Source organism: Vombatus ursinus, unplaced genomic scaffold, assembly GCF_900497805.2.
Source record: "Vombatus ursinus unplaced genomic scaffold, bare-nosed wombat genome assembly UNPS02014807.1, whole genome shotgun sequence".
Taxonomy (NCBI): Eukaryota; Metazoa; Chordata; class Mammalia; order Diprotodontia; family Vombatidae; genus Vombatus; species Vombatus ursinus.
Genome location: NW_020954585.1, coordinates 54950166 through 55010137, shown reverse-complemented (window position 1 = coordinate 55010137; position 59972 = coordinate 54950166). Strand labels below are relative to the sequence as shown.

General features: G+C 41.6%; 1 protein-coding gene across 2 annotated transcripts; it reads right to left on the bottom strand.

Annotated features, from left to right (window-relative positions):
* Positions 1-7881: 7881 nt before the first annotated feature.
* On the bottom strand, positions 7882-43478 carry LOC114051919 (platelet-derived growth factor subunit A-like). 2 transcript variants are annotated; one of them, XM_027874319.1, is made up of 7 exons: positions 43216-43478; positions 41112-41208; positions 33224-33328; positions 27552-27739; positions 10567-10693; positions 9811-9893; positions 7882-8687 (listed from the first exon to the last, which is right to left on the bottom strand). In XM_027874319.1, the coding sequence occupies exons 1-6, from the start codon at positions 43276-43278 to the stop codon at positions 9838-9840; spliced, it is 636 nt and encodes a 211-aa protein (XP_027730120.1). In that variant the 5' UTR covers positions 43279-43478; the 3' UTR covers positions 7882-8687; positions 9811-9837. The 2 variants fall into 2 exon arrangements, with proteins under 2 accessions (XP_027730120.1, XP_027730121.1); XM_027874320.1 differs by lacking the exon at positions 9811-9893.
* Between the last annotated feature and the right edge of the window lie 16494 nt (positions 43479-59972).

Genomic DNA, 59972 nt, shown 5'->3' with positions numbered 1-59972 from the left:
GTCTTCCCTGATTTCCTTGATGGTGTGCTCCCTCTCCTTCAATTGTCCTTAACTTCTACTTATTTGTGTACATATTGTGTCCTCTCAGTAGAATATAAGCCAGTGTTAGGTAGTGCAGTAGATGGAGCACCAAGCCTAGAGTCAAGAAGACCTGAGTTCAAATCCAGCCTCAGGCATTCACTAGCTGTGTCATCCTAAGCAAGTCACTGCACCTCTGTCTGCAGGTCTAGCATTCTATCCACTCTGTCACCTAGCTGCTTCTTGTCTTCACCTGTTGTTATGATTGTTCAGTCATCCAGTCACATCTGACTCTTTGTGACCCCATGGACCTTAGGATGCCCTTCTATCCTTCGCTATCTCTCAGTCTGTCCAAGTTAATTTTCATTGTTTCCATCACACTATCTATCCACCTCATTCTCTGCTATCGCCTTTTCCTTTTGCTTTCAATCATTCCCAACATCAGGGTCTTTCCCAATGCATCCCATCTTCTCATTATGTGGCCAAAGTATTTAAACTTCAGCTTCAGTATTTGACCTTCCAGAGAAGAGCCTAAATTAATTTCTTAAAGTATTGACTGATTTGATCTCCTTGCTGTCCAAGGGACTCTCGAAAGTCTTCACTAGCAGGACAATTTGAAAGCTATTCTGTGGTGCTCAGCTTTCCTTATAATCCAACTCTCGCAGTCATACATGGCTCCTGGAAAAACCATAGCTTTAACTATACGGACCTTTGTCAGCAAGGTGATGTCTCTGCTTTTTAGTATGCTGTTCAGATTTGCCATAGCTTTCCTTCCAAGGAGCAAGCATTTTCATTTCATGGCTGTAGTCACCGTCTGCAGTGATCTTTGAGCCCAAGAATATAAAATCTGACACTGCTTCCATTTCTTCTCCTTCTATCTGCCAGGAAGTGATGGGGCCAGTTGCCAAGATTTTAGTTGTGTTTTTTTTTTTTTATGTTAAGCTTCAAGTCAGCTTTTACACTCTCCTCTTTCACCCCCATCAAGCAGTTTCTTAATTTCTCTTCACTTTCTGCCATCAGAGTGGTATATTATCCCCATATCTGAGATTGTTGACATTTCTCTCAGCAACCTTAATTCTGACTTTTGATTCATTCAGCCTGGCATTTAGCATGGTGTACTCTGCATACAAGTTAAGTAAATAAGGTGACAATATACAGCCTTGTTGTACTCTTTTTCCAATCTTAAACCAATCAGTTGTTCCATGTTTGGTTCTAACTGTTGCTTCTTGGCCCACATACAGGTTCCTTAGGAGACAAGTAAGTTGATCTAGTACGGATTTGCCACATTTTGTTGTGATCAAAAGAGTCAAAAGAGTACAAGAATATTACAGACCTATATAAAGCACTTCATCTCATTAAAACTCTAAAGATTCATGCCACATATTTCCATGACCAATTTAACTCAAGACTATTTGGGCCAGTCAAACTAGCCTCTGATTGTTCTTCCCACATGACACTCCATTGCCTATTTCCATATTTTTGCAAAGACTATCTCCCATGATTGGAAAGCATGGCTACCTCCAAGGGCTTCAGCACTCAGCTCAAGAGCCCCCTCTGCAAGAAGCTTTTCCTGCTACCCCCAGCTGCTAGTGACACCCTCCCCCCATTCATTTATATCTATTTTGTATGTGCTCTCTCTCTATATATATATATGTATGTTGTCTCCTATAGTAGGACATGAGCTCCTTGAGGACAGGAACTACTTTGATTTTTTTCTTTTTATCCCCAGAACCTAACACAGTGACTGGTACACAGCAGGAGCTTCTCCATGGAGAGAGAGAAAGAGAGAAGGAAAGAGAGAGAGTTTAGAGAGAAACATATATGTATACATACATATATATGCATTTAGAGATGACACATGTATGTATATATATATACATATATATACACATAAATGTGTGTGTGAATGTGTGTGAATATGCAGAAACCTTGTGATTTCATTGGCGGTTTCAACTCATTGCCTTAAGAGAGCTTCCTAGAGCACTGAGAAGTTAAGTAGGATCATGCCAGTGTGTATCAGAGACAAGACTCAAACCTAGGACTTTCTAGCTCTGAATCCAGCTCTCTATCTACTCTGCCATATTGCCTCGCATTCATATTCTCTCTCTGAATACATACATATGTACAAATATGTGCATGTATGCATGTACAGCCATATGAACTTTGACCCCAGAATACTAAAATTTGACTTTTGACTTGTAAGCCAGTTCATTGAACACATCCAATCTCATCTGTCTTCATATCTGGGAACCATACATACAGAGGTAAGAGCTAAATTCATGCTTCCAGCCCCCATCTCTCTCTAAGGTTCAGTCCCTATATTTCCCATTTCCTATCTGACATTTCCACATGGATATCCTATCTTCAGCTAAAATGCAGCATATCTAAAATGAAATTCCCCATTTCTGTCTGGAGTGAGTTCCCTGTCCTAAGTTCTCAATTCTTGTTCATGGCACCATCGTTCCCCCCCGTCACCCACACACAAAACCTGAATCATCTTTGACTGACCCTTGTCAATTATAATGGATGGATCACTGGCCCTGGAGTCAGGAGAACCTGAGTTCAAATTTGACTTCAAACATTTACTAGCTGCGTTACCCTGAGCAAGTCATTTAACCCCTATTGCCTCAATCTCCTCATCTTTAAAATGAGCTGGAGAAGGAAATGGCAAACTACTCTGGTATCTTGGTCAAGAAAACCCCAAATAGGGTCACAGAGTTGGACACAACTGAAATGACTCAACAACAATCACAGTTATTATGCATCTTAGGCAACCAATTTTTGTCATTTGTTCCTTCATATTGTCACTTGAAAGAGGTAAGTGAAAAGTGTAAGGTAGTAAGTCAAGTCTAACATAATAGAATTCTGAGTTTGAAGTTAAGAAGACCTGTGTTCAAGTCCTGCCTGACATGTACTGGCTGTATAATCAGCTGTATGTACAGTAGAAAAAGCAATGATTCTGGCTTCAGAGGACTCAGATTTGAAACCTCCCTCTGCCACTTATTATCTGTGTAAGCTTGAGCAAGTCAATTAATCTCTTTATGCCTCAGTTTCCTCAACTGAAAAATGAGGGGATTTGGAGGTGGCCTAGATGGCCTTTTGGTGTTTTCCAGGTTTGGATTTATGATTCTACAAATTCACTTAGTTTCTGGACACCCCCAGGTTACTCTACAACTTATAATTCCTGATCTGCATAGAGGGAGGGAGGTTTCCACAGAGAATTCTCCACAGCAATAAAATCAGGTCCAGACCAAATGCCTCCTGCCTGTACTATCCTTTCAATTTTTTTTTCAAGTGATCAGAGTTAAGTGATTTATCCAGGGTCACAAAGCTAGTAAGTTTCAGAGGTTGGATTTGAATTCAGGTCCTCCTAACTACTCCAGGGCAAGTGTTCTATCCACTGCACCACCTAGCTGTCCTATCCTTTCAATCTTAGTTGATGCCAAAATGAGGCCCAAATCATTTGTGTCTGATGTGTTGCATTGACCTTCTTATGGATTTCGTCTAGCCCTCTGGCCTTCATGTACCAATCCTTCTGGCTTGTCACTACAAATTAATTTTCCTAAAATGCCACTCTCTAAAGCAAAAACAAAACCCTCAAGAGCTCCACAATGCGTCAAATTCCAAACTTTTTATCAGAGACCCTTCAAGATTTTCTACAATCCTGCCTCAACCCCTCCACTACCAACTTTGTCTCCCATCATTTCCCAGGGCTTCTTAACAATGACTTCCTCCCATCAGGAATGCCCTCTCCCCTCTTCACTACTTAGACCAGGGGTTCTTAACCTGAGGTCCACAAACTTGTGTTTTGAATATTTTGTTAAGTGAATTTCAACATAGTTTCCTTTGTAATCTTTTGTGTTATTTTATTCATTTAAAAACATTATTCTGAGGGGTCCATAAGCTATATCAGACTGCCAAAGGGGTTCATGGAATGATGTGAAAATAGATTAAGAACTTCTAGTCTAGACAAATAGTCTTAATCTGTTCAGGACCAGTTTAAATCTCATTTTCACTTCCAAGTACCTTAGGTTTAGATTGTTCCTTTTCTCAGACAAGTAAACAGTACAGAGTGGTAGTTCTCAAACTTTATCTCAGGACCCTTTTACACTCTTCTAAATTAATGAAGACCCTGCCCCCTCAAGAGCTTCTTTTTGGGGGGATGGTTATAGATATACTATGTATGTATAATTATACATTTTTACATATTTAATATTATTACACATATTTCTATATATGAAAATTTACCATATTAGAAATTTAAACAACTTATTACAAAAAAAAATTTACCTCACAGACCACCTGAAGAGATCTTAGGGATCCCTAGGGGTCCCCAGACCACTTTGAAACTACAGGATATAGGGCAGGAGTTCTATAAGAATTCAATTATATGCTGCTTTTGTACCCCGTAAATGGGGAGTTGACATGTATTGGTGGAAAGAAGGCTGGATTGTTGAAAGCATTAACTCATCTTATGTTTCATTTTATCCCCCTCATTTAAGAGTGCCTTGTACAGATGGCTCCCCAAAAGGTTACTGTTTGAATATGAAGTCCAACACCACAATAAAGAGTGTAGAAGAGATGGCAATGGAGTCAAAGGACTCAGGTTCAAATCTCAATTCTGCTATTTAAATACCTACTTAACTTTGGGCAAATCACTTTTGTTCTCTGGAGTTCTATTTAATTTATAAAATCGATATCTTGGCATAGATAACTTCTAGGGTCCTTTCTACCTATAAAGCTACGAACCTAGGCTATTGAAATGATGCTGTGATATGAGAAGAATGGGGCTTGAGGGAGTGATATACGTATACCCCCCCACACACACACACACATACACACACATATACATCCCTCGTAGACTCAAAGAGTATTAGAACTGAGAGGGATCATTTAACATTTTTACAGATGGGGAAAACTAAAGCCAAGAACAAGAAACTAACTTGCCTAAGGCCATAAAGGCCATCAGCATGGTATAGTGGAAAGGGCACTGGTTTTAAGTTAGAGATCTGGGTTCAAATTCTGACTCTAACACTTATGACTTTTGTGACTAAGCTTAGGAATCTGAGACCTAAGTTCAGTCCTGCCTCAGACACTATTAGAGTGATCCTGGGAAAGGCGAAACCTCTATTTCTTCACCTGTAAAACGAGGATAATAATAGCATTTACCTCACAGGGTTGTAGTGAGGATCACATGACATTACTTATGTGCTTTGTAAACCTGGGCATTGTGGCCTCGTGAGAAATATTTAACAAAATACATATGACCAAAAAGGTGAATTCTTGCAAGGTTGTATATCCCCAAGATCTCAGTTTTAGCCCAGCCCCCTGCCTATCCTTCCTCTTTCTCTCCCTTACCCTTTTACCCTTGGCTGGAGAAGTCCCTCCCCAACCTAAGGCTATTTTCTATTTGCCTCCTCTCCCAATATTGAAGTCTTTGGACCCAGCAGTACTTGGTTTAAGACACAGAGGCAAGTCATCACCAAAGGGATGATGTGTTAGAAAGGAATGCTGGGAATGCAGACAAAACCTTAACAAAAGGAAGCAGCAACAGCATCAATGGCACTGAATTTTTTTTAAGCCATCATCTCTGTAGCCAATTCAAAGACTGGTCAGTGTTTGCTTATGTCAACCACAGGACCACAAGGCTCAGACACAAAGTCCATATCCCCTAATTCCTTGTAAGAGCCAGTAATGAAATTAACCACCGACTCCAACTCTGTCATTGAAAGAGCTACCAGACCCTTCATTCAGTCTGTAGCTCTCCTTCCTTTGAAACCATGACAGTCTTTATGGCGGCACCAGTCAAATGGCTGCCTCGGGTAACATTTTCTCTGGGAACTAAATATATCACAGAGCTAGCCAACTCCTTGCCACACCAAAGGAACCACAGGGTGTCCCCACAAAGTGGGCCCCTGGTTTACTCTAGCACCTTTCTTTGTTTTTCTAACATTTTTCCCCAAAAACCTATGAGGAGAGCACACCATGCTTTTTCAGCTACATGATTTTAATGGGTAAATGAATTCTTTCATTAGAGAGCTTGCAAAAAAAGAGAAAGAGAGAGAGATGAGCAATATTATTGACATCTCACTGAAACATAAATATATAAATTACACTTTTACACATTAAAAAAAAAACTTTAGACATATACATTCATGGGCATAGCATTGTGAATGGTACCCAGCTGAGAGTAAGCACAGGTGGCCTACAGAATTCAGGTTTCCACTCTCTGGGGAGAGAACATACCCCTCCAGGCATCTGTCTGGCATCTGGGTAAGGCTGAATTCTGACTTCATGCTGCCATTAACAGCCTGTTTCCCAAACTGCTTTTCTGTGGCTTGAAATGTGATCGTGCCAGAGATGGCAAGAACAGGTTCAATCTTTTCCCCAAAATTTGAAAGGCTACAAATGTTGGTTCCCCTCAGCCTCTCCCCACCCACCCCCCCTTCCCCATCCCACCCCAATGTCTTAGTGTTTACATCTCAAAGCTTCAGTTCATTCACATTCAGAGGCATTCCATTCAGGCTGAAAGCCTTATCATAAAGACATGCTACTTTATAAGTTCCTCTTTAAAAAACAAAAACAAAAACAGAAACCCTTTACTTCACTAACACATACAACAGAGAGAAAGGTTCCATCTCTTAGGAGACATTTCATGTGAAATGTGATAAACAAAATTAAAAGGAAAATGGCCACATGACCTAACCTACTTGGAGGTTTGAGGGAAGAAGAAATGAGGCAGCGTAATGAGCCACCAGGGTACTCAGAATAGTTAACTATCTATGTCTACCCAAGGCCATAAACTGAAGAAAAGTAGAAAATAAAATCAGACTCTTTTGCCTATACCGTCCAAGCAAGCCTGACTCAAACGTGGGTTTTTTTTTCCTTTTAAGTTAAATTCAGTCAAACAACCCCTCTGACTGAAGTTTTCACTTCCCTCCCAAAGGCTTTTGGCATCAGATGGACAAGAGCCTCAGTCAACTAACCAAATGTTTGGTCTGTGTGACAATAAATGAACAGTTGGGCCAATTTCTTTCATCAAATTGAACTGACCAATGATTCTGGAATTTTAAATATGACCACATCCTCTTTAATTTTCAAAGCAGTGGGTGGGGCCTGAAGCCAATTGGGTTCAGCTGAGCCCTCCAGAGAGGGCTCCAATGGAATCCCGGTGCGCCACTGGTAAATGAAAGAAGTATATGCATCTTAACCAGCCTTCTACTGCAAGGCAAGCTAGGTTTGAAACAGAATTTGAAGTTGATTGGGCTCTTCTACTAGAAAAATATGACCATAAAATATTGGGGTTTGTTGGGTTTTTTTTTTTGGATTCCTTTGGAGGTGGAGTTTTTTTGTTTTGTTGTGATGAGGGTTGGGGTCTTGGGGGAAGGGAGGGAAAAGGGGATGGTTTCAAGAAAACATAGGATTTCTCAGGTATATAAAACTGTTAATTTTAGATAAAAATACAAACTTCACCTTTACAAAAAACACATTTTCTGTTGAATACACGCAAAGCATAACATCTTACCAAAAATAAAGAATTTTAAAGTTCTGTCCAAATATTGGCAGCAGGTCCACTTCTCTGCTGTGACAACATTATACAATACAGATACAAGAAGAAGTTGTACATTTTCACCCAGCCAAACATGTCAAAAATTAACTTTCTATCTCATATATTGTAAAAAGAATGGCAAATTGCTAACACAGATATCACTGAATAGTCACCAACTGACAAAAGCCTGGAAGGGAGGATTTGGCATGGATGTTTCTATGATTGGTTTACGCACATTGTTTTACTCAAATGGCTTAAATTAAAAAGGGAGGGGAAGGAAGGAGAAAAATATAAACCCAGAAACATTTAGAAAATTATGCATAGGTAGGTATACCATGTTTATTTTAATACATCTCATTAGTTTGCATCCTGCTAGGAGAAATACCATCATACTGCCTGCCTTACTGTTACTTACAGCAGCCTTTTTCATGTGTTATTGGTAAATGGAGTCCAAGAGATTTAAAAAAAAAAAGCTAGGCAAAGAATAAAAAGAAAAGCTTAATAATCACTTTATGGTGTAAAAAAAATCCACTTAAGGCTCTCAAAAAGGTCTTTGTATAGACTTAAAACACTACGGAGCGAGGATGTATTGTGTCTATAGTGTTCGCGTGGCATTGGATACATTCCTGGTTGTTGTTGTTGTTTTCGTTTTGTGTGTGTGCCTGTAGTCCATCAGTGTCCATCCATCTTCATCAAGAACACAGGCCTATTTCTTGACAAAAAGCACCTTTGACCACTCTTGACAGAAATCCATTGTTCATTTAGATTTTTGTCACATTTTTGTAGGACTTTTTCGTCTCATCCATTCAGTCAACCTTTTATCTTTTTTTTGTATGGGTTTTTGTATAGTTTTTTTCTTTTTTCTTTCTTTTTTTTTTTTTTGGACAAGGAAGCTTCTTATTGTTTCACCGAGTGCTACAATACTTGCTTTGATGTCACATTAAACAAATGTACATTGTCTCTTTGTTCTCATCAAGTGTTCTTTCAGACAGTTTTTCACAGAGGAGAACGAGTAGAGTATACTGTCAATGAAGCACCATACATAGAAGGTTCAGGAATGTAACAAACCATGTACATCCGTGTCCCAGAGAAGGTTTTCTAGCTTATTTTCACCTCACATCTGTTGGGGGAAGAAAAGGATACAATAACTTTGGGATCAAAAAAATAATTACTGTTATCTTTTTATTTCTTTATCACCAACCAAAAGATATTCTAAATGGAACAATTAGCCCAATTAAAATAGCACAGAAAGTTGGTTAATAGGATTTAGTGGCTTCTGAGACCTGTACAAGTTGAAGTCCAAATTATCTCCTAAGTAGTAAAAAAAAAAAAAATTCTAGAGTCAGAATAAGGAGATCCGGAATATTCACATCCCAAATCTATCTCTATATGAACTTTAGCCATGGCAGCCATTTTACTTGGTCCAACTGTCTTTTTTGGTTGTGACATTGGTGTGATCTCCAAAGTCCCTTGAAGTTTTAAGATACTATAATACAGGAATTATGAAGACACTACCCTGCTTCACAGGTTTCAAAAGATCCTTGATTTGATAGGTTTCTCATCCTCTCCTCAACTCCATGTTTTAGAAGTAGAGAAGGAGAAATCTGAGATCCTCATAGAAAGTCATGTCTAGTTGTCTTCAATGAGACAATCATTGTCAAAGAGGGCTGGTGAATCATCTGCCATGGGGTGGGGGAAGGAGGATGCAAAATATTTAAAGCTCCTTTCTTACTCTAGGATTCTATGATTTAGGGTATTAAATCCATGAGTCCTTCTTCTAAAGTAGGCCAAAGTGGATGTAGAGATCCTCCCAGGTCTAGGATGAGATTTTTCCAGACATTCAACTTTTATATAGCCCAGTCCTTTGAAACAGAAACCATTTTCAACCTTACAATCCATTTCATGCATTGTTACAGGATGCTTTGACCCTCCAAATCAGTAAAAACAAAAAACAAAAGCCAGAAGAATGATACTTCAGATCACAGAAGCTCAAGTATTAATTAGGGCCTTTACAAAGGCAAGAAAGGCAAAGAGTCAAGGGATGGAAGAGGCCATTGGTTCCGGATAGCTTAAAGGGAAAACACCAGCAGGGTAGAATGATTAGAGCCAATCATATCTAATCTCTGCAGCTTTCAGGTAGCAAGTGTCAAGATTGGAAGAGTGATTCAGTTGGTGTGATAAAGAGTTTGATTGAGTTGTCCATTGTTTGTGGGATAACAGCGTATCCAGTTTATAGGTCCTACCTGATTACCAAATAGCTCCAGTGGGCCTTAGGTTGGTTTTAACTTTTTTCTTTTCCGTTTTTTACCTGTTTCCCTAGGCCTTCCTGTTAACATAAGGGCAAGGAGGGTGAAAAGCCCTAAGGGAATGCTGTTTGCTTAAAAACTGAAGTAATAAATACTTGAGATGTTTATCATTCTGAAAGAAAACTTCATAATCTTTTGCATTAAGGTACTTCCTTGTACTCTATTTTTTTTTAAACCGACCTTAGGAGTATATTATAAAACCATGCTGCTTTATCAACAAAGACTCACAACAAAAACCTAGGTTTCAACTGACTGAAGTTGGGAGCCTGAAGTTGAAAAAATATTCCCCTTCATCTCTACCATCCTGAAAAGCTAACTTTCATTAAAAGAAAAGGGGAAAACAAAAAACCAAACGAACAAAAAAACCACCTTTCCATCTCAAACCTTTGTTCTAATCAGGTTTCAGCCATATCTTTAGCTGTACCCCTGGATAAGACCTCACCACCCACTCCCATTCTACTCTCACACCCTTACCTCTCCACCATAAATAATCTTCAATTCCAATTTCTTCATGAGTTAATCTTTATGTTAAAGTCCAGATGACATATATGCTCAAAAGTATATGCCACACTTAATTCCAGCATTCACCAAGTATCCTAACAATTTTGCTGCTTACACCAACATACACCCCAACCCCTACCCCCAGAAAACAAAGATGTACAAGGCACCCACATCAAAAAGGTGGCCACTTACCAGTTTCTTCTTCTCGATAATCTGAATTAGAATTTGATGACATACAGGTGCACTCCAAATGCTCTTCTAACCTCACTAGAACTTCTTTTAATTTTGGTTTTTTCCTAACATATTCCACTTTTGCCACCTGCAAAATAAAAAAGTAAATACCAGTGAGACCCATATTGGTGCTTTAGTCATTAGCAGTCACATACTGAAAAAGAATGAACTCTAACAGTTTTTCAATAAGAGTGCAGAGCTAGCTGGTCATGGAGCGCCAACCAGAATGCAGCCCTCCTGAAGAACTAGTTTCATTCACTTCCAAATGGAATCCAACAGGATGCCCTCTGAAACTTCCAAAGAATCTAGCTGCCTTCCAGCAAAATCCCCACTACTTTGAAAAAATAAATCAAGACCAAAAATATTCTAATCATGATAAATATTTGAGATCTAGTTGGGTTTGTGTGCACGTGCTTTAAGAAAAAGCAAGATGCAACAGAATAGAAATCATTTGGTTGGAACCAGCAGGGAAAATCAGCAAAATGGAAGAAGGCATCTTTTTGAAGGTAGTTACGCAAATACATTATTTAACATCCTGTGACTTGTATATCATGCCATATTATTTTCATTTAAAGCAGTTAGCCAATGAAAATAACAAACTAAGGCTTGTTGACCTGGCCAAATACATTAATAACCTACACAGGAAAAAAAAAATCAGGATTTCAGTTTTCCCAACATTCCCCTCCAGCTTGTTTTCAGAAATTTAGGCCAAAGACCCTGGCACATAATCCCAGCCTGATGAAATCAGTTCCCAAGAGGACTGAAACATCCATCCAGAACAGACAGGGCCTTGGTTCTAAGATCTGGGGCGAGCCTGCACTCAGGGCATTTTGAGATAATGCTACCCAAACTAGGATTCTCTATCTTTAGATGAGACAACCCATGGAAGGTTCTGAATGAATCAATCGGCTTAATTGGCCCCAAGTGGCAGCTGGAAATGGAAATAAAACATTTAAAATTCCAATTACCCTTCAGGGAGAGTGCTAAAATAAAATTATTTTCTTTGTCCCAAAGAATTTGAGGTACAAAAAAATCCAGTGGAAGACTTTAGGGAATTGTGGGATAAAAAAATCATATTGGCACATCATAGATCATAGGCCAAATGCCAAACAATTCAGCCATCTTAATCTCCTGGGATTTTAAACAGAGTCCACTTGTCTTGATGCAATATTGAATAGGGTCCTGCAACAATCACATTCGCAGGCTGGGAAAACCAGGCACCAAGATGGCACTAAATGAACTTCTAGAGAGCACTTGCTATCTGGCAAAGCATTTCCTCATTCAAGGGTATGTCCAAGCCATCTGTGAGATCATTATCTTTCACATGAAAAATTAAGGGCACTGAAATTCCCTTGGTATGCTATTCAAGGCCACCTTCTTATGCTAACCTAACCATATTTCCCTCTAGTACACAGGTTCTTAACCTAATGCCCACGGAGAGATAACAAGGAGTCTGTAAACTTGAATGAGAAAGAAAAAATTGTGTGTTGTGTGTGTGTTGGAGGGGGTTTCTAATCTTATATATTTTATTTTATGCATTTAAAAACATTATTTTGATCAGGAGTCCAAAGGCTTTAACTGCCAAAGGGGTCAATGACATTAAAAGAAAAAATTTAAGAATCCAGTTGGTAAGCATAAGGAGAGGCCAACTGGAGATCCCTTGTTGTAGCATAATAAAACCCCTCTCCTCTAGCTAGGCCTGTCTCCTTTTCCTCATGGGTATGTTCGTTCCAAACTTGTACACTTTTCTAAAATATGAGAGATAGAGAACATCTATTAGATAGATATCTTAAACTCGATATTCCATAGACTTAAATATTAAACTCAACATTAAACTCATTATCTTTCCCCACAAACTCTCCCCTCTCCTTAGCTTCTCTATTACTATCAAAGGTACCACCATCCTCCCAGTGCCCCCAGGTCCACAACCTAAGGGTCATCCTGGCTGAACTCCTCAGTCTCTCTCTCTCTCACTCCTCCATATCCAATCTGTCACCAAGGCTGTCAGATTTTACTTTCAAAATACCTTCAATACATTCTCTTTTTAAATCTGACACTGCTACCACCATCTTGATATAGGTCCTGATCAACTCACACTTAGACTGTTGGTTGTCTGCCTGCCACAAGTTTCTCCACAAATCAACCAACATCATCTTCCCAAATTACAGGTCTAACCATGTCACACCTGCCTCCCCTTGCCCCACCCCCCAATAAATTCCAGTGGCTTCCTATCACCTCCAGGATCAAATATAAAAATCCTTATTTGGCATTCAAAGTTCTTAATAACTGCCAGCCTCATCTTTCCAGTATTCTTACATCTTATATACCCCACATACTCTGAGATCCTTTCAGCTGTTCCTCAGAACAAGACATTCTACTTTATTTTCCAAGTTTGAGAATTTTTGATGGCTGTTCCTCAGGCTTGGAATGCCCTCTTTACTCATCTCTACCTCCTGGCTTCTCTGACTTCTTTCAAGTCCCAGCTAAAATGCCATCTTGTATAGAAAGCCTTTCCCAATCCCTCTTAAGTCTAGTGCCTTCCCTCTGTCAATTATCTCCAATTTATTCTGTATATAACTTGTTTGTACATAGTTGTTTGCATGTTGTCCCTCCCATAGACTGTGAGCTCCCTAAAGCAGGCTCTGTCTTTTTACCTTTCTTTGTAGCCTCAGCACTTTGTTTACTAAATGACTTACTATATCTATGAGCCTATGAACAACCACTTGACTTCTGTGGGTCAAAAAAACAAGTAAATTAAAAATAAAAGATGATGACAATCATTTCCAATTCCTCCAAATGCTTGCTATGGGACTTTCTCCACCTTCCTTGTAAGGAGGAATTGACAGTTGAATTTTTCTTTTAAAGAAAAAGTTGTTCCTCAGTGAACAGAAAATGGACACAATGACTTGCATTGTACAATTAAGTTTAAGACAATCTCAATTTGTGATCGGAATCACCTGGATGGCCAAGACTGTCTACTTCACTTTGTGCACGTAGGCAAAGCTAGAACAAGATTCCACTGTAACATCTCAAGATGTCCATGGAGTAAACATACACATGCTATATTAATTGTTAACTCAGAGATGGTGCAAAGGGCTTTTGAGGGAGAAGTGAAAAGATATTTGGCCATGTAATATAACCAAACATGTTATGACCCTAAACTAAAGATTTGGGGAGTGGTAGTTGTTTTGTGTCCTATTTTGGAGATAGGAGTTATGAGGCAACCAAGCCCGTTTTATATGAAATTTCTCTAAGAATAAACTTTCACATGGACACTCACTCCTAAGGCATGTTGCCCTAGCCTACAATAAGGTTATTTTTCTCTTGTGCCATATTTATATTTGCGCTGTGTTCCCTCGCTGGGAAGCTCTACCCAAGTGATCTTTGCAACCTCTGACCAACATTGGTTCTTCAAACCAGAGAGCTGGATTTGAAGTCTGAGCCCAAAAGAAATTAGGAGAGCAGGGACATGGCAAGAAAACTCCTTCTTCCTTCCCATCCAACCTCAACTTCTATGTATTCACACTAAGGCTGTACCTGTATCTGCTAACCCATATGGTCTCTGTATCCAAGGACTGAGGAAAGAACAGATCATGGACAAAAAGAACATTTCTAGGTGTGTTAATAGGCTAGGCAAGGAACTCTTTCATATGTCTGTTCAATTCTATATTTTCACCCTATGCCCCTACTGCCAAGGCCTGTAGAAAGGTAAATCACGCTGGTGACCCATAGGGATGAAAGCAACAAAAAAGAATTTTGAAAGTTTCTTAAAGATAGAAGGTAGGAAAGACTGGGGCATAGAGGCATCATTTCCTAGATCTAAAAAGCCCCCTCCAGATATTCACCTTCCTTCTTTTGTGGGTAGAAATGGGTGAATATGGATACAGAATATTTTACACCCATTCAGTTGGCTAGCATGTTGGTTGTTTTAATTAACTATATATTTCCCTTTGTTAGTGAGAAAGGCTCACTGGGGAAAAGATATGAAAAGGAATATATTCAGAAATGACTGCTATGTTAAGGAGGTATCTAACGACCTAAACAGAGAAAAGGCCTTCATGCCCATTACTCAGAATCACAGACATCTTGAGTTGGAAGTGACCTTTAAGGTATTCTATTTCAAATCTTTACCTTTTACTCCTACATTGTGGTCAAATAATCCTATGGCCTCTGCATGAACAATTCCAATATAAAGGACAATCAGTCAACTAGCATTAAGTACCTACAATATGCCAGGCTGGGCAGCGCAGTGGATACAGAATTGGGCCTACGAGTCAGAAAGACTCATCTTCCTGAGTTCAAATATGGCTTAACATACTTACAAGCTGTGTAACCCTGGGCAAGTCACTTAACCCTGTTAGCCTCAGTTTCTTCATCTATAAAATGTGCTGGAGAAGAAAATGGCAAACCACTCCAATATCTCTGCCAAGAAAACCCAAATGGGATCACAAAGCATCAGACATGACCAAACACAATGTTCCAGGAACCGTGCTATGCACTGGGGTTACAAAGAAAGGCAAACAGTCCTTACCCAAGGACCTCACACTCTAAAGAGGGAGATGGTGTGCAATGACTGAGAACTTCCTATCTCACCAGGCAATCTGCTCTTGTTAAGCTCCCCCCCAAGGGCCATTACTACTTACATCTATTTTCTACACTAGCACTCCCGTTTTAACATCCAGGTGAGTGTGGTATAGTAGAAAGAATGTGAGATTTGGAGTCAGAATGGAAAATGTCAGAGTGGAGTCTAAATGCAAATCCTCCTTGTGCCACTTACTATCTGTGTGTCCTCAGGCAAAATCATTTCTTCCTGAGGCTGCTTTTTCATCTTTAAAATGAGAAGGCTGGACTAGATTAGTGTGTGCTGGTAAATGTTTAACAGCTAGATCTCCAGGGCAAAAATGTGTGCAGAGCATCCTTTTAAGTTTAAATTACATTGTTAACATTTTCTTCATCACTTCCTTAATTCTAGACAATCAACAAAATCATAAATCAAGCCCCAATTTCTATGTAGCATGTACCAATTCCCAAGGTGTAAAATGCTCACACTGAAATTTAACAAACAACAAGCCAATTAAAACTGGCCCAAGGACACTCCCGGCCTATTCGAACTTAAAAAATCCTTTCCACCTCTGTGTCCCATGCTGCTTCTACCCTATATCCCTGAAAGGATGACTAGAGAAGGAAAGAACAAGATGCTAAGCATCAGGACCCTCGTAGCATCAGGCCAGTTCCGCAAATGAACAAAAATTATTACAATAATCAATTTTGTAGTATGAGACTTAAGCATTAATACACAATACAAGGTAGACTGAGGAATGGCTAAACAAACCGTGATATGTGAATGTAATGGAATATACTGCCAAACCAGAACAATGAAGATCAAGAATCCGGAGAAGTATGGAAAGACCTACATAAACTGATGTAGAGGGGAAAACAATATGCACAATAACAACATTGTATAGTAAGTAGAACAATATACACAATGACTACAATACATACAATAACTACATTGTAAATAAGCAGAAGTAGGAAAACATTGTATAATAAGCAGAAAAATGTAACCAGTGACTACAATATGACTGACTACATTGTGAATAAGCAAAAGTAGGAAAAAATATATACAGTGACTGTAACATTTTGGTAAACAGTAAGGAAAAAATGAAACCAAAAAGCTTGAACCTGGAGAAGAGCTGAGAAAATGCACCTCAGCCACAACTCATTGAAGACAGGAGGGAGAGAGTGAGAGAGAGAGAGAGAGAGAGAGAGAGAGAGAGAGAGAGAGTGTGTGTGTGTGTGTGTGTGTGTGTGTGTGTGTGTGTGTAGAATACTGCATATACCTTCAGAAATAGTTGGTGTTTACTTCTGATGGACCACTTTTCTTAATTTTTGTTACAAGGGATATTTCTCTAGTTGAGGGAAGGCAGAACATAAGATATATGAGATATAAAGGCAAAAGAAATCACTAAAAATAAGATTTTTTTTAAACAAAACTGAGAAGCTGAGTATTAAAAAAAGTGATTTTTGTCTGATTAAAATCTTTTAAATCTCCAAAGAGTAAATATTTATTTTCTACTATTGGCTGTGTGAATTCATAATATTCCTGTCATTGTGTGTGTGGTTTTTTCTTTTCTTTCTCAGCCACACAACTCAGACATCACACTCCATTGGGCAAAATGAACACAACACCTCCCCTCCCCCGACACACACACACATACACACACACGCACGCACGCACACACACAATACAAACTTATTGAACCTGTCAAGAAAAGTTTCAGAGACCGAGCTCACCCCATCACTTCCCCTTTTATCAACAAGAACTCCATGCTACTCATCTTTTGCCCTGCAAACAAAAGTGCTACACTCAAGTCTTAGAAGCAGCAGGGCCCAAGTTAAAGACAATTTCCAAGGCTGTCAGATATCCATATGAAAAGATTTAGTATTGGTTGGGCCACAGAACACCACTTGGCTGGAAGGTCAACAAAGGGTCAAGCAATGTTTCCATCTCTTTTCTGAGTATCTGATTCTACATACACACCCCCTCCCTGAAGTCCTGATGGTCAAAATTTAAAAATAGATGGGTCAATAGATTTACCCCACATCAAAGGGCACATGACCTTCACACTTTTACAACAGTACCCAGAACAACTTGTTCTTAAGGCCAGTGGTTAAAGGTCAGGAGTTGTAGGCAGCAACGGTCTAAGACAAAGGTGCCAAACACCATGGGCAACTCAGCCAGAACCAGATGAAAATGTAAATGGGAAACAATTAACAAAAGAAATGAAAATACAGTAGATCACAGAGACATACATTGGTTTTTTAAATTAATATGTGCCAGCAGATCGCCATGCATGGTTTAATGTTCTCCCCCCCAACCCCTAATCCTATTTGAGTTTGACACTGCTGGTTTAAGAAATCAAATTCTGGGGCAGCTAGGTGGCACAGTGGATAGAGCATTGGCCCTGAAGTCAGGAGCACATGAGTTCAAATCCAGCCTCAGACCAGCACTTGCCACTTACTAGCTGTGTGACCCTGGGCAAGTCACTTAACCCCAATTGCCTAAAAACTTAAAAAAAAATCAAATTCTTCTCCTAGGTCCCATTTAAAAACAAAACAAACAAAACCCCTAATACTTCATATATGTTTATGCAAGGAGCCCACAAGACTGCATATTGGTCTAACCAAGCAAGACCATATTGTTTAAAAATTCTTCCTCCACCTGGTAATATATAATAGGAAACAGGATGAAGTGGCATTGAAAACACTTGATTTTCCAAGTTGGAGCAGCTCAGGTCACAACTATTCTCTGGAGTCACCCCAGTATCTTCTTCAACTCCAGATGCTAATCCATGCTAAATTCAAGGACAAAAGGTTTTCTAGATCTCTTTTTCATTACCAGAGCATCTCCTACTTTTCTTCCAGTCCTTACAATGACTTCCATGTTTCCATTATCAGGGCAGCTGTAACCTGGTCTTTGTATTTCTTTTTTTTCTTTTTTTTTTTATTAATTTATTTTGATTTATCAACAATCACTTCTATAAGCTTTTGAATTTTAAAAATTTTCTCCCTCTCCCTCCCCAAGATGGTGCACAATCTGATATAGGCTATACATATACATTCCTATTAAACATATTTTCGCATTAATGATGTTATATGGAAGAATTAGAATCAATAGGATGAACACCAGAATAGGAGGAAACAAAACAAAACAGAAGAAAAAAAAATAGCAAATAGTATGCTTCGATCTGTATTCAGATTCCTGGTCTTTGTGTTTCCACTAACTATACTACTGACCCTGAGGACAAGTCACTTCACCTGAACCTCAGGTTATTTACCTGCAAAGCAAAAAGGTTGGACTGGAGAATCACAAATGTCCTCTTAGCATTCTAGAACTCTATTCTATTTATGCATACCTGGTTCATATCCTTGTGTCTGCCTTGGATCCAAGATACAATTTCTGGATCTTCCAGTCAAAAACTCTCTGAAGGCAACCTTGAGTCAAATGACAACGAACAGGAACCCTACCCCTCATACATGCCCAATTCTTTTTTCATGAGGTTCTGTATTATTAGGTGGTATTTTACACCTGCTTCTCACTGGTTGTTCAAAAAACTGACTTTAAGATTATTAGACTGAAATGTTGTTTTTCTCAATTTCGCTCAATAAAAGACTCAACATTTCCCAAGAATGAGAGGTGATGTGCAGAGAGCACCCCCTACTAGCAATCAAGAAACTGGAGTTGTCAACCCAGCTCTGCCTTGATCCAAGTATGTGACTTTGGGTTAAAGTCCTTTCCTTATTTAAGGCCCTCACCTTCCATATCTGTAAAACAGGTAGTTGAATTAGCTAATCTCTAAGATCCCTTCAGGTTCTAAAAAGTCCTCAAGTGTTAAAAGTGCTAATCTGTGTATGATGTTCAAAATACTCATAACTCCAATACACATAGTCAATTACCATTTGCTGCCTAGGTTCCATACTCCCACACACTCCCACCAACATTATCTCCATAATGATGGGGTTGAAATGAGCTTGCTCAACATAACTTCAAGTTAATTCTGATGCCAGGGCCCTGACAAAAGTTTCATTGGTTTACAACTTTAGAACCGGTAGTAAAGCAACTACAAATCTTATTTGTTATACAGGTCTTTGGATGGGGGAGGAGAAGGGATACTGGGGAAAATTTTGGTGATATAAAACAGGACATCAATAAAAAATTATTTAAAAAAGAAAAAAAACTGCTGTTTTGCTAGAAGCTCTGTTAGAAAATATTAAAGAGAATTGAAGAGAGACATGGACACACCCAAAAACAGAGATGGACCAAAGAATCCACAGTGGAGAGTGTCCTTTAGACCTAAAAATTCTAAAAAATATACATGTTTATCACTTGGTCCTTAATTCCAATTTTTTAGCCTTCAATGCCAAGCTCAGTAATACATATTACAGGATGATTATGCATTTAGCACTAATTAAGTTCTTGATATGTATCAAATGGCAAACACATCATCAGGAACCGGTTGGATTCTTTGAGACCCAGTGCTTTGAAAAGCCTCTAAATGTGACCAAAAAAACTGAGCCTGGCTATCTATCCCTTACTCCTCCCAAAGAGCCACAGGACTTCCAAGCACAAATGGGTGGCAGGGTCATTAATTTATAAGCTTTCATCTAAACATCCCTCCTTACCTACCTGAATGCTATGCAATGTATTTTGTCTGTTGGCTTCATGATTGCTTAAGGTATACTAATGAAGGTCTGTAGCTCTATATACCACCAGCGATATACTATAGATATGTAATTTTGAATGGATTTCAATGAAAATTTGGGCATCTTCTCAATGAGTGTCCTAGCACTTCACCTTTGAACCAGAGCTCAAAGGCCTTAAGTCTGCTTTTTCCACATCAGAACTCCTGTTCTGAGACACATCCTGATGGGTGAATATCTCACACAGCCCAGCCACATTTCCCGTTATACCCCAGACAGTTCACCAGTCAGACTCTCTCCTTTAAACATGTACCCTCTGCACCAAACTCCCTTTTTTCAAATACCAGAATCATAATCAAATCATTACTACTAGAAAGGGTGTGTCAATCTACCACCCAATGGCTCCACTCACTATGCCTGTCACTTTATTTACCAAAAACTCTATTGGTCACAACTCTCAACTCACAACAAACACAACTGTTTATGTGTTATCTCCCCCCTGTCTTAAGGACAGGGACTACATCTATTTTTCTGCTGATGCCTTCATCACAGCACTTGACACACAGTAAGAATTTAATAAATGCTTTGTCCTTCATTCATTTCCAGGTAGAAGCTAAAGAGAGGCATGTTTACAGTGAATAAGGCCTACTTTTTTTTTAAACATAATTAGTAGTTACAGTACAAGACTGAGACTCAAGGCTCAGCTCTTCTAAGAAGCCCAGAACATGCCACAGATGGGAGCCCACATAATGAGGTAGGAAGAGTGCTGGTTTTGACGTCAGAGGATCTCAGTTCAAATTCTACAGATGCTAACCCTTTCTACGCCACATAGGACAAACCATTTAACTGGGGGCTCCAAAGTTTCCTCGGCTACAAAATCAAGAGGTTGACTATCAGATATACCTTTCAACTTTAAATCTATGATCCGATGATTTTATTACTCCTCAATGACTGCGCCCAATCTCAGAGTGGAGAGGATTATAGTCAGAAATAAGGGTGACGGGGCAGCTAGGTGGTGCAGCAGATAAAGCACTGGCCTCTGAATCAGGAGGATCTGAGTTCAAATGTGACCTCAAATCTGACCTCAGACACTTACTAGCTGTATGAACCTAGGCAAATCACTTAATCTAGATTGGAAGGAAGGAAGAGAGTGAGAGGAAGAAAGGAAGGAAATAAGGGTGTTGGCAGTTGGGGAACAGGAGTTGAACTAAAGATCATTCATTTCTCTTGTGGTGTTAAGAAAAAAAAGCAGGCCTTATTCACTGTAAACATGCCACTAGCTACTAGCTTCAAGTTACTAGCGGGTAGAGGGAATAGGAAAGAATGCCTAAAGAAAGTGGGATTTGAGCCAAGTCTTGGAGATAGCCAAGAAAACCAAAAGTCCAAGTTGCAGGAGCAGAGCACTGCAAATTTAGGAGATAACCAAAGGAGAGTGTCCATCTCCGGCATGGCGGATGGAAGGTCATGTCAAAGGAAGCACAAGCAGGCCAGCATAGATACATACAGTGTAGGATGGAGAATAAAATCTAAGACTAGGAATTGGAGAGATCATCTAGTCTAAAACCTCCACTTAATATAATAAGAGGAAACTGAGGCCCAGCTCTGTCACTGAGATGTATAATTCTGGTACAAGTCACTTCCCCTCTTAGGACCTAAAAACCTACAAGAGATATGGCAGTTGGAATTCAAAGTAATCTAACCAAAATAGATGGGCCATAGATACAGCTAGCTCCCAATCTACCCACCAGAGAGGGAAGTCAACTTCAATTTGGAGAAAGATCTTTTTTTGTCCTTTCTGTGCCATTTGAGATTCCTTGTAGAAATGATGACAATGATGATGACAAAGATGATGACAATTATCATTATCATCATCATAATTTTATCTAATATTCAGGTAGAGAACTAATAATACTAGTGCCTTACATATACTATCTGATTTGATTCTTATAACAACTCTGGGGTAGTGATACTATTACCCTCATTTTATAGATGAGGAAACTGAGACTCAGAAAGGTTACTTGCCCAAGGTCTGAGTGTCTGAGGCAGGATTTGAGCCTTACTCCACAGCCAATATTCTATTCATTATACTACCAAGCTGTTCCACCATTCTTGACCAGCCAGCAACCCTAGTAGCTATAGAGACTGGGCAAAGACCAAGAAAAGGAATTTAAAAAAAAAAAACCCAGAGATTCTTCAAGGCAGTAGAAATGGATAGGGGTCAGAGGATGTGGGCACAGTGGACAACTCCACCCCTGGACTTCAGTGGGAACTGGCCAAGCCCTCTTATTAAATAGAGCCCAGTCATGGAAAATCAAGAAAGCCTAAAACAAAGACTCTTTCAGGGGAAGAGATGCAACACATTTCTGGCACCACATTCTATAAATAAATGTCAAACATTACCCCTACCAATCAGGAGAAACAACTGTCAATGGGTGAACTGAGGCCCTTCTAAGTGAGGGCCCTTGACACAGGTGCCTTCCCAATGGAACAAAGATTAAAAGTCATCATATCTAGAAGCCATAATCACCTTGTCAATAAACAGTAAGGAAGCAAGTTTTGGCCTGGCCCCTTGTGTAATGTGGGGGGAACTGACCTTTATGCCTGGACATGTTTTCCAGTGTGACAAGTTCTTAGAGAACTGACAGGCCTATGAGCTCACTGCTGGGTTGTTATTGTTTGTTTGTTTGTTTGTTTTTTCTTAAAGGCCTTTTAGAATTTTAATCAAGAGACTATATTTATTGAAAAAATGTTTTACAAAGTGGGGGGGGGGCCGGGGTTTGAGAACTGGCCACAATGCCTAAACCTGATCATATCCTCAGCTGCTTTCCAGGAATAGCCCACATCAACCTGCTAACCATCACTTCCCTACTACCTTCCCTATGACCCCTGGGTAGGGTTGGCTAAGAAAGACAAAGGCATTCAGTTCTAAATATGGAACGTCAAGAAAGAGGCTGAATGAAATGCCTAAAACAATTCATTATATCAAAGCTCACCAGTGTCTGACATTTGCAGTGAATCAATATGGAGTCTGTATAATGAGTTCTGGTATAAGGACACTATCTGGGAAAGACTAAGAGGGGCAACAAATATGCAGCCTCTACAATAAGTATCCTGTTCCCTGCTGACCTCTTGTCCTCTTCTATGTGAAGACTCATGACTGTTTGGGGCCAGATGTTTTCTTCAGAAGGTCCTGTTTAGTATTGGGTGGGTGGCAGCTACGGATGGGCTAACAGAGGGTAAGCAAGGAGGTCATAGTGCCCTGGGGTATTTGCTTAGGAAGAGTTGAATGAGAAAATAGCCATGGAATCAGTCCTTAAATCTGGGATGATTTTAACTCTTTGAAAGTCAAAAAAAAGCAAAGAAAAAATGAAGGCTGTGTGACTTGTCTTGGACAAATTGCACATCACAGAAAAGGGAAAGAGACACTATTAATTTTTAGTTTTGTGCCCTCTCTTCCATTAACTCATGGGGAATCATGCTACATTTGTTTAACAGGATGGACCAAGATCCCAGGTCTGGAAAGGTGATACAGGACAGAAACCCATAATGTTAATACTACAGATGCCACCATGAGGTATGTTTACATGCCAACTTCATGGCTGACATTCCATATCTAAAATGATAGTACCCAACTTCCATTTCCCTAGTATGGTAGAGTGCCTTCCAAATAGTTGTCACTTAATAAATGATTGAAAATCATGAGGACAGTATTTTAAGGTCAATGAATTGAGGAGCCCTCCATCAAAGTAGTTTTACTAAGATTATCAACTGATTGAGAAACTACATAACCAAAAAAAAAAAAAAAAAGAACAATGCTTAGTGTACAAATGGATTTCCAGACCCTTTGCAGCAACTGCAGAAACCTACAGAAACCTAAAATAATAGGGGAGACAGGTGCAAATGCCTAGGCCATCACTTGTAGTTCATCTGGATGGGAGGTAGAGGTTACAAAAGGCACTCAAGTCAGAGGAGTTAGGGACCTCACATTAAAATACACACCAGCGTGAAGCAGCTGCACCACTTGATAAAACCAAAGAAAGGTCAAGTTTCAAGCTGTGTCCCATGGGTTACAAGTATGTGTGCCCCCGGAGTCACAGGAAGAAGGGAAAACTGTCCTAGTAACCCCAATGCTAGTTTAACCCAATGTCCAACATTTATAAATTTGAAAACACATGAGAAATAAACAGAGCTCCTTTTCTTACATCTTCCAGATGTCTCCTGCCACGTAGAATGATTTTAAGCACACCTTCCTCCTTCCTGTTGACAGCTAGTCAGGGGAATGTCCTTTGTAGGAGGGGATAGTTCGGAAAGCCTATAATGCCCCCAAAATAAAACGTATCTAAAAAGAATTAAGTCCAAGTGCATAGGGGTCTTTAGAAGTAAGGGTCACACCGACACTAAAGTTGGATTAGAGGACTCCTCTTCCCCACCACCTCCAAGGTGAATTCTACTAAGTCCGAACTTTCTTTGGTCTTGATGCCTATTGGTAAATTTAGCATGAGAAACTTTCATTCTATATCTCAAAAATGACCATCTTCTTTTCAGATAATAACAGTTTGGACAGAAAACCAAGGTAAAGTTTTCCATCCATGAATGAGGGTGGCTTGCGGAGATATTTACTAGGAAAATAAAGTGGGAGGGGCTTCATCGATCAGAAATAGGGAGGGAGTGACAGGGACTCCCAATAAGTGCACCAATAAACCCCTGAGGCAAACCAAAAATAACGAAAGAAGAATAGGATGAGGAGGCAGGCACGAGGAATGCCATTCTTAATTAAACCTGCTAATAGGATATGCCCATGCCTTACTAACAAGTGAGTCATTGAAATGTTGGTGAGCATCAATTTTCTCCTGTGTAAAATGACAGAGCTGGACTGACCAACTCTCAAGCCCCTTTCCAACTCTGCCTCTAGGAAGATCTAAGAGGATTGGCAGTCTCTGCAGGACAGAAGCAGCTAGCCAACAGCTTTAATGGCGACACCTCAATCAGAAAAGACTCCTCCAAGGGCAGCTGCCTGATAAGGCTGTCCTTATGGGTGGCCCCACTCCTTCCCCTCTTCCCCAAAAAGCAGTCTTCTAAAGCAAGAGATTGGAGCTTTGCAGGCAAGAACTTGCGATGTCATTAGGAAAATGTCAGCCAAAAGCATCGCATGTTTTACATCCTTTTCTTTCTTTCTTTCTTTTTTATTTGCTTTGCTTTTAAAGGGAGTTCTGAAAGATCTTGCAGCAGAAATAGAAATTACTTTCTCAATACACCTCCCCAGAGATCAAGATAACCCCATGACACATTTTGATTCTTCCCAAATGCCTCCACATTACAAATAAATGCCTGTTAAATCATGTGGTATTCAATTAAGAAAATATGATTTAAAGTGTCTTGATGGGTTGTTATTGGCCCAAAATGAGAGCTGTGTTTGAATGGTGTAGATTTATGGGAGGAGGGATCCCTGGGATGGATGGATGGATGGAGAGAGGGAGGAAGGAGGGAGGGAGGAGAGGTTATTCAAATGGTCAACAAGTTTGAAGCAAAGCTAATACATGAAACTAGAAGTCTCAAAATATTTTCAGTAGACCCTTTGCTCAGAAATACACATCACATCCAGGTCAATGGGCTATACACATACACACATTCTCTGCTACAGGACAACAAGCCCTTCTCCTGTCCCTGAAGTAGAGAAATTTTTGAGCTATTTCAGGTGGCTTCACAACCTTGGACATTTCACTGGTTCCTAATTTCCTTTCTTGGACAGTTCAACTGTCGAGGGAAACTGCCACTGAGGATTGCTGGACCTGCCCACACCTGGCCACTAACCACAGCTTCTCCGAATTCATTCTTAATAGGACCAACATTAAGAATTTTTTTTTTAGACAATTGGGGTTAAGTGACTTGCCCAGGGTCACACAGCTAGTAAGTGTCAAGTGTTCGGTCTGAGGCCGGATTGGAACTCAGATCCTCCTGACTTCAGGGCCGGTGCTCTATCCACTTCGACACCTAGCTGCCCCAACATTAAGAATTTCAAAATTGCGCAAAGATTTTGGGCCTTATACAAAGTAGCACCTATCCAATAGTAGGCTAAAGAATGATCCCCTCTGGAGGTGAGTGGGATGACATACCCATTTCTACATGAGAAAAGTAACTTACCCCCAACCCCCTCAGGAAAACTGAGGTCAAGAGGTTAACTTGTCCAAAGCCAGTAAGTGGAAGTAAGTAGTCTTATTTCTAATGAAATAAGTAAGAAAATATTTCTAGCCCCATTTTATGAAAATTGAGACCTAGAAAAGTTAAGGAAACTATGTGGCTCAAAAGAGATTCAATGGTCATGCCAGGGTTTAAACATCCTAGATTCTATATCCCACATCCCACCTGTAATTGAGTGGTTATAGGATCATAGATTTAAACAAAGTAGAAAGGTACTATAGAGGTTAGGTCCAACGGAGAGTTGGCAGTAATGTAGTAATTGAACCCAGAGCTTTCCAACTCTCAAAATCAATGACCTATGTATTGCCCCACACTGACTCACGATGCTCAACAGGGAGAAACCATCCCTTGAATTGATTCTTCTTTGGCAAAGTTAAGCAGGCAGCGTTAGGTGCCCTTTCCCTAAAGCCCTTGAAAGGAACAGCTTTTCTCTGTGCATAACATCAGTGAGCTGTGATGTACCTTGAATTACCAGTAAGCTAAAAATTACCTCCAGAAACCTTGTCATCCACTCCCTGCCCTCTCCCCTTCCCCATCAAGGCCTCCTGATACAGCTGGGTATGAAACAAACATGTTTCCTTAATTCTGGGCAGCTCTCACTGATGTTGACCATCACTCAACAGGGGACAGAGAATAGGATTGGACCTATGCTAAGCCAATCCCCAATAATCAAGAGAAAACTAGTTAAGAATACACCCCCTCTTATGGGGAAGTAGGGGAGGCAATGTCTGGATCCCTACCTGACAGGTCAGGGATGGGAGCTCAACTTAACTCTTGGGTGTAATAGAAATAGGTCCTCAGATAAAGACCTTGCAAAAGGTACTGGTGTGTTCAACAGAGTATGTAGTTCTCAAGACTTATAGCCAGTGAATTCTCCACAAACCACAGACTCTGAGATCCAGCTCCAGGGTACTTTATGAAAATTAGGACTTGAAAAACTTAGAAACTAGAAACTACAAGTATCCTTCACAACACATTTTTTTAAACAGCAGGTTCTTTTTAGAGGCTAACTATAGACCATCAACAGTCAGTCAGTAGGAACGCATTAAGCACCAATTGAGTGACAGACACTGTGCTAAGTGCAGAGGATGCAAAGAAAGGCAAAAGACGGTCTTTGCCCTTGAGCAGCTCACAATGTAATGAGGAAGACAGCATGCAAACCATTATGTACAAAACAAGCTTTATCACAAAAAGGAAATAATTAATAGAGTGAAGACTTGAGAATTAAGAGTGACTGCTAGCACAGAATCTGGGCTGAGAGATAGAATTTAGCAAAACTGAACTATTAAAAGATATTGCAATGGAAGACTAATCAGAAAGACAAAAGGCACTTTGAAGACAATTAAGACTTTCTATTCGCACTTTTCACGGTACTTCCACGTCAATTAGTCATATGACTTTAGATGGGTAAGAAGCAAGATTTGGTTTATGCACAATTATCAAAAAATATGGCTGTGGTAATGCAAAGCCCCACCTATGGGAGACCCTGTACCTCCCCTTCCCCAAATTGTGCCCAGGAAAGAAGGGGAGTGAGCAAGTCCCCTCACCTTGACACTTCTGTGGTGGATCCGTGAAGGCTGGCATTTGACACTGCTGGTGTTACAGCAGCCCGTGCATCGTCTGACCTCCACACATGGGGGCCAGATCAGGAAGTTGGCCGACGTGGGATCAATCTGACTCCGTGGTATCTCATAAATAACCGTTCTTGTTTTGCAAACAGCAGGAACAGCTTCCTCTGCAGAAACAAGAGTTACAAGTGAGTAAATAGTCACAAACACACACACAAACATACACACACACACCAGAGCATCAAGGAGAGATGGCAAAAATGACTGAGTTGACATCTTCCCCCTGGTCACTACAGCTATAGGGCATGGTCTACATTTTTAGTCCCACTTCATTGAGCATGTCCTAATCAAGTTTGAAAAAGTTTCAAAGGACTGCTCTTGAGGACTTAGAGGGCCACTTGTGGCCTCGAGGGTGAAGGTTCCTCACCCTTGGCCTATGGGATACAGCACTGGAATTGAATTAGGAAGACCTGGGTTCAAACATTCAGATGCTGTGTCAAGTCACTTAATTCTCTGTGCCTCAATGTCTTCATCTGTAAAATAGGAGGGTTGAATGCAAGGATCTCTTTAAGTTTCCTCCTAGCTCCAAATCTAGACCCCTATCCTGGTCATTCCTGTATAACGAGAGAAAACACCCTGAATGAGAAAGTGACTCAGAATGATAATACAAAGTGCTTCCCAGGAGGCCAAGGTTTCTACACAGTTCAGTGAGCTTTTTAGAGGTCATCTTATGGCCCAGACAGCTTTAATAAGTAGAAAATACACTGAATATCAGCAGAGAACCTAGCTTTGCACGTCATGTCCAAATCTACTATTTGCATGTTGTTTACCATATGAATTTCAGCAAGTTGCCACCCATCTCTAGACCCATTTTGTCATCTCTAAAATGAGAAGACTGAACTAGATAAACTCTTAAGTCCCTTCTAGCTATAAATATATAATCCTAAATATTCTCTGAGCACTTTTATCCAGCATTGAACTGAGTTGTGGGATACAAAAGTAGAAGACAAAAATCTCTGCCCTGAAGGAGTTTATAATCTATTTGGTATGAAAAGAAACAGACCCATCAAAAAATGGAATATGATAATGTGTAATAATAATTTGATAATTATAGTTATATGATACAAGCCCTACCAAGAGTGGGGAAGAGATCAGAATTCTACTAAATTTAGCTCTTATATTTGCTACTTGCATGATCCCTGGCATTGGCTAGGACTTGCAGGGGAAACAATCAATTTATTAGTCAACAATTATTCATTAAGTGCTTACAATGTACCAGACACTGTTCTAGACCCCAAGAATGGGGATATAAAAATGAAACAAACCTTGCACTCAGGATGCTTACATTCTATTGGGCAAATACCACAAGCAGAAATGTACACTGTAATACAACATAATTTCAAGGGGGAATGTTAATAACTTGAAGAGGGGTCCTTCTGGACTCCATTATATGGCTTTAAATGGTCTCTAATCCTTGCTTAATGTCAAGTTTTCTGTCCAATGTCAACAGATAGGCTATACTCTACAAGTAAAACCCTAGGCCAAAAACTGTTTTTACTTAAAATGACCAAGCTAAATTTCCACCTAAAAGGTAGAGGGATTAGAAAAATTAAAAGTCCATTTCAAAAGTATAGCAAGGTGTACCAGTCTTATTTTTACCAGTCTCTCCTAAAGAAAAGTGGGCAAAAATTTGGAGTCATCTTCCATCTTGGGACCTCAGTTTCCTCCTCTGAAAATAAGGGGCATGAACTCAAACTGTAAGTTCCTTTCCAAATCTGACTCTAAGTGCCCAAAATGCATAGCTTGAATAGTCAGAGGAGATCAATGTTACCTAAAGTTATAAGGGGAAGACTTAATGTAGCTAAGACTTCATGGAGGATGGGCAGAATTCCTGGTCATGGGAGGAAAGAAAAAAAGATATTCCAGAATAAGTGTAAGGGGATAAGGGATGAAGGGTAGAATGCCTTGTATAGAGAACCCTGAGGAAAATCTGACTTGATTGGCTGGATCAAAGGGTGCACAGTGGAGAGTAAGTGTAAATGGGAGAATTATAGACAGAACAAGATTTTGAACAGATTATAGAGAACCCTAAATGCTAAGAAGAGTAGTTTGGACTTGATTTTGTAGGCAACATGGAACCACTGTCAGCTTTTGAGGAAAAGAGTGGCAAAGAGAAAGCAATAGTCTAGGAAAATCTGTCTGGCATCAGTGTGCAGGATGAATACACACTATATTTATATATACATGTACATGTATATATACACATGTATATGTATATATACATGTATATGTATATATGTACATGTATACATATGAAATTTTTAATGGGTTGTTTGATAAAGATTTTCCTGAATTTCACTGAAACCAGCAATGGATTGAGTAAGAGGCATGATAACTTTCAACACATAGGTCTAACACTTCTACATCATGCAAGAGCCACCATTTCAAAGGAATAGACTATTTTCTGCTCTTCTCTACCAAGTGTGGCAGCTGAAATGGTACAGATTGATCTGTACAACCTGGAACCCTGAGGAACGCTCAGAGAGTGCCAAAAAAAGATTAACTGAGAGAGAAATCCTTCTAACCAAGCTCAAGTTTACACCTTAATCTAAGTGCATTACTGGGAAATGTGGCCAGAACTTAAGAGTCCTCAGCTGTTCTCTGACTGGCAGACATTATATAATACCATTTTTTTTCAATGCTAGCTAAGACTTGAGTCAGAGTACACTGTCCATTATCAGTCAGACTTGTGACCCTAATTAGCCTAAGAGTAGGGAGAAAACATGACTGGCACTAACTCATTTATTTAGAAGTGAATATGAAATGTATTCATCTTAAATGATGTCTCCACCACAACCCTAGAGGCAAGCCACTAGGTGTTACAGGTATAACTATTAAGTAAAGCCCAAATGTCAATTCTGATGTAAGGATAAAAGGTTAATTTTTCATTCAGAAAATGAGGAAGAAGCAATATATTTCCCTAGAAATAGAACAGGATTGGAAGTCAAGGCATCATTGGTTTAAATCCTAACTCTTCCACTGCCTACATATGTAATCTTGGACAAGTCATTTCCCCTCTATGAAACTTCATATCCTTGATTATAAAATAAAGGAGTTAGACTAGATAACCTTGAAAGTCCTTTCCTACTCCAAATCTCTGACTTTCATGTTTATTCAGTGGGTTCACTTGAGAGATAGTGGGTTCCCTCTTATTGGAAGTCTTCTAAATTACTATACCACTCATCCTGTCTGATAGGATTCAGCCTTTTCAGTATTGTGTTTTTATCTCTATTGTTGACTGTTTCATATGTTATCTTGCCTCCCCAGCTGGATTTATAAGGGCACTGAGAGCAGGGACTAAGATTATTTACTCTAAATCTACCATATCCTTCAAAGGGCCTAACTGGGAGCTGAATACATATTATTTATTTTATCTAATTACATATTAACATATTAATCAGTCAATACATATTGTTAATACATATTAACAATACATATTAACAATATGTATTAACTGATTAACTAATCACATATTTATGTAGATGATACAATTTAAAATTATTCATTTACAAAAACTTAAAGGAATCTTTTCCCCAGGATATATCTACTGAATCAAGTGAGGTACACACCTAAATAGAGAGGTATGCACTAAACAGTATAATTAGATGGCTTCAGAAGTGGTAGAATGATGAGACTCAAAGGGTCACTGGTGGTACATGTTAATTCATAAGCAACTATCCAGTGGAATGCTCCAGTGAGCTATCTGTGTACTTAGTCCCAATGACTTAGGTAGACCAATCTTTAGATGGCATGTTTTTTTGAATGGGAAGCCAGGAACGATAGCTCTATACTAGATGTCAGAGTAATGATTCAAAAACATCTTTAATTGGCCTCAGGCCATTGAACTAAATTTTTAATAAGCTAAAGTCAAAAAGGGCTAAATGTGAATCCTTACACTTGGATTCAAAAACAAATCAATTTCACAGATACAAGAGAGTTAGTGATACACTTGATTCTTCAAGTGTCACCATCCCTAGCAATCTAGAAAGAAATACTGCCTGGGTAGGCATCTTTGTTACAGCCCAAGAGGCAGAGGGCAGCCCCATCAATTGAGGATATTGCATGGGCACGAAACTCAAGATCCTGATTGGAAATCAAAATTCCTAATTCCCAACTCCCACCATCAAGGTCCCACGTTACCTATCCCAAACCCCTCACAAAGGGTTACCAGCACTGATAAGATAGAAGCCAACACCTCACATACACACATACTCTTTCTGAAACAGCTGGCATTTTCTAAATGTAGCCAGACACCCACAACTTGGAAAAAAAAATGGTATGAAAATAAATGTCCCGGAAATTTGTGCTGTTTTCTTGCACAATGACAAAGCTGATAAAGCCCCCACAGACAGTCATTCAAGCTACATTTTGGAAAAGATGTGATTGGAAGAAAATGCAGAAAAAAGGCAAGTTGCCCACTTTTCCAGAGTGTCTGTACTACTGTGTACCCTACTGTTCTGAAGCTAATAGCTGTAAGCACTCTGTGTGCTCCATGTTATGAATTGGAAATTACATACAACCACATTTTCCAACTGAGGTCTACTCTCTAACATGCTGCAACAAGACAAGGCACTGAAAGAATTTATTCACGCTCCTCTGTCTTGGACTCATTGTTCACCAAAGCACTATAACAGTGAGAAGGCTGTGGTTGGGGAGGGAGGCACCCACAAAAACAAATGGAGAATTTTCATTTAATCATAAAAAGTTAAAAGCAGGAAGAGACCTTGGAAACCAACACATAGGTCCCTTCTAATCTGACCTGGTCACAAAATTAGTAGTAGAGACAAGATTCTAGGATCATAAGATTTAGGGCTGGAAAGGACCGTGGGAAGTTATCTACAAAAACCTTCAGATTTGACAGTTAAGAAAATTGAAACCCAGTGAAGTGAACTGACTTAACTAAGGAGAAGGGAAGCATTCATATAGCACCTACTTAGTACTAGGTATCCTGTTAAGCACTTCACAAATCTCATTTGATTGATCCTCAAACAACCCTGGGAAGTAGGTGATGATGTTATCTGCCACCTTTCCCCTCTTCCCACCCCCCAACTTTACAGTTGAGGAAGCTGAAGCAAACAGAAGTAACTTTCCCAGGGTCACACAGATAGTTAAGTGTCTGAGGCTGGATCTGAACTCAGGTCTTCCTGACTGTAGGCCCAGCACTCCCCTGAGTCACTTAATTTCCTCAAAGTCACACAATGAGTAGCATTTAGGATTAGAAGTCAGAACATGAACTCCAAATCCTCCATTCTTTTTCCTTCACCTTTAGAATCAAGGTATTCTGATCCCCAGGTTCAGTGTTCTTCCTTTTCCATTATCTCTTCCTGCCTCTTTTTCAATACTGCCCCCCTTTATCAACAATCTGTCCATTAGGGGCCCCCTCATTTTATATTTAAAACATTTTGTAAACTTTATACAGGGTATCCCAGAAGTCTTAGGGCCATTTTAAGCTTCAAAAGCTATTTAAGCTCATTTAGTCTAATAAAAGTCTAAACAGTGTTAAAACTTTTGGGATACCTCATATTGCTATATAAATGTTAGTTGTTATTTTTACTATTGGAGGAAAAAAACAAGTCCTTGTGGTTTCTTACCAATACTTCTTTTTCTTCTAATGGGTACAGGATGCTTTTCCTGCACATGTTTGGGAGCATGGACCATATGAGCTTTCAGCTTTGTCTCTGAAACATCCTCGTATCCTAAGGAGAAAAAAGAAAGGAAAGGTGACCAGCTTGAACAAGGGACTAAGTATGACCATGCCTGGATTGAGCTAAAAATAGCACCTGTAGTATAGGCAGCTGTGTTTCCAGTTGAGCCTCTTGGCTCCTACACTGCCTCCTGGCATACTGTGAGTGACCACGGCCAGCTCCCGGCGGATGAAATCAGTAACACAGAGACATATTTTAACTATCTACACCTCCAAGTGAAAGAACAATAATCAACAACAGTATGGTCAATGGATATTTGCAAATATGACTTGTCAACATAAAAGACTGAAAAATGGATTTCATAGTGATCCAACCTAGTTGCACAGAAGACAAAAGAATCTCACTAGAATCCAGTTCCTAGCTGCTCTCTCCAAATTAAAAAATGAAGCCTTGGCCTACCCAACATTCAAGAAGGAGCCATGTGAGTGAACTACATAGGCAGGAAAATTTCTTTGCTCTCTTTCTAATTTCTCCCTCCAGCAATCCAAAGGGGTCTTCTAATTAAGGCTAGATGAGGCAAGCAAAATAAGGGGATGGTATGTGGCCACTACACAAGTCCCCAAGAGATCCAATGGACATCCATCCCACAAGATATGGTATCATGACCCTCCATGGGACAATGTTTCTTCTATAAATTCTCCCACCATCTGACATTCTAGAAATCACTACTAATTCAAGAACAAGAAGCAACCAGTTTGGGTTTTCTTTTTGTCTCTCAGTTGTGGAAAATATCCCTAATAGGGTGTCCTAATCTTCCAAAGGAAATCAGAAGCTACACCAGGCTCTTGGACAGGATCTAAACTTGTCTTGTTCCCTAATTAACCCTATCACATGGGTTAACCTTATTAATGGGTTAAAGGGACATGAGAAAAGCAAAATCAAAGACAGAAAGATTGGCATTTAATTTATCATAAAATAACCTAATAACTGCTCCATGATTGGGTTCTGCTAAGTAGAACCATTTCCTTAAAGACATGTAAGAAAAATAAGGTTCGTTTTTTTTTTAAAGCAAGTTGACCTGAAGCGGAAAACAAAAATCAGAAAATACATCCCCCATCCCTTTCTTTGCAGGTGAGAGACTATCGACGTAGGACGTTGCACATACACTAGGTCTTGCTGAATGTGTTTATTAGGTACAATGAACTGCTTTTTTTCTGTCTTTTTTATTCTTTGTTACAAGGGATGGGAAGGGGAAGGAAACAGGTACATTCAGAAATGAGTTATATACAAAGATATCATTAAATTCAAAATTACGAACACATATAGAGAAAATAAAAAAGCAAGCCAAAAGCAATAAAAATCAACTCAATTCAATTGACAAAATTCTTCTACATGCTACACGAGGATCATAGTGCCCTTTGTGACACAAGGGGATGTTTATAGGTTTTATAGGTTTTACTGATGCCTGCGAAGATAAAAGAAATACATTTTTTAAAATGCAGGTGGGTAGCTTGCCCCTTGCAAAAAATGTCAGTTGCACTGCATGCTGGCTAAAAGTGTTTTTACCCTCCTGAGTTAACTTTTGAACTGTCCTAACTTCTGCACCATATGCAGCTGAAAGCCTATTTCATACTTTATTTACCTTAAGACCTGCACCATTTGCCATATGAATCCTCCAAGTCTCTCCCCCACACCCCTACAACTCCTTCAATGAACAATATACAACTATGTGCTCTTGTGTAACAACTTGCTAGCTTCAGCCTCGGGCAACTGAAAAGATAGTGTCATAAGACACCTGAATAGTTATCTCACTGGTAACACATACCTGAGGGCAAAAGAAGTCATGAAACGATATCATTGACTTTTTTCCTGTTAAAGAAGTTAGGATTTATTCAGTTTCATGATCACAAAGAGGCATTAATTGGTACTTAATTGGCATCTATAAGTATCTTGGCCAACCCATAGAACTTCAAGGCCAAAAGGTTAGAATATTAAAAAAAAAAAGATGACCACTAGGCTAACCTGGACCTACAGAGTCCAGAGACAGGATTTTGGTTCTGCCATAACATAGTACTATTTATGCCACTCTATTTCTCTGGGCTTCAATTTCCTTATCTGTAAAAAAGAGTCTTACACTAAGTCTACAAACTTTTATGGTTCTCAAATTCTATGATTCTTCATCGGCTTCTCCAGTCCATTCAAATCTGACATTTGCATTACAGAAAAATAGAAGCCCGTATAACGTTCATGGAAACTGAAAATACTAGATTTTGAACTTATTTTTTTTTACCTAACCTTGGATTTCCAATGTAGGCATTGTTTTCTAAAGACCTAAAGTAATCAGATCAGAATTCATGTTGACTCTGCTGATGCAAAAAGTTATTTCTTATCAACCAATCATTTGAGAAGCACTTTTTTCTTAATGAAAGGGACATTTCTGAGTCATCCTTTTATGGTAGCCATGTTGCCAATGCCAAATCTTCTTTACAATACCACCTAGTTAAGTTTCACTGTCAACTTCCTTAATAAGCTTTTACTCAATTTTTTGTACTAATTTCAATAAACGTGGGCAAACAAAAAAAATCCTGTTTAGCAATGTTCTTTAAGATCAGAAAGGACTTTACTATGGAGAAAGCTTTCTCCCAATTATAAAGGGCAGAAAGTGCTTCCAAGGTGACATAACTCTTACCTGCCCAGGAATAACTCAGGCCAATAGAAACGTCATTAGTTAACAAGAAGGGTGGCCAAGAACACAAATTGAGTAGCGCCTGATTGTTGTTGAGCCAGGGAAAAGATATCTTCACTCACAAATCCAGAGAGGCAACTTCACCCACATGAACTTTCAGGATTTGTCATGGAGCAAAGTCAGAACAACTTTCAGTTGGGCAAAGCTCTCCTCTGAATCACTTTTTAAACTGTTTTCAAGACAGTTAATCAAGTAGCTCTGCTTTAATCTTTTCTGCATTGATGTACTAACAACATGGAAATGATGGGTAGAAATTCTCAGCAATTAGTCCAGGGCAGTGCATTAATGGGGCTGAATGGGTATATTTATTCTATTAGCTTCACCAGGACACCTTGGAACTGTGCCAATCTGACTAGGGGAAAACCCAGATCTGAGACAGCAACAATAATATTGTTCGGTTTAATTAATCATAGCAGATGTGTCCTAAAATTCAAGACTATCATTTATGTATTTTAAATAAATAAATAAAACTTGCACAGGCTAGAGTTTGATGGCTTTCAAATGATGTTAGCAAACCCAAAGTTCAACCCAAATTGTAGTCAGTTCCTTGCCTTATCAAAACTAAAGCCATAGCCCAGCCTCCAAGAAATCAAGAACAAAAGATAAGATTTCAAAGCCCTATTAGGCCCTAGTAAGGCAGTGCTCTGCCACATTCTACCTATATGACCTTAGGCAATTAATTAAGCATGTTAAGCACCTATGTACCTCAGTGGGAACAAGTAAGGGGAAGGGAAAAAGCATTTATTAAGTACCATATACCAGGTACTTTCTAAGTACTTTATAACTATTATCTCATTGGGACAATAATAAAAATAATAATAACCAGCATTTTTATATAGTACCTACTATGTGCCAGATACTGTGCTAAGCACTTTACAAATATTTCATTTATTTCTCAAAACAACTCTGAGGAAGGGAGGTACTATTATTATCCCCATTTCACAACTGGGGAAAAACAAAGGTTCAGTGACTTGCCTAGGGTCACATAGCTAATAAGTATCTGAGGCCAGTCGTCCTAACTCCTGGACCTTTACCACCTAGCTACCACTGAAAAGTACAAATGATGTATTACTCTCCAGGCACGTAGTGTGTAGGAGTGTCAGCTGGGAGAGCCACAACTTTCCCTGAACTCAGTTTCCTCATCAGCAAAATGAGGGGATTGGACCCTAATGAGGGATCCATGAGCTCCCTTCTGTCTCTAAAACTAGGGTCCCTTTTGTGCTGAATAGCATTGCTCTTTGGAGGAGAATCTTTTCTGGTGCCCACCTTATACCTTTTTTTTTTCCTTTTAATCAGCCTCTGGTGAAATATTTTGGTGAAGAAGGAAGTTGAAACTCTTGACTGAAATGAATTTAACAGCAGGTATAAACCCACACATAATTCCCCAATGAATAATCAACTACTAAAGCAACCTCCAAGCTACCTGTGGATTCCCTTCTAGGCCTGTTCTAGCCCTGCTGGAATCAAATGCAAAAAACAAAAATCTCCGCCCAAGGTCAGCAGTACTTGTCATAACTCCCAACTTACTTTAAAAAAAAAAAAGCCTTTGGAAATTTTCCTACAGTTTTATGATCAAGCAAGGTCAACAAAAGTTGTCATGTCACCTGCATTTAAGGTAATTCTTGAATGGCGCATCCCTCTCCCGGTTCTTTACTGCCCAACAACATTAACCACTAGACTGTCTCTTACGGTGCCCCCTTCTAAAGAATAGGAATCCCAAGGGTTCTATTGTCTTCATAGGATGAAAATCTGGTGTAGTGCCAAGATAACTGGTTTTTTATTCTATTCAGAAGACTTGGGTTTGAATGCCAACTCCCTCTGCTACTATACTGCCTCTGTGTGAGCATGGGTAAGTCATTTCACCTCTACAATAATGGAGTGGGGAAGCTAGGTGATACAGTGAGTGAGAAGGACCTGAGTTCAAAATCCATCCTCAGACATTTGACACCTATTGGCTGTGTGACCCTGGGCAAGTCACTTAACCCCATTTGCCTCGAAAAATAAATTTAAAAAAATACTAATAATGAAGGAGTTACATTAATCATCTCTTAAGGGCCCTTTCCACTTCTAATTCCCAGAATTCTATGAAGGTTGTCCCAGAGGGGCAACACCATGAGCCAACATAATACAACAGAAACACAGGCTTTGGGGACAGAGTACCTATGTCTCAGTTAACTACCTCTGTGACTTGGGTTCCCCATCTCCGTAGGCCTCAGTTTAGTAATGTGTAAAATAAGGACTATTTAGAACAGGGGTGGGGAACCTTTGGCCTCCAGGTCACAAGCGGCCCCTCTAGGTCCTCAAGTCCTTTCACTGAAGGCAAACTTCACAGAACAAATCCCTTAATTTGTTCTGTAAAACTTGGACTCAATCAAAAAGCCACACCCAAGGACCTAGAAGGCCACCTGTGGCCTCGAGGTCGAAGGTTCCCCACCCCTGATTTAGACCATGAAGGGTTCTCTTCTAGCACTAAATCTATGATCCTATGAACAGCTCAGAAGCAAGGAGAATTCCAAATATCCTTCTCATGAGAGGTATCCCAAGAACCAGATTACTTTCCTCTAACGAGATTACTTTTCACAATTAAGGAAGATAGAAAGAAGGGCCTCCTTAAAATTATCTTCTGCTAGACTCTAGTGAGAGGTCCAAAATTAATCCTTTCAAAATAACACCTTTTAAAAATTGGAAAGCATTCCCAGACCTTCCATCATCTGAGTAGGCAAGGTCTGTGCTCTTCCCCCCTTATCCTAGTATACAGAGAGGGCTTAAAGGAAAGGATCCCAGGTGGGCAGAGTGGTGATTCCTCAAAGTACCCTTCATTCTTACTCCTCCAGGTGTGAGGCTAGCCACCTCAGAGCAATGCAAAACCTATCAATTCAACAGGCTGAGCTTAGGTTTTAAAAGGTGTTAATGGGTGGGGGATGGAGGGATGTGCAGCAGAGAATAAGAATGGTCTAAGTAGGAAATGAGAATGGTCTATTTCCCTGCTGCTTCTATTCTCTTCCAAAATGGTGGTCCACCCCCACCAAAAGATGAAAAAAAAAATCCTTCCTTTAGTGGAAAGAAATCAAAGTCATACAAACTCCCTGTGGTCTCCTTTCTCTCCAAAAGTACATACAGCACCACCAAAATACCAGCTGCGACTCCAGTTCAATTGAATGAAACAAAGACATCCAAGTTCAATACTTGTTACAAATCAGGGAATGGAATCAAGCTAAATTTCTCTTTCAAGTGTTAAGAGAAATTCTACCTCAGAAGTGATAAGGATCAACCAATGGATTTCCTGGGTCAAGAAACTCCAGAAGCCATCTTTCTTACTATAAAAATGGTCTTGGCATGAAATGAAATAGTTTAGGCCTCTCCACTCCCATAATTAAGTACAAATTTCCAAATGAGTGCACCATATGATTATGTTCATTTTTCCTCCCTCAGTGTTCTCAGAATAGTTTGCAGGAACAGAATAAATTCAAATACTAGGCTCAGCAATTCACTCACTTGTAGCCTTCTGACCAGTATCTGCCACTACATATGCATAAATAACGTAAGTGTCCTCTAGCTTCAGAGAGAGGCTGACTCAGAATTCATTTTTTTTCCCAGTAAGGAAGAATGTATTCTGAGCAACCAAATTCCCCAAACCAAAGAAGCATGGTGAACAGCCTATTATATAATGTTCTGGAGGGTCTAAGAAGGAAGAGGTTTTTTTTCAAAACCCCAGCGACAAAGTATCACCTAGTTCAGCTACATTTCAGGACCCAAACCAGGCTGGATTTGAATAAGCACTAACTTGTTCCACCCTTCAGCAATTCACCGCTAAGGCTGAAGCTATGTTTCAGTACAGTGATCAAGATAAGAGACCCCTCCCCATCACGGTAAGGAGCTCACTGTCGTTCCCCCCCCCCACCATGTCCCACACACACTCCCACCCCATCCTAGCTCTCCTCCGTAGGGTTTAAAAAAAAAAAAAAGTTGGCCGTAGAAAAGTGCCTGAGTTTGAGGCAACTTTACCACAGGGCTCCTTGCAACTTCCAGAAGTAAGCCTTACAAACAACAGTAACAACAATTAAGGGATTCTATGGACTAGAGAAGCACTGAGGGAGATCTGAAAATAGCCCGAAAAACAGCAGATGTGGCTGCATGCCTTTTTAAATGTGCTAAGAAAAGGAGGGTAGAGAAAGGGACAAAGCTGCATTTGTTTAAACCACAAAGGCCAGACCCACAATCAGTAATATGGCAACAGCTTGCTGTGATTACAAAGAGCACTTTAACAAGGGGTAACTACTCCCCACCGCCGCCGCAGCGGCTGCACCCCCTCCCCCACCCCCAGGCCACCCCACCTTGAATTGCAGCAACAAACAAGGTGTATGTGCGATAGGAATCGACCAGTCCAGCGATTTGTTTCACAGAGAGGTCGTTGACTAGCCGGCATCTCATCTCTAGAAGCGTGTTTGCAAACCCAGTGGAGGGGAAAACTACTCTCTTCTGGCCCTTTGAATGAGTGCCCGTAAGTTTACAATTCCAGCGTGGGGGGTCATGTTTTGACGGCCGGTTTCCTTAATACTCCTCGAGAAGCCGTGAACTGGATTGGGGCTGGCGGGTGAAATCACCCGCATGTGCTATGACCCTCCCCCTTTCTCCTCCAAAAAACCCTCACTACCGAGGTCTGAAGGGAGAAGACCAGCCTTCGGAAGCCAGAGTATCAATTCTTCTCTATTTAACTGAACTTCTATTAACACTGACTACATTTTCCTTAAAGAAAAAAACAATCCTCCTTTTGAGGAAGGAACCCTGGGCAGACAAGTCACCCAAGTCAAGCAGCCTGGGAGAGAAAGTAGTGATTGGGGAAGAAACTCCTGACTCATCGGCATGTTTTTATAGCTCCCGGATTGGATTCTGACCTTTCGGTCTGAGTTGCCTACTCCGGTTGGGAGACCCAGGGGAGAGCAGTGCAATCCCTGCCATAAGCAAACACACGCGTGTTCGCAGCTGGGGGTGAGGGGGATCAGTCCCCCCTCACTCACCACCTTCCCTCAAGCCCCCCCCCCCTTTTTTTTTCCTGGCAGAGCAAAGGAAAAAAAGAAATTAATTTACCTACGGAATCTATCTCCAGGAGGCGCTGCAGGTCGCGGATGCTGTTAATCTCACTGTGAGCCAGTCTCTCGATCACCTCCCGGGGGATTTCGGCTTCCTGGGAATCAGACCCAAACACCTTATGAGTGCCCTGCCGGGCTAGGAAAGCCTTCGCCAAAGCGGGTGGCACCTAGAAGCAGTGGGGCTTGTGGGCGTGTGCGTGCCAGTGTTTGGGCAGTGGTAGCCTTCTAGCCCAGTGAATTACTCTTCAGTCTGGCTGTGCTGGGCACTTGTTTATCTCTCCTTCTCCTTCAGTTCTCCCCCACTGCCTAAACCCACTTTAAGAAAGAAAATTCATGTAGCGGATATGCACAGCGCCCTTACAAGCAGCCCATTAATTCCTGCAACCGGCTGTGCAGGCCGAACGCCCCCTCTAAATCTTAATACCGCGTTACACCCCGGCTTACTTTAACAGGAAAGAAAGAGAAACGTAGGGGACTTAGGAGGTGTATAATAACCCACCCCCATTAAAAGGACTTTTCGGCCCTCCCTCGTACTGGTCCACCCACCTCAGAATGCAGACTCTTTTTAAACACCACCACCATCACCACCCCCCACCTCTTAATGTGGAACAAAAGCCCCAGCTCTGACTACTTCGATCTGGGGTGTCAGTTGCAGAAGGAACAGTGGGGGCTGAAGAGTCTCGGTGGCCCCAGTGTGTTTAGGGTTTAAAATAGAGAAATTGACATCCAGAAAGATCAAGTTGAAATGCGTCACGGATGGGTAACTGAAAGCCACAGGCAGGGTTTTGTTTTTTTTTAACACTTTAATAAGAAGAGTTTAAGTTTCTCGCCCTGGAAACCCTAATCTTACCCTAAGAGGAGAGATCTCCCCCCCATACTTATCTCCACGCCCCCTCCCAGCCCCAACCCCAACCCCCACCTTTTCTCATATAGCACCCCCATCCCACCCCCTGAACCACCTCCTTCTCACCAACCCAGCCGAGCCTGAAGAATTGACAAGCTTTACTTAAATAAATTGACCAATAAAAGCGATCAAGATGGTTGGGGGTTAATATCCACTACCTTCCCCCAGGAAAAAAAAAGGGGGGGAAGGGAGCACCCACCAGGCCATGGTCCCTGCTCTTACTCTCCACACCTACTCTTTTCCTCGGCAAAGCCCTTTATTTAAAAAGGGTCACCCTAGGGGATTCATTGTAAAATTCCCACGTAGGAGCTTTCAGTGAAGAGGACGTTTCGGTTTTTGGAAAATCATTAATAACAAGGCTTCCACTAAGGGCCCCTGTCATTCTTCCGGGCATATGGCCCAAGGGGAGTGGAATGGGGAATCTCTGGCTGGGAAGGAGCTGCACAGAGCCGAGGAGAAAAAGCCGCGCCCGCCACCCGAGCCCCCAGCCAGCCCTTGCCGGCTTCCAACAGCCACCTGTAACCAGGCCCCGGGCGGGACTGAGTCCGTGCCCCTGCACGAAGGGCTCGTCTACCCTGGTGCTGCCTCTATTCGTCCAACCCTGCTCCGACCACAGCCGCCCCTACCTGTGGGGGAACCGGGGCAAAAGAGCTTTCTCCTCTCACACCCTCCTTCCGCAAGCACCCCTCACACCCCGTCCCCCAAAGTCTATACACACCCCTTTTCTTTCACACCCCGTTACCGCAGCCCTCCCCCACATGGGGGGGCAGCTTAGGGGTTCTCAGGAAAGAGACAAGAGCCTTGCCTGCTTATTCCTGTCTATAGACCCCCCCAAGTTTTTCTTTTCCACAGACAACCCATTTTAATCCTTCCCTCCAGCTTTCCCCCCCTTAATGTAAAGCAACGCGACATCCTGGAAACTCACCAAAAATAAATACTTTGAGAGCTTCTAGAATAAAACGTGCTTGGGGGGAGGAAAAAAAAATACACCACCACAATTTTTAAATAATATCTGCAGAGCAAGATATGCAGTGCAACTACCTGCCAATGATCTCTGCCTAGAAGGGTTTGGGGGGTCTTTAGCCACCCCAGCCAAGACGCCCCCAGGTGCCTGAATCCTAGGAAAAGGGAATAGAGGCAGCACAGGAGAAGCAACGAGGGGGATAAGGAAGGTGGGTATGGGGCAGGGGGTACCTACCTCGGAAAAGGCATAGGACAGGTATCCAAACCCTAGGAGCAAAACACAAACCCAGGTCCTCATCGCGTCCGGGTGCACTTTAGACTCGGTGGGAACGCAGAGCTGCGGTGTAGGAGCTTCAGCCGGGCTCCAGTGGCGGCGAAATTCAGTACCATCCCTCAGGGAGAAAGACACTGGTGTGTGTGCGCGTGTGTGTATGTGTGTGTGTGCGCGCGCGTGTGTGTGAGCGAGTGTGTGTGCGCCGCTCCGGGATCCTCCTCGGCCGCTGGGGTGGGGGGGTGGGGGAACTGGTGGAGGGGAGGAGGAAAGGGGGGTTGGGTTTATTATTATATATATTTTTTGTAGCTCCCGGATCTGGGGCTGCAGCCGTCTCTCTCACTCCCTCTCTCCCTAGCTCTGCTTTTTTTGGCTTTAAGAGCAGACCAGCCGGTACTTCTGCATATTTGCTTAGATCAGACCAGAGTGAAACCCAAGGAATGGAACCGGAGTACCACCGCCGCCGCGGCGGCCGAAACGCCCATCACCTGTCTGCTTGAGCCGGGGTTCGCCAGCTCCTTCCTTCTTCCTCCCCCCACTATACACTCCCCGCCTCCGACTTGCAGAGACGATGAAAAGCCCCCTAAGCAATTCCCCTCCCCGCCCGAAACACCGCAGCTCTGCGCTGGGGCTGGGCTGTATTCCGAAACGCTCCGGACTCTCCCCCAGCCAGTCTACCAACAGCCGGGGCTGGCCTCTGCCTGGGACCTGCTCGCTGGATGCCCGTTTTCCCACACCACCACCCCACAACGTCCCCCTCACTTCTCCTCCTCCTTCTCTTGGTCCTCCTCCTCTTGCCTCCCTCCCCTTTCAGCTTGAGGTGGGGAAATACAGACAGCGCCGAGGGAAAAAGGGCAGCGCCAGATGGCAGCCTTCGCTGCCCGTTTTAAGTCCACCTCCTTCTCCTCCTCCCCGTTGGCCAAAAAGAGAAAAAGGTTTTAAATCCCTGGGGCTAGACTGGATCAGACAGGAAAAAAAATTTTTTTTCCAGAAAGGGAGGGTAGTGGTAAACTCCTGGAGAGGTCTCCGGAGGTTGTGTTTGCTCCGCGCCTAGGCGAGTGTGTGAAATCGGGCAAGCTACAGAGGAGGTGGTTATACCATTGGCACCCTCCCTCTCGATGCACCGCCTCCCCTCCCCTCCCCTACTTTTCTTACCCCACCCCCTTCCTTCTCCCCTCCCTCACTCCCTCCCTCAACTAGCCTTCCCTTCCCTATAGTATTCCAGGCACCAAACCACCAACAAGTAGTGGGGGTTGGTTTCCTGCTGCGGCAGTGCATTCAGTCTTGCAACCCAGGCTCCAGCAGTGCAGCGGTCACTGCTGCAAAGCAGAGAGAAAGAGAAAGAGAGAGAGAGAGAGAGAGAGAGAGAGAGAGAGAGAGAGAGGAAAGCACAGCCAGGCTTTGGGTAAAGGCAAGGGGGCAAGTGGGGAACGGGGCCGGACCCAGGAAAGAGGGTGAGTGGAACGAGAAGCCAGGGTTGAGATGGGGTGCCGGGAGGAAAGGGAGACACTCTTCTTCCCAAGTCGGGGTTCTCCTGACCTCTCCCTCCCCCCCAGCCCTTCCCTTCCCCACTGCTCTGGTACCAGCCGCAATCCTGCGGCACCCGGGAGGGGAGGGAAAGGGAAATGAGCAGATCAGTCGCTGTCGCGTTCAGCCAAAGCCTTCTGAAAAGCCGGGAGCTTCTGCGCAAAGAAGAAAAAAAAAGAAAGAAAGAAAATCCTTCACTCACTCTAATCTCACTCCGCCTTGCCTCCTAAAATACAGAAACCTGCGCCATTATTATCAGCTGGCCCCATCCTTCACAACCCCTCCCCCATGTATAATTTCACGTATGCACACATATACACGCATGTACGCTACTCTGAAGAATCCGAGAGAGGTATCTAGCCTCAGTATCCGTGCAGCTGCGTTTGCGTTCTCAGCGCAGTGCGCAAAGGGGATAGTGGGGTGAGATGAGGCTGCAGCGGATGGCTGACCCTTCCCTACTCGCCCCCCATCAGAAATCTGAGGATAAAGTGAATGGGGCGAAACCCCTCCCTTCCAAAGGCACACACACATATTCCACCCCTACCCGTAGACTATAGTCCATATAGTGTTCCTCCCCGCCCCCCGCCCCAATTTTCAGGATGTGAGAAACTGTCTGCAGGGGCTGAGAATGGTGGGGAGCGTCAGGCAGCGCGCCAGGTCGGGCAGCTCTAGCCTTTGATGCTAGCAGCCAGCTCTGCGCCAGGCCAGCCGCCGCCCTGGGGTCCAGCCCGGTAGGGAGGGGACTGTCCTCCAGCCTCCTGGGCCTGTCTACACCGCACTGTCCCCGCTTTCCCTTCGGGGAACACAGGCAGCATTAGGGCGTCAGTTCCACCCATGTTATCAGTTAGAAAACTTGATGGGGGAGAAGGTGGCGGGCAGGGAGGTGGACGCCGGAGACAGGAACTCCTGTATCGATTAATCTGGGATCTGAGAGGAGCAGAGAGATCCGGGGTGGCGCTGTCAGTAGCCCCAGTACCCCCAAGCTGCCTAGGCCCAGAGCCACCGGCGCAGCTTGGCAGATGAGCCTTGGGGAAGAGGAAGAAGCTTTAGGTGGGAGCAGTTTCGGAGACCCACACCTCTTCAGCTTGGGGAGTTCAAAGTCAAAGCCCTGGTGGACTCCTTGGCCCCCACTGCTTCCCTCCTCCCTGGAGTTTAATATATTACATATTAACCTGGAACTGGAGTAGATTCCTCCCTTCCTGTATATGATTTCGGCGTGGGGCTGGGGCAGAACCAGACACCTCGAAGTTTATATCAACGGTCGTCCCCAATTATTCACATTTGAACTCACCCATTAAAACACTAATATTTGATCCAGGGGAGGAGAAAAGAACCTGCTATTGAGGTGGGAGGGGGCAGGGAACAGAGAGAAGGGTGCAGTTACGTGCCCTACAGAATACTCAAACCTGGGCGCTGCTGAGCTGCTTCTGGCGTTCCCAAAAGGAATTATTTTTAAAAGTCCATTCTACCGTACTGAAGTCTATACTGGGAGCCGGTCGGGCGACCCCCACCCGAGATCTCAGTCCATTGAACTCATTGTAATTTAAATGGAGACCCCCTTGACTGGGGGAAAGAAATGCACCTTAATAGCAGCGCGAAGAATTTTGCTCCACAGAGAATCCAACAGTATTTAAGTGGATTAACTCCCTTTACCCAACCCAGAGAGCGATAACCATCGCTTAGCTAGACAATGGGCAGTAAAGGCGCAACCTACCAGCCCCAGGGCCTTTCATCTCCCGGGCCTCCCGGTTGGCCCATTTTCCCGCATTTCAAAAGACAGGCCCTTGAAGGCATTTTTCTTCGTCTTTCTGCTGGGCTATAGACTGAAGCATGCTTTAGAGAGGAACAACCCGTACTGGCTAAGGGTCCTTTTTCACTCTTATTTTTTTATTTCTTTACCTGTCTCTCTCTACCTCTGTCTCCGTGTGTATCTATCTTTTCTCTGTCTTTCTGTATCTTTCTCTCTTTCTGTGTGTCTAACTCCCCCTTCCCTCTCCTGTCACCAACAACACCCCGGTCCAAACAGAAGTAGATTTTTCAAGGGGGGTGGAGGGAGGCAGTCGCAGAACTCCCGTGATGTAATAGATACTCTCAGGGTGGTCTGGAGAGAGGGGGAGAGAGAGAGGAGGGAGAAAAACTTTAAAAGACTTGGAAGCACTTAAAAGAAAGGCCTTTTTTAGGATGGAAAACATTTCATCCAGTGAGCAAGCATTTCCAAATGTTTTATGATAAGGAGGGGGTAACCTTTAGAGGCTCATCCTCTTCCAATGATACCCAAATGGGAGGGGGGTTTAAGCTCTCCAACCCCGAGGGGATGGGGGTGGCCTGGGTGGAGAGAGGGCACAAAGTGATATCACACCGAGGTGGAAAGTGATAGCTGCATTTTTTAAAAATGCCTGAGCCAGTTTTAATCATTGGCTAGCGATTAAAAATAAAACCACGGTCCACGTTGTCATAGTAATAACAACAACAGCGATAGAGCTCTGTGCGAGGTTGTAAAAAACTTCTCTCAACAATGTGGGTCCCTCCAGTGTTGCTTCAGGGAAAGGCTCAGGGACCGCGGTGCCTTAGCTCAGAGGTGCAGAAGCCCCCGTACCTTGCAAGAAGGAATTGCATTGGTTCTCCAGAGGAGCTCTTGGAAGAACTAGAGGAGAGGAAGGGAAAAGAAGTACCCCGAAGGGACTGGAATTTTATTTAGCCCCAGGATCCTGCCACCTGATTTAGCCTCGGAGATTCGAGCTTTCAATTAATTAAGAACCAGATCTTCCTTCCCTTCCTCTCCACCCCCCACGCCCGTCACTTTCCCGTGGCAGCTAAAGGCGCTTAATATCTGATATTTATCTACCAGGTATCTTCCAATTCTCACCTTGGTTTATCCTTCAAAACACCTGTGTGATAAAAAGACCCAGTTAAGGATTCTTCACTTCACCCTAGACCTCCTCGGGCTCTCCTCACCTCCAGGCAAAACTCAGATCTTAGAATAATTAAAAACTGACTGTGGTGGGGTTCTATCAAGACCCGGACTCTTCGAAAAAGAGCTGGGTACGACATGGGGAGGGAAATTTCTAACTCCCTAAAATGCTATTTGAGAAGCCGGCAGACTTTTCTGCTTGGGTTGAATCTATTTTGTGCACCAAAGTTCTACTCTACCCCAGTCTATTAATCTATGGTAATTGATGTGGTCATATGTGCATTTCTCCTCTGGAGTCAAGTTACATTTCAAGCCGCTATTAGGAGGCTCAGATGGTTCAGTGCAAATATTTGATAATGAAGCTAAATATATTTGAGTCCGAGGAGGAGTGGCCCAGGGATCCGTAGCTTTTGCTAGGAGGCTAGCGCCTTCGGATTTGTTCCTCTAGCAACTTAGAGTGAAACACAATTTTAGAGTGAAAGAGTGGGCACTTCGAAAGCCCGGAAACAAAGCTGGGCGACACCTGGGCTTTGTTTGAATGGGAGAGAGGCTCCTACCTCTTCCCTATTCTCACTCCTACCCCAACACATACCTTCCAGGCCTCTACATGATAATGCTAGCCCCAAATATCCAATAAGGGGGTGGGGGGAAAGGGGAGGGAAGGATTAGCGAAGCTGGGGTGGAGTGCAGTGTCAGAGAGAAATATGCTGGGGAGTTGAGGGACTTTTAAAACCTGCTAAAGGGAAACTGGAGTTTGTAATGCTCTTTCTGGGGGAAAAAATGGGGTTTCTTGGGAAGAGGGGAAGATTATCTTATTATTATTCAGCACGAAGATTACAAATTGCTGTTGAATAAAACAAGGAATTTATTGGAGGACCGAGGTTTATGTGGCAAAGGTTATACGCCAATAAAAGGCACAAAGCATTGTGCTCTGGATGCAAATGAAATGGCAGGTCTTGGGCTAGTGAGAGAGGCGGGAGACAGCTCCAGGGATTAGTTCCTCTCAAAGACCCAGAGCTCCATTTGGATCCTTGAAAGCACCCAGGATACATTTTATGCTCCTAGCATGTAGCAACACGCCAATTTCCCCATAATTAAGGTGAGTCAGATGCTATAAATAGGTCTACTATGGGAAGTCAGCCCATCAGAATGATGACTATTATATCCCCAAGTTTCCCAGCAGAGCCTCCAAGGGGGGAGGGGGAGAAGTAGCTTGCAAAAACTCTGACATGGCACTAACCATGATAGATTTTGAGAAGAGGAAGGAGAAGGAACATAGAGTTAAAGGAGAAGGCTGTGGTATCTCACAATATTAAAGTTTGGGGTTCAACAATTAGAGTGGGGATGAAGAATATAATTGTAAACTTACAGGACACCTGTAACATCCAGTAAACCTGGAGCTTGGGATTTCTAGGACAAGGCCATTTTTATGCTTAAAAAATCCATTTCTAGTCAAAGAGGTCAAGAAACTGAAGAAGATTCTGAACAATTTGTAATGACTAGACACAACATTTTTCCTTTATCTTTGGACAAGTATTTCTTAGTTCTGGGCAATTAATGGGAAAGTAGCCTTGGTTCACTTGATAAACAGCTCCTTGAAGATCAAACGTGCTTTCTCCAAGTGTTAATTATACTATCATTATTAGTCTTATCAGCAGTGTGGATCAAGACTTTCCAGTTGGTGTCTCCCCCAGAATTGAAGATAAGTTAGGGGGGAAGTCTCCTCCAGAGCTCTGAGGGAGCAGGAATTGTTTCCTGAGGGGCAAGAGGGCAAAGGCTCTCCCCTCTAGGGGAAGACCGGGCTGAAGAGGAGATGAAAAGGTGTGGAGGGCCTCCAGTGGTGAGCTCCAGTTCCTACTTAGGGGGAGAGTTGAAGATGGGGGAGAGAAGAGCAGGCCATTCTCTTTAACACCCTATGGTGAAAACAGGTTGCTCTCCCACACCCCCTCTTTCTCTTCCCCAGGGCAAATTTCACATTAATTCTGGCTGGCCCCACCTTCCCCTCACTACCCTAAAATAAACCTTTACACCTAATGAAAATAAGTTCCAAATGAAAACAGGTGCTGCATTCATCTGAATATTCACTCCCACCCCCAACGACATTCTTAGTCTTTCTCTGTCCATTCCTGAATAGTGGAGCCCTTCAGCACTCAGATAACCAGCACCAGATGATGTGACCTGTGACCTTATGCAAATTATTCAGCTTATTTCTTCCAAAGGGAGAGGGGACCAGCAAGAGAATGAATTTGTAGAAATAGTCCTTGTGTGCACTCCTTACTTTCATCTCTTAAAATCTTTAACTTCTATAAAGCTCAAATCAAATTCCACCTCTTTATTAAGCCTTAGGGATTCCCCTACTTCCCCCTATCTAGTATTTACTTCCTACATATTCTCTATATACTTATGTACATCTGTTCTTTGCCCTCATCAAGATTGTAAGCTCCTTGAGGGCAGGAGTTGATTTTTGTTTGTTTTTGTCTCTGTATCCACAATATCCAGCCTGGCACTTGGTAAGAGCTAGCAAATACTTGTTGATTGATTGATGGACACCCAGGGAAACACAAGGAAGCTTCAGACTGGAACTCTGCTCTTAAGGACCTTACAATCTATTTGGCGACCTAATGTTCCCTGGCATATATACATGTAGCAGATCTGTGCTGCCTTATGTTTTGCTCCATACAATGTTAAGCCTTACTATTAGTACTACAGGATCTCAGAGGACAGGAGATAATTTTAGGCCAGGAAGGATTTGTGAAGGTGAGATGATCATTTTGATCAGGACTTAAAAGGATGGACAGGACTTGTACAGCTGTATGAGGAAGAGAAGGACATTACAGGTGGCAGAAACTCTAAAATGAATATGGAAGGGTTTTGAATACGTTAAGGGGCAAGGATCCTTCTTCAACAGTTGTTACTTAACCTAAAGACTAAGACATTAGTGATATCTAAGGAGAAGAAAAATAACACTTAGTCATCCTGTGGTTTTGGGTCCAGATGGTATGAAATAGACACACCACAACAGGAATCATTATAAAAACAAGCTACCAAATGCATGATATGGCTTTCCCTCCTAGCCTAACAGATTTTTAATGTCTCTTAAAAATAAAAATAATTCCGTGCTGTTCAATGGCAATCTAAAAACTCCAGTCAAGTCAAATCAAAGCTTGTACTGCAGAAATAAGGAGAATTAATTTCATCCATGGAGGAAAGGAGATGACAAGGATAAATAATTGGGAGAAAGTGGCACATGGCAGTGTGCCAATATCCAGGACTGGGGGAAGGGCCGGAAAGATAAAGGAAGTTCATCATCTGTTGGAAAAAACCAATGACCAGAAATAAGGAGATCCAAGTTATTTGTTATCTTGACACTGTCAATAGAATCAAGAAAAATTAGAGTCCAAGGTAATATAACCCATCTCCTCTTCCCATTTTATAGTTGAAAAAACAGAGCCAAGAAGACATCTTGATACAGTGAAAAGAATATTGGGTTTGGAGTCACAGCACCAAGTTTCAAATCTTACCTCTATCATTTGCCACCTATGTGACCTTAGACAAGTCACCTCAGTTTTCTCATCTGGAAAATGAATGCCCTGAGCTAGGTGGCCTCTCAAAGTCTCTTCCACCTCTAAGCCTACTACCTTATGAAATAAGCTCTGTCATTACCACAAATTTAACAGAAGATTTTGTAAACTTGAGGTCAAATCACTTCAGCTCTGTTTCCTCCTCTCTAAAACGAACAATGGAAGTATGATCTTAGGATCTCCCTTGTTCTTATTTGGGACAGCAGTACACCTCACCTTCAGGTTTTCTAATTTTGATTAGAGACTGATTCGCTGACTATAAGGATCAATCAGTAACTGAACTTGCAGCCTAGCACATAGTCTCTCCTAGGCCACTGATAATGTATTGAAAAATAAAAGCTCATTAATATACACACACACACACACACACACACACACACACACACACATATATATATATATATATATACATATGTATATATTCTGGGAGCTAGATGGCCCATCTCTGTAATCCCTACTGCTGAGGAAGCCTAGGCTAGTAGACCACTTGAATTCAGAAATTCTGAGCTGTAATAAGCCCAAAGCCAATTGGATATCTGCTACTAACTAATATGGGTGAGCCTCCAGGAGCAGAGGACCACCAGTGGCTGCCTAAGAAAGGGTGAGTTGGTCCAAGCTGGAAAACAAATGGAGCAGGTTAAAGCTCCCATGCCAATCAGTAGTGGGGTTGGGCCTGTACATGACCACTGCATTTCCAGACCAGGTGAGCCAGGGAAATTCACTCTCCAAAAAAAAAGGTGGGGGGCAGGAGGGGGGAGGGGTAGGAAGAGAGAAAGAAAGAAAATACACTAAGGTCAGGAACCAGACTAGAAGGGCAAGACTTTTTGAAAATCTATTTCAAGTCTCACCTGTAAAATGGGAAGAGGAGGTGGATTAGATCCCCTTCCGGCTCTAATGTTCTTTGGTTCTATGATTCATGTCCTCCTGGGACACGGTGCTAATTTGAGAAGGGCAAATGTGTTTAAGGACAGATACAGCCCTCCTACATTTTTTTTCCTGGCTGGTGAGAGAACTGTCCATTCCACTTTCTCCATGACATATGGGTATTTCCTAGCTCTTGCTTCCAGAAGCCAACCAGGGTCCCCTGGCCTGAAAGTTGATGTAAGGAAATTACATTCCTCTTAAATAAGCACTTTGGCCCAAAATATAACCTGTTCCCAGCCTGGGTTTGAAGCCAGCATGTTTATGGTGACGGATTGCTGCTTCCTTAATGGGTTTGGAATCAGCAGTTGTTACCCAGTAGCCTTCCACAGGATGGGAAAGAAGTTTGTTGAGATCCACACAAATTCATTACAGAGAGAGAGAGACAGAGACAGAGACAGAAACAGTCAAACAAGGAAAGAGAAAGCCAGACAATATCAAACTAAACCAGGGTGGTAAACTACGTCTTCCCAAGCAAATTTGATCTGTTAAAGCTCCACTGTGAGTGTCATTATTAAATTAAATGGACATATTGAGACCAAACACTTATTGAATATTTATGGTGTACAAAGCAAGGTGTTAGGGAATTTGGGAGATAGGGAGACGTGGTTAGTCATGGTCTCCACCCTGCTGCAGCATGAAATCTAGCTAGACAGTTTTGGATAGCCAAAGGTGGCACATATGTCTACAACTAAGATTCCAAGAGACTGGAAAAAGTGCCAGAGTAATACCAACACAAAGTACTCCATGAGTTCAGGGGAGAGAGATAAGGTGGAGTGATCAGGAGTGCCCCCAGTCATAAGCAGTAGTTCCCTAGGGTAATTCCTAGGAAATTACAATGTCCAAACCCCCCCTTAATTTACAGAGGAGGAAACTGAGATATAGTGACTTATCTGGGGTCACATAGGAAGGAGCCCATGTCTTCTGACTCCAGATCCAAATCTCTTTCTGCTAATACCACACTGCTTCTCCAAAATGGTGAAACGAACTAAAATGCGATGCATGTGGAGTCTGCTCTTGGCTCTGTCCATTGCCTTTCCGTGGGGTCATGTGTAAGGGCCATCTTTGCTTTTGCTGTTGTTGTTGGTTGGGGGTCTATAGGTATGGACCTATGAGTCCATTCATGTGGGGAACTCCTAGTGAGGAAACTCTCTCTACCTAAGCAAATCTGGCAAGTTTTCTGCAACTTACATAGTTGCCAGGGGCACTGAGTTGCCGTATCATCATCATCACTAGCATTACTAGATCACTTTAAAGTCTGCAAAGCACCCAGAGTGACCTGGATAGCATGCATCAAAGGGTAAACTTGAACCCAGGGCTTCCTGATTCCAAAGTCATCTCTCTATCCACTATTCCAGTGGATAAAGCTCTGAAGTTAGGAAGACTTGAGTTCAAATTCAGCCTCAGACACTTACTAGCTGTGCGGCCCTAGCAAGTTACTCAACCTCTGTTTGCCTTGGTTTCCTCAACTGTAAAATGGGGATTATAATAGTGCTTACCTTGAATTGTTTTGAAGTTCAAATAAGATAATATTTATCAAGTACTTAGCATAATGTTTGGCACATATTAGATACTATGTACATACTAATCCCTTTACCTCCCTTCTTTTGGGATGCTGAATTTGATTACATTATGCAAAATCTCAACTATTCCCTAACTGTAAAATGAAGAAGAATCTAGACCTTATCCAGTTTCTCAGGCAGTGTTAAGTAAAATCAAGTCTCTCCCACCCACATCTCCGTGATATACCAGACAGCTGGGTCTCAACTCTGACTCAACCTAGTCTCATTCCCAGTTTTAATTTGAGTGGGTAAGAAGAATTGGCAGCTCTAGTAATAACTGACTAATAGGTCTAAAAGCAGACATATACATTATTTCATTTGAGCCTCAGAACAACCCTATGAGGCAGGTTCCAGTGTTATCCCCATTTTATTGATGGGAAAATTGATGCTCACTACAGTTATGGGTCACACTACCCTTGTCTGAGGCTAAATTTCAACTCCATTCTTTCTTATTCCAAGTGCAGGTCTCTGTCTGTTACACAACATCATAAAATTAGGAAAGGCAAGAAAAAATGTGAGGGCTAGGTCTGCCATTAAGGAAATTGCAAAAATATCCCCAATATTAGACAAAGTTTTCAAGGGTTTGGGACCATTGCTCTCCTGCTACAGAAAAAAAAATACAGATTTCTTCATCAACCAATGAGCCAACAAGTCATTGTCCTCTGAGATTGTTTTATATTCCTACCCTTATGGAAGGCCTTGCTCATTCCTTCCAGAAGTCATTCATAACTCTGTCTTCTCTTTCTTTGTCTGTAAAATAGGACTAAGGCATAACATCAGCTACAAATAGGAAGTGATAGATAAACTTGAAACCACAATAATAAAAAAATTGGCAGGAATATTGGACAGCCAACGTTTAACTACAGTGGCAGAGGGAAGAACTATGAGTTTAGCCTAAAAAACAGAATCTAAACCCCACAGAGACACTGCCTGTTAGCTTCTAATCTCTCTGACATTACACCAACAGTCAGAAAACCTGGGTTCTAACCCTGGCTTGACCACTAGCAAGCTATGTTACCTTGGGTGAGTTATTTCTTCTATCTCTATGTCTCTGGACGCTCAGTTTGAATTAACCACATCTTCTCCAACATGCCATTTAGTTCTAAGTTTATGAATATTCTGTTCGGTCATTTTTCAGTTGTGTCTGACTGTCCATCACCCCATTTGGGATTTTCTTGGCAAAGATACTGGAGTGGTTTGCCATTTCCTTCTCCAGCTTATTTTACAGATGAGGAAACTGAGGAAAACAGAAAGAAGTGATTTGCTCAGGGTCACATAGCTAGTAAGAATCTGAGGCCAGATTTGAACTCAGGAAGATGAGTCTTCCTGACTCCAGGCTCAGCCCTCTATCCACTGTGACAAAATCAGAGGACCTGAGTTCAAATCTTGCCTCTGATGCTTATTACCTGTGTGACCTCAGTCAAATCGAGTAACTTTATAAGCTTCATTGTCTTCATCTTTAAAGTTAGGGAGTCAGACTAGATGACCTGAGTTCTCTTCTAGCAAGTCACTACCTTTTTTGCTTCAGTTTTCTCATCTGTAAAATGCACTGGAGAAGGAAATGACATACTACTAAGAAAACCCCAAATGGGGTCACAGGACTGAAAAACAACAACAGTATCTAAATATAGACAATGTAGGGATGCAGAGAAGTCAAAGATGTGGTCCCTGTTCTTTTGTAGATTATAGCCTGGTGGGGGAGACAGCACATGTGTGTACACATGCTCATACACATTCATGTTAATGTGATTTGATTTTACCTAATATTGCCTCAAAGCTGGGTAAGGCCTAGGATTCCCCAGGTAAAACCCCTGCAATTTTACAGTTAGGGAAACAGATAATAAAGATTCCCTTCCTGTCCTTCTTTTGGGACACTAAATTAGGTTACATAATGCAAAATCCCAACTATGGGGATTTTTGCATAATGCAACCAAACTCAGCACTCAAGATGAGAAGGGGCACTTTAGGTATAATGGAACTGACTCCAAAGACGGTTCTCTATGTAACTCCAGTGTTAACTACCAATACCAGACAGTGCCAAGCTCAGTGCCAAATAACATGGGAAAGATAGATCATTACAGGTTAGTGTGGCCAGAGAAGTCTTCAAAAATGGCTCCAACTTGCACCATTTTCTCAAGTTACAGAAATTAATATTTCTCGTCATGCTCATGGCTTCTTACTTACCTGTATACTTTATTTATCTATTTACTTATTTACATTAGACCTGGGCGCTCATTTATTCATTCAACAGCCATTTATCAGCAACTACTATGTACGAAGAAACAATATCAAGTGAAAAAGAGAAAAATAAAATATCCCCGTCCTCATGAAACCCACAGTCTATCAGGGAGGAGACAAATGTGATAATAGTCTGAGGAAGGTAAAAAGCATTACATGAGAATTAGAGAGGAAACAGCTTTTCTCATTTAGAGTCAGTCTAGACCACTAGCTACTTCCTCTCTATCACATTCCTTCTTCCATCTCCTTTTGCCTTAGCAATGTGCTTGCTGTTAGGGGTTAGAGCTATCTAGCTCTTGAAATTGTTTTGATACATTGCTTTTGTCGTTGTTCAGTTGTGTCCCGCTCTTTATGACCCCATGGACATGGGGACGAAATGGTCCATGGGTTTTCTTGGCAAAGATACTGGAGTAGTTTGCCATTTCCTTCTCCAGTGGATTAAGTGATTTGCCCAAGGTCACACAGCTAGTAAGTGTCTGAGGTCGTATATGAACTCAGGTCTTCCTGACTCTAGGACCAACACTCTATGGACTGAGCCACCTAGCTGTCTCCTCAATATGTTGCTATTGTACTTTATACTACCTTGTAAATGCTTTTTATGATTGAATAAAACATTTATTAAGCATAGATAGAGCACCAGGCCTGGAGTCAGGAAGACCTGAGTTCAAATTTAAGCTAAGACACTTATTGCCTGTGTGGCCCTGGGCAAATTACTTCAACCTGCTTGCCTCAGTTTCCTCACCTGTAAAATGAGCTGGAGAAGGAAATGGCGAACTATTCCAGTATCTTTGCCAAGAAAATTCCAAACAGGGTCAGGCAACTGAAACTACTGAACAACAGCAACAAAGTATTTGTTAAATAAAGCATTTATTAAGCACTGTTATGTTCAAAGTACTGTGCTAAGCAAATAGAAAAGTAAGACGATCCCTGCTCTCAAGGAGTTCATATTCTAATGGGAACATAAAAGGTTTTACCTATAAGTCAGATGGAAATGAGGGAATGATGGAGATGAGGCCTTAGGGTAGCGTGGCAAAGTAGATGCTAATGCCTTTTTTTAATGTCATTACTTTGACTTCTCTGTGTGCTTGCTGCATTCCCCTCCTCCATCTCCCTCCAGCTGTCCTTGAGGTCAAGGACTATTTTGCTTTTGTATTTGTTTTTCTAGAGTCTAGTATGAGCCTCACACATTGTAGGTTCTTAATAGAAAGGTGCTTGTTGAATTGAATTTCCATCTGGGGACTGGAGAATCAGGGAAAAGACTTCATTTGTAGATAAGGTGGCATTGGAAATAGCCACTTGATGGTTGGTTTACAAGACCATAGATTTAAATCTGGAAGGGGGACCTTAGTGAGTTTACACCCTCATTTTACAACTGAGGAAACTGAGGCCCAGAGAGGTTAAAATGACTTGCCCAGGGTAAGACAGTTGGTAGGTACACGAGGCAGGTTTAGAACCAGCATCTTCCTGACTCTAAGTCCAGTCCACCTCTCAGTTAGAATACTTGAGATCATCTCTTTTCAAAATCCTCCTTAATCTCCTGTCTGATATCTTCATAAGGAATGATATCTTCATAATTCATTTATATAGCTCTATGTAAGCAAAGCACTTTTTAAAAATGCCCACATTAAAGTTCCATAGTGCAAGTATTATGTTCTCCACCTTCTAAAGACGAGAAAACTGGGTTTCAGAAAAGCTAAAATACTTGTCTTATATCCAGTCCAATCCAACAAGCATCTATTAAGGGCCTAATATGTCCAAGGCACCATGACAGGTATTTTACATTCAAAGACAAAACAAAACACAGTCCCTGCCCTCAAGGTGCTTATGTTCTACAGTCACTCAGATAGTAAATGGTAAAGTCAAGATTTGAACCCAGGTTCCTTCCAATGCTTCCAGGTTTTTTCACTACACTTGACTGCCTCTCTTCAGGAACAGAAAAGACAACAATCAGGCCTGGATGATGATGTGTACCAAATGGTGCCAATGGTGATATGTGCCAATTCTAAGTATCCCGAAGGAGCCTGCTCTTAACAAAATTCTGAAGGCAAGCATCGTCTTTGGCAGCCTTCTATCTCCCCAGTCAGCACCCTTTATCTCAGGCGCCTCCCAAATTCTTTCTCTCTTTTGGCAATCAACTAACCTAGGCTAAAGGATGATTCACCTTTGCTCACTCCCAGGGGTATGTATATTTTTAAAGGGTATTCTTTTATTCTTAAAGACAGAAGACCTAACCTTCCCCTACTATTACTCCACCCTTCTCTCATCTGGGAAGGAACAAATGAAGACTTGGCTAGAAGTCTCTGAAAGGTTGCCAACCTCTAGTTTAGAAATTCACTGGCCTGAAGGCAGGGGACTAGCCCAAATGATTTTTCCAGATTGCTTCCAGCTATAGAATTCTGTTGTTCTGCGGCATGTTATGCTTAAGGAACCTTCAATCATAGTCTTTCAATCATTTTATTACATTGTTATGAAACAAGGTCTTTGGTGCATACTGAAATGAGCCAAACCCTAGTTCTTCTTCACACTGTGTGACCTTGGGTAACTCATTTAATCTCTGGGTCTCAAGAATCATCTATTCCAATCCTCTCATTTTACAGATAGGGAAACTCAGATTTCTTCTCATCTTAACATTCTGTGGTTGTAAGGGTGTCAATTTTAGCCACAGCCTTTCCAAATTTAGCACTCAGTCACTTTTTGGTGTGATACTGGACTAATAAATTCAGCTATTGACCCTGGCAGAGAGCTGGCTCTCCACTGAAATCAATGGGGAGAATCAATAGCCGGATACAGTCTTCAAAGTGGAGTCTGCTTTTTACTGAAGTCTGATCTCTCTAGTGTAGACCTGAGTGCTCTTCCTAAGTAGCCAGTCATCCCTGGCAGGCAACAAATCATAAATAATTCTGTGCTCAAAAACTGGGCTCTCACTCATCACTGATGGAGGTATAAAAAATGTTTGCAATTAAAACCCATGGAGAGTACACGGCTATTCAATCCTGGGGAGGGAAGGGGAAAAAAACTTTCCATTAGTAAACATTAGGTTTCAGTCCTGCCCTAGACAAATGTCCACAATTCCCATTAACACTAACAGGAGGTGGGTAATCATAATTATAAAAATAACAATCATATTTATATAGCACTCTGCTATGGAGAGAAGAAGGCCTGATTCTAACAACAGGAGCCCTTTGCTTTCAAACAAGGGTAGTTTTGCTATTATCTCTAGGTGGAAGAGAATCCCTCCAGTAGCTTGCAGGAAGCTCCTTGACAGCAGGGGTTCTTTTCATTTTTTTTTTTTATTTCATTCTCAATTCACTCTCCAGATTGCTCTATCTCCCTTTTCCCCCACCACTACTTTTTAGCCCTTCTAAATGTTTTGTCTTCTCCTATTAGACTGTTGGGCTACTAGGTTGATGTAATGGATAGAACCCCCAGGGCCTGGAGTCAGGAAGACTCATCTTTGTGAGTTCAAATCCAGCCTCAGACACTTACTAGCTCTGTGACCCTAGGCAAGTCACTTTACCCTGTTTGCTTCAGTTTCCTCATTTGTAAAATAAGCTGGAGAGGAAATGGCAAACTACTCCAGTATCTCTGCCAAGAAAACCCCAAATGGGATCATGAAGAGCTGGACAAGACTGAACTATCATGATTAGAATATGAGCTCCTTGAAAGTAGGGATCCTTTTGTTCTATTGTACATGTATCTCTAGCATTTAGTATAGTGCCTGGCACATAGTAAATGCCTAAGTGTTTTATCTATCTGTCTAGGCATCTGTCTTTCTGCAATGCAGTTATTGTTGTTGGGTCATTTCAGTTGCGTCCAATATTTCAATTCCTATTTAAATTGTGACACATGGTAAGAGTTTAATAAATGCTTCTTCATTCTTTATTTTTTCCTTCTTCCTTTTCTTTCTTTCTTTCTCTTTCTTTTTTCTTTCTTTTTTCTTTCTTTCTTTCTTTCTTTCTTTCTTTCTTTCTTTCTTTCTTT

Bases quoted from the DNA above. Each gene is read 5' to 3' on its own strand.
- LOC114051919 (XM_027874319.1), bottom strand. From the start codon at position 43,278: ATGAGGACCTGGGTTTGTGTTTTGCTCCTAGGGTTTGGATACCTGTCC. The intron at 41,209-43,215 runs GTAGGTACCCCC...TCTGATTCCCAG, and splicing joins TGTCCTATGCCTTTTCCGAG to GAAGCCGAAATCCCCCGGGA. The intron at 10,694-27,551 runs GTGAGGGGACTT...TTTATTTTGCAG, and splicing joins TCCACCACAGAAGTGTCAAG to GTGGCAAAAGTGGAATATGT.